General features: G+C 42.0%; 7 protein-coding genes and 1 non-coding gene across 8 annotated transcripts in view; 6 read left to right on the forward strand and 2 right to left on the reverse strand.

Moving 5' to 3' along the window:
• Window positions 1-1,547: 1,547 nt before the first annotated feature.
• Window positions 1,548-3,280, forward strand: LOC134461056 (metabotropic glutamate receptor 8-like). Its single transcript, XM_063213800.1, has one exon. It carries the CDS (start codon window positions 1,752-1,754, stop codon window positions 3,261-3,263), a length of 1,512 nt encoding a protein of 503 aa, XP_063069870.1. The 5' UTR covers window positions 1,548-1,751; the 3' UTR covers window positions 3,264-3,280.
• An 8,711-nt stretch (window positions 3,281-11,991) lies between these two features.
• rrp7a (ribosomal RNA processing 7 homolog A) lies at window positions 11,992-16,209 on the forward strand. Its single transcript, XM_063223850.1, has 7 exons — window positions 11,992-12,084; window positions 12,465-12,607; window positions 12,692-12,817; window positions 12,924-13,047; window positions 13,149-13,246; window positions 15,522-15,729; window positions 16,011-16,209. Exons 1-7 carry the CDS (start codon window positions 12,024-12,026, stop codon window positions 16,094-16,096), a joined length of 846 nt encoding a protein of 281 aa, XP_063079920.1. The 5' UTR covers window positions 11,992-12,023; the 3' UTR covers window positions 16,097-16,209.
• Window positions 16,210-17,521: 1,312 nt separating this feature from the next.
• wbp2nl (WBP2 N-terminal like) lies at window positions 17,522-29,112 on the forward strand. Its single transcript, XM_063223851.1, has 8 exons — window positions 17,522-17,704; window positions 19,627-19,735; window positions 19,926-20,064; window positions 21,898-21,990; window positions 22,310-22,498; window positions 22,749-22,838; window positions 23,776-23,852; window positions 27,163-29,112. The coding sequence occupies exons 1-8, from the start codon at window positions 17,646-17,648 to the stop codon at window positions 27,220-27,222; spliced, it is 816 nt and encodes a 271-aa protein (XP_063079921.1). The 5' UTR covers window positions 17,522-17,645; the 3' UTR covers window positions 27,223-29,112.
• LOC134469826 (heme-binding protein 1-like) lies at window positions 27,820-36,160 on the reverse strand. Its single transcript, XM_063223859.1, has 4 exons — window positions 35,847-36,160; window positions 31,962-32,100; window positions 30,732-30,912; window positions 27,820-30,580 (listed from the first exon to the last, which is right to left on the reverse strand). The coding sequence occupies exons 1-4, from the start codon at window positions 35,922-35,924 to the stop codon at window positions 30,403-30,405; spliced, it is 576 nt and encodes a 191-aa protein (XP_063079929.1). The 5' UTR covers window positions 35,925-36,160; the 3' UTR covers window positions 27,820-30,402.
• A 4,150-nt stretch (window positions 36,161-40,310) lies between these two features.
• Window positions 40,311-41,758, reverse strand: fmc1 (formation of mitochondrial complex V assembly factor 1 homolog). The gene is made up of 2 exons (XM_063213812.1): window positions 41,392-41,758; window positions 40,311-40,736 (listed from the first exon to the last, which is right to left on the reverse strand). The coding sequence occupies exons 1-2, from the start codon at window positions 41,518-41,520 to the stop codon at window positions 40,533-40,535; spliced, it is 333 nt and encodes a 110-aa protein (XP_063069882.1). The 5' UTR covers window positions 41,521-41,758; the 3' UTR covers window positions 40,311-40,532.
• Window positions 41,759-50,931: 9,173 nt separating this feature from the next.
• LOC134461072 (uncharacterized) lies at window positions 50,932-56,503 on the forward strand. Its single transcript, XM_063213824.1, has 5 exons — window positions 50,932-51,160; window positions 52,158-52,277; window positions 52,964-53,107; window positions 54,059-54,172; window positions 56,118-56,503. Exons 1-5 carry the CDS (start codon window positions 51,115-51,117, stop codon window positions 56,327-56,329), a joined length of 636 nt encoding a protein of 211 aa, XP_063069894.1. The 5' UTR covers window positions 50,932-51,114; the 3' UTR covers window positions 56,330-56,503.
• A 12,350-nt stretch (window positions 56,504-68,853) lies between these two features.
• The window catches only part of LOC134459695 (uncharacterized), a 68,236-nt gene continuing 66,616 nt past the window's right edge, over window positions 68,854-70,473 (forward strand). The window contains exon 1 of the mRNA XM_063212089.1: window positions 68,854-69,022. Within this exon, the coding sequence (XP_063068159.1) occupies window positions 69,021-69,022 (2 nt within the window). The 5' untranslated portion in view covers window positions 68,854-69,020. The remainder of the gene's footprint in view (window positions 69,023-70,473) is intronic.
• LOC134443585 (U1 spliceosomal RNA) overlaps window positions 70,326-70,473 on the forward strand; it is a 165-nt gene continuing 17 nt past the window's right edge. Inside the window, exon 1 of the small nuclear RNA XR_010033692.1 lies at window positions 70,326-70,473. This exon is cut by the window's right edge and continues 17 nt beyond it. This is a non-coding gene — a small nuclear RNA (U1 spliceosomal RNA).

The raw sequence follows: 70,473 nt of genomic DNA on the forward strand, positions 1-70,473 counted from the left end.
GTAACTTTGTAGCCCATGAGCCCCTCTGCTATGTTTTTATATCCCATTCCTGTCCCAAAACGGGTAGTGCACAGTTGCATTATTCCCTCTGAAATCCTGAGACTCCGTCCTTTGTGTGTGTGCGTGTGGCGGGCGAGCGCGCGTGTTTGTGCGTACGTGCGTGCGTGCGTGCGTTCATCTGTGTGTGCGCGTGCACTCCTGTGCGTGTGTGTGTGTGTCTGCGTCTGCATATGTGTGCGTCTGTGTGTCTCTGTGTCATCCGACTCCAGCCGATCTGCTCCTGGAGGGCTTCAACAGCTACCGCTTCCTGTCCAATGGCAACGTCCCCATTCCAGGCCAGCAGGACAAAGACAACTTCCAGGAGACCATGGAGGCCATGCACATCATGACATTCAACCATGCGAGATGCGTGCGTGTGACTTCGTGCAGAGATCCGTTTGTCACTCACTCACAACCAGGGCTGGACTGGGATCTGAAAAGGGCCCGGGCACTTTTTGACACCTGAGGGCCCAGCGCCTAAGCCTCTATCGGTGTATAAAGATAGATAGATAGATAGATAGATAGATAGATAAAGTGTTCATGTCATTGTTACACAGAAGATATTCTTGCCCACTGGAAAAAGCTGCTGTGAACCCTCATGTTCCCTTCATTCTGCTTCTAAAGTTCTGAGTATGTTTGGGGGTAGGAGATAGAGAGAAGAGCACAATTAACTTTACTCTTGATTATAAGCCCTGGCCAGTGAATCTCAAATTCTCAAAGCAAAAAAAGTATTCATACCATTTTACACACACACACACACACATACACACACACACACCAACTTGCTCCAGTCCACAGATACAGCAAGTAAAAGCCGGCTTGCTAAATGGCATGTTAACACGCCTCCCCCTTTCCAAACGCGCACCAAACCGTTTTGTCTAGTCTAGGCATAAACTGAGACTCATCAAAAGAACCTAGCATTGTCATTATGTCTGACAGAGTGTATTGTTTTCGGACACTCGCCATCTTTTCACGACAGCAAAACCAAGTGACAGCTTCGTATTGCTTAGGATTGCAACATGCACATTGCCAAAACAAAGTTACGCTGCCATGTTTCACAGTTATGTAATAAGTGAGCGGCTGCGTAGCCAGCGACTCCCAAACAGTAGCACGCGACGACGTCTTACTAATCCATCTGACTAACACTGCCATAGGCACACGTTTTATGTCTCCCTAAAATCGCAGGTTTTTGACGGACCTCCGACAAGTTCTACACTCCTTAGTTACCGTTGCTGAGCTCAGATTGGTTGGCGGCCGTTTATGGGAGGGGTTTTGCGAAAGGCTAATTCAGCATCTGTGACTTCAACTGCAAGAATCCACTCTCTCTGAAAGGTTCCAGGGCCAAGAAGCCTGCATTTTGTGGAGTTGATGAGTCAGACCTCCGGCACACAGGACACACTGCTTTTTGATGTGCCACTGCTTTTTGATGTGGATGCAGTAAGGACGACTCCACGGCACAGAACTGACAAGTCGAGGCAAGTCAAGCCAAATTAAGTTTATTTGAATAGGACATTGCAAAACAGAAAAGTTGACCTAAAGAGCTGCTCTTTCAAGTGCAAGGAAGGACCAACATTGATATAGTGGGCAGTGACCTATTCAAAGCTGTCTCTTCATATTCAAACAAGGCCAACAGTTTCATATTCTTTCACTGTCTCTTCAAACACTTGTACCCCCTTGACTGACCACGGCTGTATAGCACTGTGTGTGTCAGCATGGAGCATAGAGCAGCGGTCCAGTACAGATACCTCCTCATGCTGCTGAGCATGTGCCTAAGGACTGTGCAACCACAGCAAAATATGCTTCTTCCAGAGGCCATCCGGCTGCCAGGCGACATCGTCCTGGGAGGTCTCTTCCCGGTGCATGCCCGTGGCGAGCCGGGTTCAGGGTCGGCGTGCGGTGAGCTGAGGAAGGGCGAGGGCATCCAACGTCTCGAGGACATGCTGTACGCCATTGACCGGATCAACAACGACCCAGAGCTACTGCCCAACGTCACGCTGGGTGCTGTCATTCTGGACACGTGCTCGTGGGACACCTATGCCGTGAAGCAGTCACTGACCTTCTTGGAGGCACTAATTGAGACTCCTCGAGACGTGCGCTGCCCCAATGGCGAAAGGCCAATCTTCGCCAAGCCGTACAATATTGTCGGAGTGATAGGCGCCGCCGCCAGCTCCGAGTCCATCACGGTGGCCAATCTCCTGCGGGTCTTTGAGATCCCTCAGATCAGCTATGCGTCCACGGCTCCTGAGCTGAGTGATGATGGGCGGTACGAGTTCTTCTCGCGCGTGGTGCCGTCCGACGCCTTCCAGGCCCGGGCCATGCTGGACATCGCGGTGGCGCTGGGCTGGAAAAACGTCTCCACGCTGGCATCAGAAGGCTCGTACGGGGAGAGTGGCGTGGAAGCCTTCCTGCAGGTCTCACGCAAGTCAGGTGTGGTGCACGTGGCCCAGTCCCAGCGGATCCCTAGGGAGCCCAGACCTGGGGAGTTTGACAGGCTTGTCTCCCGCCTTCTAGAGACCCCCAGCGCACGTGCAGTCATTGTGTTTGCTAATGCGGATGATATCAGGCGTGTCCTGGAAGCTGCAAAGCGCAGCCACCTGACGGATCACTTCCTGTGGCTGGGCTCTGACAGCTGGGGGGCCAAAATGTCCCCTGTGCTCAACCAGGAGGACGGGGCCCACGGAGCCATCACCATCCTGCCCGAGAAGGCATCCATCTCTGCATTTGACAGGTACTTCATAAGCCGCCATTTGCAGAACAATAGGCGGAATGTTTGGTTTACTGAATTCTGGCAGAAAAACTTTGACTGCAAGCTTGCATTTGGGTATAGTAACCGGAGGGGTATTGATAGTCTAAGGAGATGCACAGGATTGGAGAAAATCGGCAGGGACTCTTCCTATGAGCAGGAGGGGAAGGTCCAGTTTGTGATTGACGCGGTGTACGCCATGGCGCATGCCCTCCACAATATGCAGCAGGACTTGTGCGGCGGATTGCCACACCTGTGCTCACGGATGGACCCCGTTGATGGCAAGACACTCCTCAGCTACATCCGGGCGGTGAACTTCAGTGGAAGTGCCAGTACCCCTGTGAAGTTCAGCGAGAACGGAGATGCTCCTGGACGCTACGAGATCTTCCAGTACCAGTCATCTGACACCTCAAAGGGGGAATACAAAGTTATTGGGCGTTATACTGACAAATTGTATTTGGATGTCAGCAAGATTGTCTAGCGTTTATACATTATTTCGTTGCTGCTTTTATTAATGTATTAATTTTATTAATTATTAACTTATTAATGTATAACTCACTATTTTCTTTTTTTTAAAAATTGGCCCTGTCGTGGCTCAAACGGTAGGACACTGCATTGCTACACCGGGGTCAGGGTTCAATTCCGGCATGAGGTCATTTTCCAATCCTCCCCCATCTTTATCTCCCACTCACTTCCTGTCACCATCTCAGACTGTCCTATCTAATAAAGGCATAATAGACCCTAAAAAATACATTAAAAAAAACATGTCAACATTACAGTAAAGTTGGTCATATACTCATTGAGACTGACCAACAGTACTGACTTATTTTCCAATGAATGAAGAACATATATAAAAAATATATTAAAAAGTGGACATACAAGGTTTCTGCTGCAGTGATGATATGAGGGAGTCTGTGCATGTGGCCTCCTCGTTGTCAAGTTTCCCCACTGTCAGTCAGCCTAGCCACAACAATTTTTGAGGGACTATTCTTCATTCTGTTTGCAAATGAGGACATGACATTAAAATTGAGCTTTTGCAAGATATTGAAAGACAATGCTGTTGTCTGTGATGCCATCACAAGGCCACGAGGAGGCAGGGAGGATGGGAGTCCGCTTATTTAGCATAGGTCAATAATTTCTGGCTTTCTCTCTAGTTCACTTGGGTAACACGTGTAGAAAGAGGAACTTGAACAGCAACACTGTTGGTGACAATGGCTTTTTATCACACTCACACTTAGTACAAGATAGATAAAAATTGAGTAGCATTGTAGTCTGTAGACATTGTAGTCCATTATCTTGTGTCTTTGAGTTTACTTGTAGTAGTTGATGATACACCGCGCTCTTCCGTGTGGTGCGTCTCCCGTTGAATAACTTTGAAGGTGAAAAAGTGGATCGCACTCGGGTTCTTCTTTTCTTCTTTTTTATTTTTTTATTTACATAGCAGCAGAAGTGTAGACAAACGTTTCGGCTGTTGCCTTCGTCAGTGTCTCCTTTTGAGTTTACTTGTGCCTATCATATTTTTGTTTTTGCTTCATGTTGTTTTGTTTTGTCCTTAGTACCAGAATGTTTTGTTATATTTTATATATATTTTTTAATATCATTAATCATTATTACTTCTAATCATCACTTAGCATCGATTCCTGTTCAGGGACTATGGATGATGATTAGCCTTGAGGTTATAATCTGGTTCAATTGTATGTGCACTGTCCCTGTCAAATTAACTAGAAATTAAACTAAATTAGAAAAAAAGTATTTTCAGTCAGACAAGTATTTTTTATTGTTCATTTTATGTTAATTTTTGTTCTGCTTAAGTCCACATTCATAATACAAATGGCTAGTCTCCAATCTTAGAATTATGTGCATTTGTACACTGTCTTCAAAGCCTGCCCTGGTAGGCCTCTGGTTTTGTATTTTAGATAGGCCCAAGGCAATAAAATATATGACTTCAACATTAAACTGTACTATATACATTGATTATTGTAATATAATTATTAAGGTTAATTCACGATAAGGCAACTGCGAGCGAACTTAGAACTTAATGCTTCTAATATGCCTCGTTTGCACGGGACCTCAACGCAGGGTACGTTCAACAAATAATTAGGCCTAGTTGCTAATAAAAATGCGGTTGTATCAGAGTGTCGTTTGCAAAGTTACTTGAATGTGTTGTTAAAATAACGTATAGGTCCACTAGTTCATTTGATGTGTAGCCTAGGCCTACTAGGCTACATCAACTGAAAACACGGCTGAATCTTACTTAAATGATGCTTTTGTGCACTTCAGTGTTCATGTTTCATTGCGTCTGCCCGACGTCAACGCTGAAGAGCTCTATTAGTTACGCACTGAAACATAGTGGGTGCATCCCAATATGTGTCCTTGCCTCCTCCACTTGGGCTTGTCTCCTCGTCCCGCCTCCTGGCCCCTCCTCCGTGGAGAAAACAATAAAGTTTCCCAGCTGTCAGCCTCGCCACAACAACTTTTGATGGACTGTTTTTCATTCACCATCCCAATTGCAAATGAGAAAAAGACTTTACAATTGAGCTTTTGCAAGATATTGAAATATAATGCTGTTGTCAGTGATGTCATCATGACGAGAAGCAAGTGGAGGAGGCAAGTGGAGGAGGCAAGGTCACATATTGGGATGCACCCAGTGCATGAAGTGCTCAAGTGCGCCATTTGCGTTTCTGCACCGTGGGGCAGCTGCCACTCTCAATGACGTAAGGCGCAAGTACAGCCCTCTCGGGCGACACGGCGTCAAACTAGTGAGTCCCGTTTTGGGAAGCCAGTTTAGATTCTTATCACAGCCCTTCCTAGAGTATCTGTGTTCCTATCAAAATCTCTGCTATTTTTTTTTTATTGTAAGAAAAGATTATATACAAACATTGAAAAAGCGGGGTATCGTGCACATATTAATAAATAGAGGAAAAAAAGCCATAAATAGCCATTAAGGCAATAGTTCTTTCAGCTTTTCTGCTGTTCAGTCCTTCAAGGGATTTAAAATAAAATTTCAGTTCTTTCTTGAAACAAACAAAGGATGGGTTTCTTCCTCCCCATTTACATTTGTGAATATGGTATTTTCCCATGACTATTAACAAATTCAATATAAAAACATATGGTTCACAAATATCCTCTCTTTCAAATAAAAGTAAAATATCTTTCATACTTAAAGACACATGACAGGACCATACCTCACAACACAAACGCTCAACCTCAATCCAGAAAAATCTTGAGTAAAAACACTCGTAAAATAAATGACAAACAGATTCAGACATAACACCACAAAAAACACATACATCTGGGACACCTACTTTGAATCGTTGTAAAAGTGTGTTTGTGGGGTAAATTAAATGTAATATTTTAAATGAGACTTCCTTAATTTTGTTATTTAGTACATATTTATCAAGGGCAGGCCAAATCTTATCCAAATTAACATAATCAAATAAGCCATTCCAATAACTTTTACACCTTGGAGTAACAGTTTTTTGTATCATCTGTCTTAACCATTTATTATTACATGTTCTATCTCTAATGTTTACACCATTGAGAAATAGATTATAAATGTGTGGATTGGACTGCTCACAGGGAGCTGTAGATAGTATTCTCGTAAAACCATTGGGAATAGCATCAAATACAATACTGTACTCTCTAGGCTGAATTGGGACGGCAAATTTATTTAAAAATTCTGAATATGTAAGGAAAAAACCTTGATTGTTCATTAACTGAGAAACAAACAATATGTTATTAGTAATCCAATTTTCAAAAAATAAGGATTTCTTTTTGAATGTAATGAGGTGATTGTTCCAAATAAACTGTTTGTGAGGTGAGAAGTTGTGTGTGTAGGTTAAAAGCCAACAGAGGAGGACTTGTTTATGAAAATTAGACAACTTAATGGGGAGCTTATTGACCTGGAAATTACAGTGGAGAAGGAATTCTAAGCCACCAACTTTTTGGAAGATCAGGTTTGGAATAAGGTACCATATCTTGTTCTTGTTTTTAATATAGTCTTTAATCCAATTTATCTTGAACATTATATTGGAGGAGTGAAAATCTAGTGCATTTAGTCCACCACGATCATAAGGGTTACTTAGTACTTGTCTGTTGAGATAGTGTGGTTTATTTTTCCAGATAAAGTTAAATAAGGATGAGTCTACTTCTTTGACAAAGGATTTTGGGGTATCAAGAACTCTAGCAGGATAAACTAAGCGAGACAAGCCTTCTGTTTTAGAAAGTAATATGCGTCCTTTGATAGAAAGGTCTCTCATTAACCATAAATTAAACCGGTTTTTAATTTTAGGGACGAGAGGATGAAAATTGCAGTTAACTCTTTCTGTCTGATCTTTGCAGATGTCAATACCCAGATAGGTGACCTTATCTGATACGGGAATACCTTCAAGCTCAGTAATAGAATAATTGTCTTTTAGTGGAAAGAGAACACATTTTTTAATATTTAGGTGCAATCCAGATATACTTGAAAATTCCTTGATACAATCAATAACCTTTTTTATCTGCATTTCATCTTTGAGGAAAATAGCTGTGTCATCAGCTAATTGACAACATTTTATTTCTTTACCAGAGATATTAATACCTTGAAAAGGGTTGTTGAATAAATGTAAGGTCAACATTTCCATAACTAAGATAAATAAAAATGGTGCAGCAGGATCACCTTGCTTTATACCTCTAGATATGCTGAATCTGCGTGTGGTACCACCAGGGAGTTTCACAGAGCTATTACAGTTACTATATAAGGTTTTGATAGCCTTCTTAAAGAAATGACCAAACCCCAACAAATCTAAGACATCAAATAATGTGTTATGTCTCACTGTATCAAAGGCTTTATATATATCAATAAATAAAATAAAACTGTTGTCAGTCAAAAGTTCTCGATAATCAATTAAATCCAAAATTAATCTAATATTATTACTAATATGTCTACCTTTCATAAACCCAGATTGGCATTCATCTATAATTGAAGGAAGACATAGCTTAAGACGCTGTGCAAAAATATGTGCAAATATTTTTGCATCATTGTTAATTAAGGTGATTGGCCTCCAATTTTCAATCAATAAGCAATCTTTATTGGGCTTAGGTATCAAAGTAATTAGACCTTGGCACATCGATGTGGGGAGTTTACCTATTTCTATAGCTTCTTTAAATACTTGCAATAGAAATTCAGCAATGTTATCCTGTAATGCTTTGTAAAGTTCACCTATGATACCATCATTACCAGGGGATTTATTGTTTTTCAGTTGACTAATACTTTTCTTAATTTCAACTACAGATATATCCTGGTCACATAGATTTTTTTCTATCTGGTTTATTTGCCTAACATTCCTCAAGGACGATAAAAAGGGGAGTGCATTACAAGTCGGGTCTGGCTCTGTGTATAATTTACTGTAAAAATCTTCAACAAAGACAGATATTTCCTGGGATTTGTCAGAAACAGAATCGTTTATTTTTAATTGGTGTATGTTGTTAATGCTGGCATTTCTTTTTTCTAAATTGTGAAAGTATTTAGTGTTCTTTTCACCTTGTTCTAGCCATTTGCGTCTGGAGCGAACAAAGGCACCTTGCGCCAGGTTCTCATATAAATTGTCTAATTGCAGCTGCAGATCTGATAGTTTTTCAACATCCATTTGACACATAGAGTCTTTTTCATAAATGGCTATTATCTCCTTAAGAATGTTTTCCTGTTGACTTCTTTTTATTTTAGCCATTTCCTTTCCTCTCATAATTGCAGCGTTTCGAATCTGGTATTTAGCATATTCCCAGTGTTTTCCAAAAACTTGCTCTTCTTGAGCCTTGATCCAATTATCAGTGACAATATCTTTTACAGTTTCCATAAACACAGGGGGCCTCATTTATAAAACTTTGCGGAAGGAATGCGCCAAAAGATGGCGCACGCACGAAACTCAGAATGTGCGTGCGCAAGAAAATATTCAGATTTATAAAGCATGGCGCACGCACGTTCCACGTCGATTTCTCTTTATAAATCCCAACTGACTCTGAAGTTGCGGCAAATGTGCGCACCTGTGGACACACCCATAATTATCTATGAATATTCAGTGAAACGCCCAAAATGAATATTTATATCTGTGGACGGCGTGCGGAAAGCAGACGAGATAGCCTATTTACCACATGTGGAGCAAACAGTTTTATTAGATAGGCCTAGAGAACGTTGGGCAAAGTGGAGCGGTTGAGTTTGGGAAGTCGTAGGCTACAAAAATAAAACCTTGAATTGCAGCATGTGGATGGTTATGTTGACAAAAATCACGCTATACCAGAAGTAAAAAAATAAATAAAATAAGGATGGCATGGACATGAACCTGCCAAGTCATGGACATGTAGGCTAGTATTAGGCCTAATTGAGTTGTGAACAAAGGGAAAAATAGCTGCGTCAAAGAAACATCTCACATGGCATGTCCCCATGTGAAATTCACCGGTAGAAAATCTATTCGCTGTCTCATCGCACCTCATATGCACCGGGTTTAAACCTTTTTCAACAATTGCCGTTGGTCACTGCGCGCAGCTGTCTGCTTTCAGTTCAAAGCGACGCCCCAACTGACGATCGACATATCCACAGACAGCATGACATATGGGCATTTTCTAGTCTGTATTTATTAAATGTGTGTATTATAAACGTACATTATCAGTGTATACGACCAGCTGTCAAATGCACACCTCTGCTTTGATGACGAATAACCGCATGGAAAAGAAATGACATGCAACAAGAGAAACGAAGCTGTCCATTAGTAGCCTATTATATGGCACTTGCGCTTGCCTGTATGGCTGAGAAAATCAACCATTACAGATGCACTTGGGTCTCGAGCAGATGATTCTGCAACTGTCTTAAATGTTGACGTAATTCCTTGCAGACTCGGAACACTTTATAGCCTACCGATACGATTATAGCCCGATACTGGAAAGGTCCGTGGTTATTGTTAATATAATGTAGGGTATTTCCAAATGTAACGTAGGCCTATGCCTATCCTAAACGTACAATCTCAAGCGTCTATTACATGCATGTGGCAATGGATAGGCCAGGTAGGCCTAGCCTACTTATTATTTTCCACCATTACCAAACAACAAACAACCGTGTTTTCGTTGCGAACTGGATTAACTAATGTTAAAGTGGCTATCGTGACACGTGACCTTTGATTTTTTTCTTCAACCAATTTCGGGTCGTTCTTCCAGCTACCTCCCGAGGTCGCGCTTTCCGCGTTTGGTCTTTTGTTCAGTGCCTACGCATGGGTCAAACTTTGCGTGGAGCTGCGCATGTTTACCGCCAAGTTGTTTTTCTATAAATACCAAACCTTGCGGTGAACTTGGCGTGCGCAGTCTTTTGTGCGTACGCACCCGTTATAAATGAGGCCCAGGGTCTTTGTAAAGAAAGAGAAATAACCTTATGGTCCGACAAAATTGATGGATTAATTTCTGTTTCAGTTACCTTGTCAATTAACTCATTTGACACAAGCCAAAAATCAATCCTCGATTTTCTAGACATATCTTTGTTATTCCATGTGAAATTGTTTGTCCTGGGTTTTTTGTTCTCCATATATCACAACAGTTCAAGTGCAGACAAATATTTCTAAATTCACAGTAAGAACCACCTATGGGTCTTGGTGGGAAACAGTCTTTAAGGGGGTCACTAATAGAATTCCAATCTCCTCCAAATATGAGCTTAGCATTAACAAAGGTATTAGTCAGAGCCAGAATCTGCTCCTCAAATTCTTCAAACAAAATCCTGTTTCTCACAGTACCATTGTAACCATAAATATTACCCAAAATAAAAATATTGTTCATAAATTCTACAACAAGTATGATCCATCTTCCAGAGTTGTCGCATATACTTTTACAAACTTTCCCTTTAAAGGAGCCTTTTAAAATTGCCACCCCAGCAGAGTTGCTCTCACCGTAAGACATCCAGAGGGCGTCCCCCCATTGGGTTTTCCAAAATTTGAGATCTGAAAGTAAAGCATTTTTTTTTAAACAAAAAAGTATAACGCAAGGGTAAAGCGTACAGCAGACCAGTGAAGGTCTGCTTTAAAAAATGCGGAGGAGAGAATTAAGCGGATGCTTTATTCCCAAGCCCGGACTTCAATGCCGTCGATCATGGCATTCGCGCCATTGACGTAGAATGCCTTCTTCCCTTCTTTGCGAGCCCTGTCGATCTGTGGCCAGAGCTGGTTGCGTGCCTCCTTATCCTTACTGGTGAGGTCTTCCCCGAACTTCAACTTGTTGGCTTTGAGGAAGTCGGACCCCTTTGCAGATTTCCACACTAGGTCCCGCGTAGATCTTAATGTGAAACGAGTGATGACTGCACGCGTTTTATCTGGTTTCTTTTTGCCAATCCTGTGAGAGACGTCTACGTGGAATTGTAGATCCTCGCCGTTGTTGCTTTTCGCTACAGCTTTGCAGATTTCGATAACACGCTCCTTCACATTTTCTCCCTCCTTTTTCCTCAAGCCCATACAGTCTTAAGTTCCATCTGCGATGATATCGCTCCATTTCATTCACCTTTTCCTCAAGCTTTGCGATTCTGCCCTCCTGTTTCTCATTAACTTGCTTCACAATGACCACATCAGCTTTAACCGTCTGAACCTCTCTTGCAAGGAATTCTGTAGATTCTTTCAGCGACTCAATAGAGTCTGCATTTTTCTTGATCAAAGACGCTAGAGACTCAGCATTTTCTTTCAGTTTCTCTGCTACCAACCTCACGATGTTGTCTTGCAGCTCGGCCAGTGTAGGTTCCATCTTGCCCTTTTTCGTAGCAGGTGTGGTAGGAGCAGAGTCGGGGAGCACTACGAATTCAGCTTGAGCATATGCGTGCCCATTAGCTGACACAATGTCCATGTCATCTGCATTTTGCACGAGAGAAGTAAAGGAATGATTTTTTTGGGCATCGCCTTTCCCTCTTGGCCGCTTGTCCGTCATGTTAGCTAGCACCGTTAGCAAACGAGGAGGGGAAAAAAAGACGGTGGTATTGTAAATTCCAACAAAGGTTACTTTTGGGCTACAGTCCAAAATATATTAACCGGGATCAAATCCGTTAATTAATTCGATAAGTCCAGAACAAAGTTTAGTTAAATTATAGTGAAATATCCATCATCAACTGACTAGGCGAGCACTATTTCAACTGCTTCTGTCGCCATCTTTCGCCGAATCTCAAAATCTCTGCTAGTCCCCACAAAAAAAAAAAAAAAAACCTACAGCATATACGTCACTTCCTGGTTCATGTGTATCAAAGATGGCGGTGCCCAAGAAACAGCATGCGAACCAGCCCTGTGTTATCCCTGGAGGATTTACAGGTAAATATTGCGCCGCATTTGGTTTTCTATTTGAAATATGAGTTTTCTTACATTTAGGTTTCACTCTGGTGTCACAAGAGTGCATGTGCTTTGGCCAAACTTCTATACAAGCAGCACAGCATAGCATTGAGTTAGCAACAGTGCAGGTCGACTGCTACTACCCCACCACATACATCAGTGTGGTCACTAGATAAATGTAGCTTAACCGTTTAATGCAAGTTGAACCGACCAGATAGCTTTGTTAGCCGTGCTGTAGATGTGATATATCCAATATCGTTTTTCTTCTGATGTGCATTGATGAGTTGCTCATTAGATCTGTTGCTAATGATCAATAACACCAATAACATCTCTGTCATGTATGACATGACTTGGTCTTCCAGTTATAGACATACAGTTCACACAGAACAGCCCAGCTGCACACCAGTTGTTGGTAAAAGAACATAAAGTTCGAGTTGAAAAAACAGCCAGCAGACCCTTGGACAGAACCTTATTTGTCCTCAACATCCCACCATACTGCACAGAGGTAAGTAGATTTGCGAGACAAAAACATGATTCGTATCTGTAAGTGTTTCGAGAGTTATATTGTGTTGTCTATCCAATTGTTTAGGAGATCATAACGCGGCTTTTCTCCCGGTTTGGAGATATTGAATCCGTGGAGCTGAAGGATAAACCGAGCAATCCTGAGCCAGCTGAGCCCAAACTTTCAAAACATTTCACACCCAAACAAAAACAGGTAGGCGGTTATAATAATTTGCAAATAAAAATGGACCTGCTCTGTAAACACTGATGCATTTCAGCATGAAGTCTGTCTTTTCATCATGTTTGTATGTGCTTGACAGGGATTTTCAGTTGGGTACATCGTTTACAAGAAGCCATCAGGTGTGACAACAGCCAAAGCCCACCCTCAAGATGTACCTTTAATAGTTTCCACTGAGGAAAATCCAGTTAAAACAGGTCTACAGAGTAAGTGGCTGTCATAAAGGCTGGTGCGATATTAAGATGACTAGGAAGTACAGTCCCAAGCGATTTCTGTGTCTGATTACATTTCTGTTTGTCTTTCATAGAATGGATACACCAGTACAGCCGGTCACTTGTCTCACCAGACACACTTCAGCAAGCAGTTGATTCCTTTATGAATGACTATGATCAGAGGAAAGAAGAGGTAACGTTGTAGTATCAGAACATTTCTCATGAGTCTGCCAGCAGTTAACCTGTGTCAGTTATATAATCAGTGAATGGCTATGGCTTCGGCAGCTCTTTTGAGGTTCCATTAGCCAGTCCCCCCAGGAAATCGCGATGTTGCGATCGCGTCGTTTTTCGCAACTTCAATGAATTCCCGCGAATTCTGCACGAGAGCGCAACTTTAACCAATCACCGCGATTTCCCGCAACTTTGAACACTTTGAACCAATCCATGTTGCGCTGACTTCACTGACGTCGACAAACTTCCTTTCAAAAAGGATAATACAATAAAAAAAATCAATAAAAAAGTAACCTAGCAATCAGTCCCAGCACTTTATGCATGTACAAAGTTGTCGGTGAGGGGGAAATAACTAATAAATAGGCCTACGAATGTAGGAAACGCCATGTTCTCATTGCGCGTCTGCTCGCATGGTCACAGGAGGGAAAATGTAGGCCTATGACTAGTCTGGCATAGCCTAACCAATAGGCCTACATTTTTAAAATGTGGTAGGCCTACATGAATATATAATTAACACTTCATGACAGTCATCTACATTACGCCAAGTATAGGGCTCCTACAACAAGATGTGTTTTCTTTTTTCTAAAGCGGTCCACCTGCTGGATCACTTTGGTGTTTGACTTGTGCGCATAGGCCTACAGAAGGCAACATTTTCCCTCCGAATTGGGATGCGCAAATGCCTTGTCCACAACAAAGCAGTAATTTCCATCCTTCATTGTGAATGCTGCGTGCGTGCCTGGCCGATATAGTAATCTCTTTCGCGCAAATTGGGCTATGGCTGGATACGAGCACTTGGTGACCGTGGTGACCGTGTCGTGAAATCACTTTCGTTTAACCTGGCGCGGTCAAACGGACAAGGAACACTGAACACGAATAAATCCAGAGCAGACACGTTGGAAAGCTGTGGGAGTAAGTTGGAAAACTACTTTCTGTCTCTCCCTCTCCTTCTCTCTTAATGCGCGATTGACGGTATTGATTGACAGCTGAGACCTCCGTTCTGCAGGCGACGTGGTGTTTTATAGATAACAATGTCGTCGTCTTTTATATTCACAAGAGCACCAAAATTAATATAATTTCTGAGCATTATTCAGCAAGCACCCTTCACAAAAGGAAATCTGTGAACTCCATCCTCGTCACATTGAATGATGATCATCAGCTGTTAATTTAAAGCCGGCTGACGGCGCGGGAGAACTAAAAAAAAACCTAGGCTATGCCTTCTTTCGAAAGCGACCCCTCTCTCTGCTTTTATTTGTGTTGCTTTTGACAAGCTTGAAAATTAAACGCCGACACAGGCAGGCTATGTGTAGCAGACGACTCGCATTAACCAGGATTTCAGTTACAAGAGTTCCTGTCGCGCAGCCTCTTCAACTGGGTGGACATGCCCAATTCCGCCCGCCTACTTATATTTAATTATGTATCCACTTTTTTAAGTCAGGAATGGATATCGACATGATCCGAAGTTTGTATGCTTACAATTTGAAACGGTGATGACATTTAAAACAGAGTCAAACGGCCATAAACAGCATTGTAATGAAGGGTGTCGTAATGGCAGCATGAAAGAGATGGAACTTTTCACGACGACATTCTGGCTAAAAACTCGCCCTGGCAGCTTCCCTGCTTTGCCTAAGAACCAAAATTATAATATAAAAATGGAAATAATATAAAAACACCAGAGGACTGGAATGTGGCAGTGTCCTTTACTTTCAAGCGTGGGGAAACACATTAAAAATCGCAACAAAAATCGCACCTTTCACTTCATGCCGCAACAAAATCGCAACAACACAGTAAGAAGCTCCGCAACTTTTATCGCGATTTTCTGGAAATCCTCGTGCACCATCTGGCAATTCCGACCGCGATTTTTTGAGAAAATGCCCGCGATTTCCTGGTGGGACTGATTAGCTGGCTCTCATTGCTCCACAGCAGGCTCTCAATCTGTTCATTGTAGTGCCAGTGTTTTTTATTATGGTTGCCTCCCAGCTTGAAGTTTCTGAGCATGAACGTTAGATGAGACAGTATGTAATGATCCAATGTCACTAAATACTGTCACTATGACCAGAGAGGTTTACATTGCTATTGTGTATTATGGAAGCAGAATTTCATGGGAATGTAAGGTTACATGACAGCATTATCATTAATTCTGCACATTCTTGACAGAGGGATTTTGCATTATAATCCTTCTCAAATAACCAGCTTCTCCTCGGGGTATTGTTTGTCCTCACATTCTTCTCTGACTTCAGGAAGCGGAGAGGAAGAAGAAGGAGGCAGAGGAGCAGGAGGAGGATGAAGAGGGTTGGGTCAAAGTGACCAAAGGTGCCAAGGGCACCAAGGCGCGCCCTCACAGCGAGGCAGCGGACAAGCGGGCTCTGGAGAAAGAGGGCAAGAAGACCAAGAGGAAGGAGCTGATTAACTTCTACAGCTGGCAGCACAGACAGTCGCAGAGAGACCGTAAGTCAGCCTGTGTTCAGTTACAGAAGTGCGTGTGTGTGTGTGCGTGTGTGTGCGTGTGTGTGATGTGGTAAAGGCAGCCAAGTACACACTGCAAACACCTCTTCTGCTGAGGGAGACTTATAAATATGAAACAGTGTTTAGTTTACAAAGTGTTAAAATGTTTTTAACCTGAAAATGTTTTCTAAATGATTTAGGATGTTAAATAACATGCATTAATACTGTTAATAAGGATTTTTTTTAAATTGTTTTTTTGAGTAATCTGAATTCTTTCTCTGCAGATATTGCTGAACTTCGAAAGAAGTTTGAAGAGGATAAACAAAAGATTGCATTGCTTAGAGCTCAGAGGAAGTTCAGACCATATTAATGCCGTCATTCCTTTTTCTATTGACCTGCAATACATATTCATCTTTTGTTAACACTCTCTGAACAGTTTTATGTCTATATTTCTAATTAAAAATGTGTTCCACGTGTCCTCTATACTGCTTCTAAACTTGTTGTATTAGATTGTTATACAATATCTGGCTCAAACAGTGCATACGATAACAATGGATGGGCTGTTGTGATGGATGTGACATGCTCTGTAAATCTACAATTACACATAAATTAGTTTTTTAGTCTTTTCAATGTAAATGACTCAATGAAAGTAATCATGAATGCTGCATTGGTCTGTGCTCCATGACGAACTTTGAAGATCTTCGCAGACTTCCATATCTGTGTGAGCATTGCACATCATATTGTTTCACATTTATTTCAGTTGGCTCAATGGGCATCTGTGTCCTTGTCATAATGATTGTTATTGAGAGAGACCTGTTAAAACCAGCATCTGGAAGCTCAAGACATAGCATATGATAAAGCTACAAGAAGAGATTATTGTTAACATATACCAGACATATTGGAGAAAAAATTGGATTTGAAACTTGATATGGCAAGGTTATGCCACATTACTTGGCTGTTGTAACCAAACCTCAAGCATTGGTCTTGTGGTAAATCCTGAATGGGGGCAAGGGCAGACTACAACTAAATGTGTCAATGTTCTCCTGTAAATCCAAAGCACTGTTTTGTTAGAAGGAAGACACGGGGAAATCCACTTGAGTGTGATCGTGCTGGTAATATAGTGGGGCTTATCACTATACTCTCTATCAATATGAAACTCGGACTGCTATGAGACAAAGTAAAATGTTGGTGGGAAAAGCCATAGGCCTACTGCTACTGTCATTAGGGCTTTAGAGGAGCGCTTTTGGATCCACGGGCCTACGAGATGAGATCCACACCCATCAAGAGAGATCTGCGAATGAATGTTGAGCAAAATTTAGTTCTATGGATTCCATATTGGCCTTTGCCCACATGAGCGATGGATTGTGTCCACTCATTGGAATGTTAAATCCCACGTAGTATGAATTTAACCTCTCGCCTCATTCAAACTATTGTAGGCCTGCTTTTTATTTCACCGCGAGTGTGGAACAGGAGTAGCCTACGCTACTCATTTACCCAGATGCGTCTTATTTTGGGCGGGCGATATTCAACGTGATTATTGTACAGAACAGTGTGGAGATATAAATGAATTCATATTGCACAAAGAAGAAAACACCATTCCATGGAAAACCAGAGAGAGTAAGATACACTTAAAGAATCTGATACTATTATAATTTTAAAGCGAAGCTTCTGAAAGTGGCTGTATCTTGATCTTGAGGAAAAGTTTGTCCGTGTTGCTCATCACTGTTTTGAAAGTTTACAATGTGCCATTTGTTTCTAGTCGACTGTGCTGTCAAGGCGAGTCACGAGATGGAAATGATTACACAGCTGTGACGTAACGGGATTAGGCAGGCGAATGTAGGGCGTTCAGATTATTTGACAGACAGTGAAGTGAACATACCGACGGCAAGGCATTATCTGGCAAATAGAGGGTTTTAATCATGTCCCTGAATCGAAATCATGCTCAAAACGGAGGCGTGTTGATTAGTAACGGCGAAAGGTAAAGTAATTTGTGTTTTACAGCGTGTCGTGTTGCTTGGCAAGTCTTCAACGCCAGCTGTATTTGTCTCGATCTAGCTAGAGCTAGGCGATGTTTGCTAGCTGTGTCCGTGTATGTAACAATGTTAACATGTCGTTGGCGGCCAAATATGGTTTAACATGACGGATATGTTCACTTTAAGATGTTGTTGCATGTAATGTGACCGTTGCAACATTATAAAACCAGATTATATAACCAAACGTTGTGAGACAGTGTCGTTTGATTATCGCCCCGGGTAAAACTAATACTACAGCTAGTGCCCACATAGAGTGGACATTGTTTGAACATGTTGCAATAGTGGACATGTTTATTTCCGTTACTGACAACAAATTGATATTGTAATTGATCGTAGCCTAGGTAATTATTTCCCAATATTAGCTGCTAGTGTAAGTTAGCTTTGTTTACGGCCGGGGTGAATACATCGGTTTACCTCATTGGTCTTTGCCGGTGTCACGTGACGTTTCAACCAACAAGACTTTGCTTCATTGGCTGAAAGACTACTGAAAACAAATGCAGGAAGACAGTTTTTTTTCATCTGTCAGTTTGGCTAGATGTAAAAAATATTCACAACAATGTATTTTGTATTACGTTTAAACCTCGTGACACTTGTCCTCCGCATTTGCAAGTATTGGCAATATGTGCTTCATTGTTAATTGAATACCCTGCCTGCGCTCTACCTGTGGCGCAGTGCAAAATATCCGATAAGAAACAAGATGAGGATGATCCATTACACAACAGGGGATATTCCAAGAACATGCATAAGTGATAAACCTGTCTAAATTAACCTACAGCAAATGTTAAAACTACTAATATATCGCCTACAGCCACAGTTATCATTTAGTTAAGAAAGTGAGGACTCCAGGCTTTTCCATTAGATCATTTACCACTACCTGAAAGTTAACTTAACCTGGTTTGCTACTGAGCCATGATCTACCCCCCACTACTCACCAGGTGGTGAGGGGAAGACTGAGATGAGATTGAGAAAGAAAAAGAATGTTACTTATTGTGAATTTGGTAGTCCACACGCAGAGAGGAAATGGTCACACATAGCATATATCTGTGATGGCCACCTGAAGCAGGGTTGACAACTTTTCCAAAAGGAGTGAGATTCCGGTGGGGGTTGGGGGGGTGTGGTCTCTCTCTCTCTCACCTTGATATGGCATATGTTGTAATCTCTCAGCAGTGCAAGGAAGTAAATAGAACACACCGAAGCAGTGTTTCATTTGACCTCTTGTGACATTTTCTTTTATCTCACAAATATGTACAGACTATATTGATTCTCTGGGAAAAAAGCAGATGGATTACATCTGATGCTTCATAATGGTATCACCAATTCCCAGCTGTGGCTCAATCAGGATTTAAAATGATTACATGAGTGAACAGAAAGAATAATTATCTAGAAACAGAAAGAAAAAATATCTAGAGTGAAATTGATTGGTTGAGTGTGAGCTTATAGCTGAATGAGTGAGTGTCACTCCAGATGGGTGGGACTTGACAACCCTGCCTGAACTGAAGGCAGCAGTTTGACATGGGTGGCGGGGGTCACACAGTAACAATTTTTCCTTTACGGTTTTGGCAGTGCAAAGAATGAAGATTACAGGCATATGGAAGACTTAACCAATGCTTCTTGAGGCATTTCTTTCTAGGTTTCCTTAATACAGGTAACAGTCATGTTCGTAGTTATAATTTTTATGATGCCTCACACATCTCAGCTTTTTGAGATGATGCAGGTGTGCTGATCAGTGCCTGGGTCCATGTATGGCCTGTATACAAGAACAATGATTTGCTGCTAGACCTAATCATGTTCTTGAAATATCCTGTGTTGAAAACACATTTCGAAAGTACTGTACTTCAACTTTTTTGTCTGTTTGTTTATTTCTCAGTGTCCTGAGGGAGTGCAAAAATGTGGAACTTTCCTTCAGTGATGTCACCACCAAGACGGATTTACTGAGGGGAACCAAGAAAGGTTCAGTCTACCTCACGCCATACAGGGTAATTTGCTCAGACAGGTTTATTACTTCCTCTCTTCAGTTTAGAAAAGCATTTTGGGCCTTGTGAAGAATCTGGGCTGGATGTGAAACTGTTCCAAGAAAATAATGTGTCTTTGGTCCTTGCTGAGTAGGAGTTCTCCAGTTCTTTGTTTTTCACTGCTTTTGTTATGATTTCTATTCCCTTTGTGTAGATGCTGTTTGTTTCCAACAGCACCAAGGACGTTCTTGGCTCAGTCATGTTCCCCTATTACCTGATGAAGGGCTGCAGTATTGAACAGCCGGTGTTCGCCGCAAATTACATCAAGGGAACACTTCACGCAGAACCTGGAGGTATGGAAGCACTCTTTGGAAACACACAAACACACACAAACCGTGTAATCCCATTTATGTTATATACAATGTTATGCATCAAGAAGTTACTGTACATGAACCCGGCTTTTCATTCATGACTATGCCAAGATTGTCCACAAAGGCACACACGTTTGGGATTTTTTTTTCATTGAACAAGAGCCATTGATTGCAAATAACTGTTGCCCAGTGCTACTCCATGCTTTTGCTCTTTATTACATAACGTCTTACACCATCTTGTTTTTTTTTTTGAGTGACTTTGGGCAGCTGTTTTAAACGCTGACATTCTAACTGAACATAACATTTCCAGTCTGTCCAACATTGACCACATTTGGTTGAGGAATGGGTCATGTCTCACTTCTTGCCACATGCTTTGGCTATATGTTTCGAGAATTAAGCCAGAGACAGCAGTAAGCCCTCAGACTGTATTGTAAATACAGAAGGGCTGTGTGTGTGTGTGTCTTAAAGCACAAACTAGTGTTATAAAGGTTGCTGTGGCTATGGTAGCAAGTGTGGGTGAGCTGGAATGGCATGTGTGTCTGTCTGTTTCTTGTCTGTATGTGTGTTTTGGGACAATGCACTGAAAGCACATGCCAGACCACAAAATAGCAGAACTTGAACAGCAGGTTGATCATTCGTTCCCAAGCAATATGACCCTGCCGGACCTTGACAAACACACAGCAATTGCAGTAGTTTGGAGCCTTTGTACCCATCCTAGCCCCTAAATACACACCGTCCCAGCAGTGAAACGCTGTAATGGTCATTTAAAAGATTTTAATACCATAGTACTACACTACTATGACATTACACAGGGCCTTTAGTAATGGGTCTTGCCATTCTTATTGCAACCAATTTATAACAGGGACTTAGCCGGTTGAATAATGAATCCAGTCTTAAGCATATTCTGCACTGAATATTTCAATGAAATTCATGGCTGGGCGGTATACCGTTAAAAAAACGTGATAACGGTTTTCACCTACACAAGGTTCACTTTTTGATGAGAGGGCTTTTTTTTAGGTTTTTTTTTTCCAAAAAAGTGAATAAAATAGAAATGGAGATTAATTAAAATTCAGGATTTTATCTCATTTTTAAATTTAATTTCAGTCTTTTCTTCAGAAACATTGAGATGTGAGGGAAAATCGCCGCTTATGAAAAATAAATCGTGCAGAGAACCGTGATAATAATTTTCATCAACAAAACCAGGATGCACATTTTTTTCCAGAACCGCCTAGCCCTAATGAAATTAACAGAGGTGTCAAAAGTAAAAGTAAAAAAAAAAAGAAACACTGTTTCCTTCCAACACAAGTAACTTATCTGAGTAACCAGTATACATGTGCACTTGTCTTGTGATCAGCTAACTCTGCACTGGTTGGATCAAGTTTGTGGTGGGTCCTTGTTAGGTTTTCAGTGTTTCAGTAACAACACAGTCTATCTATCTCATTAGGTACAATGGTGTAAATGGTGTAACAGCTATGTAATGTCATTTGCTAGTGTTGTAATTACACCACAAAAGTACTTTTACTTTTACTTTTGACACCTCTGGAAATTAATGTCCAAACAACTCTAAGAAGTCACACATCACATTGTCAGGAACATTGCTAGTGACCTAAATATAAGGAAATGAATACGGTACTTCTCTCTTCACATAACCATTGCTAGCTGTCATTAGAGGAACATTTCAAATATTAACATAATGTAGAGGTATAATTAATACCATACCAATACCCTTAAGTCCACCTTGGTTCAGTTTAACAGATCTTGCAGTATGTGCTATACATCTTCTTTACATGTCTTTTTAATGTCTTTTCAAATTAGGTGGCTGGGAGGGCAAGGCAGACTTCAAGATGTCTTTCCCCAGTGGTGGAGCCATTGAGTTGGGTCAGCACCTCTTCAAACTGGCTACGAATGGTGAGACCCGCTCAAGTTTCAGTTTTGAGGCACACACTAGTGGACAGTCGCGGCCTACTGGTTAAGGAGATGGGCTTAAAGGGTTGCGGGTTAAAATCCCACCCGTCCACTCCCATGGTTGAGGTGCCCTTAAGCAAGGCACCTAGGCCCATACTACTCCAGCGACTGTAACCAATACCCTGTAAATAAAGAGTCAGCTGAGTGTAATGTAATGGAAAAAAGCATCAGAAACTATTGTCCAGTACATGTGTTTTGGTCACACTTACACACACACCAATTTTATTTCTCATTAAATTGTTCAAATTATGCACTTTTACAGCATCCCGTGCCCCTCCTGCCCAAAATGGCGGGGCCTCATTTGGCTACCCTTCACCTGGAGGCATGAATGGCTACGGGCCCCCACCCATGCCCATGGGCTACCCTTATGCACCCCCGCCCCAGCAGAATGGCTTCCACCCCGGCGCCGCTCCACCCCCTGCCAACATGGGCTACCCATATCCCGCAGCTGGTACGTGGGATTTATACTGTAAACATTGCTATAGTGCCGTTTTCTATTGAATGATGTCAAAGGGTTAAAGTTACGTGTATTAACAAGTTACAATAGTGATGTGGTGACATGTCAAAGTCAAAGTTCTCTGTGTTAGGAGTTAGATCACGACAACATGAGTTTGCGGTTGTAGGTGTCTTTTGTTTGTTTCATTATGAGGGCTGATGTCCCCTGCTGGCTCAGTGATGCGTGTGTAAATGTGCTTTTGCAGGAATGTACCCATCTGCCCCGGCATACATGGCACCCCCTCCACCTTATCCTGGCCCGCCCCACAACTGGGCCCCCTCCGCCCCCCCTGCAGGTCTGTATGTCTCTACGTCTCTCCTTCACTGCCCTGTGTCCATAATGCCTCTCTTTTTTTTTCACTTTGACTTTCGCTCTTGCTCCCTCCCTCTGTCTTTCTCTGTCTGTCTTTTGTTCTTTTCTGTTTGTGTTCCTGTAGTCGTTGTGCTTTGTTTATCCTTTGTTATCCTCTCTCTCTCGCTCTCTCTGTCTCTCTCTCTCTCTTTCTCTCTCTCTCTCTCTCTTTCTGGGTTTCTCACTCTCTCTCCATCTGTTTTTTTTTCTCTTTCTTTGTCGCTGTCTTTCCCTCTGTTTTTCTTTCCTTGTGTCTATCTTTCTATTTTCTGTCTGTCCCTGTTTCTCTCTCTTTCTATCTCTCTCTTTCTCTCTCGCTCATTGTATCTGCCTCAACGCATCTGTCTGATTGCATCTGTCAGTGTCTGAGTGAATGCCATGGCACAGGCCAGGCAGTGAGGAAGGAGGGCCGGTGTCAAAAGGGCTACTTGTCAAATTTAAAAGGACAACCACACTGGCATACATGCAAGCAAAATATCGCCAGACATCAGCATCACCCTGCAACCCCCCCCCTTACCACCCTCTCACCAGCGCCGCGGTGCAGCACAATGCAGACCAGTGACCAATAACATTCCATGTCCCCTCTAAACAGAGGGCGTAGCAGATTTCATTCAACTAATCCTTCTGTGATGCATAAGACATTGATGATAAACATCACAGCCATATTAATAGTAATTCATTTATCTGTGTTATGACCTTGTGATTACCCTGAACAAAGTTATGTTTTGATGTGGCTGTCTGGTCTACGTAAAAAAAAAAAGATAAGTCGCGCTATTGTGTTTTGTACAACTGCGTGTGCAACACTATTTAAGCGTATGGCTACTAGTTAGATAAGGTTTTTAATTTCACTCTTTTTTTTTTTGTTCTCTTCTGTTTCTTAGGTAACGCAAAGGCTGCAGAGGCTGCAGGAAGTGCATATTACAACCCAAACAACCCCCATAATGTCTACATGCCTATGGTGAGTGTCCTTTCATAAGGTTTGATTGTAGTTGCGCTCAAACTCAGGAAAATAGTTGTTGCGGTCGATGGGTGCGTGTCCAAACGAAAGTGACACTGAGGACAGCTTCAGGCCGAAAAACACACACTCCCTAATGGGTCAAAGTGGCTAGTAATATGGTCTTTTCTACCAGCCAAACCGAAATTTCACCAGCATTTGGCCGGTTGGCTGGTGTTGATTTAGAGCCCTGGTAGAGTAGTGAAGAACCTTTATTGATCCAGAAGAAATTACATTATTTAGTAAAGAGAATAAGCAGGAGAGTGCAGTCTTTTCTGCTCTATGGAGTGTCCATTCATATCAGACCTCCCCTTTTTATACCAGTATTTGTAACTTTCACTTTCAGTTAAAAGGTGTTGCATATACAAAATGTTACGCAATTAACTGAAATTGGCTCTGATGATTCAGCACCGATTATGTGTAGTTAAATTGCAAATTTCACTCACAGTAATAGCATAGTAATATAATATTTGGATTGTGAGACAGCATTTAAGAGCCTGTCCTTTCTGTTCCTGTTTAAATGTTGTATTTTGCCTCAAGCCAAATAAAGGGGGAATTGGTTGCTTATGTGACTGCACTGCAGTGCCAGTGTTGGCCACCATACCTCACTGTTGCACCTGATGACAGCAAAAGCCTCTAAATATGGTGACCAAGATAAAGCCTTTCACACGTCAGCACTCAGCAATGCAACAAAGTGTGGGATCAGTTGCCGTCTCCTAAATGGGTGTGACTTTCCCATTGAACTCTATGCATTTTAATCCTCATCTAGTCTCCTAAAGGGGCATGGCAGCCATATGATGGCAGCTTAGAACCTTTACGTCATAGTGATTCCGGAAGAAACTCCTTATCAAAAGTCTCTGATGAAAGTCTCTGTGCAAAGAGGTAGAACATTAGACTAGAGGTGACCCTGCCCTCTTTTTCACAGCAATCCTGCCATTATTGCCATCACCTGCAATTATTTGGAGGTGGGTCCACTTTGGGACCCGACCGACACAGATTCCAATCATACTTGGTATGCCTTTTTAGTAGCAAGGTAGCACCCCAAAATGCTACATTGCAGGCTACGTTTAGACAAGGAACTGGCCATTTTAAAATATGAGCTGATTAGATATTCAATTTTTAATTTTTCAATTTATCATAATCTGAGGGTTGTTTTATTCCAAGCTGATTATGTAATTTGTAGAGCCAGAAAAGAGCTTTCAAACAACACCACAGACAGCTTTTTGTGTCTAACACTGACTGATATAATCAAGGCTGAATGTATAGTGTCCTACCCTCATATGTAAACCTTTGCTACTAAAAAGGGACACCAAGCATGATTGAAATCTGTGTCGGTCGGGTCCCAAAGTGTCTGATTTCACGTGAAATTACCCAGATTGACCTGAGAAATATAAATGAATGGGGAAGGGGCTAGCCTCGCGCGCCATCCTACGTACTTCCGCCAAACGACTTGGCTCCATACTACGTTTGCCAACTGTTTTCTGTGGAGCGATGTTGAGCAGTAGGATTTTGCCGGCCAACCCTCCCCAGAAAGAGAAGAGACAGGTTGGTGGAGGCGAAAGGGGGAGGACGCTCATGACCATGACGTAAACGCCTGCGCTATGTTGTTGTTGAGTAACTGTCGGCGATTGGGTGAGAGCTGCCCAATCAGTTCAAGCCAGAACTGAGTGCAAACTTCCCGCTTCCTGCAATCGCGTCAGATCAAACAACCTCCAGACCATGAATACAAAATGAAATTGTAGTATTATGGGATGGTCAGGACCAGGCTGGAAAGGGGCTCACCTGTGTCAAAAAATGGCTTAATAATGTGAAAATTTCCATCAACACACACTTTACAAGCACAATAGTTGAAGTGTGTTGCTTGCTAAATATGTACATAATTAATATAAACTGATTTGAAAATATTCATATTAGTATTTTATCGTGTTTTAAGAAGATATTCAGCCTTTGACAGAAGTGGCCGTGTTCTCCATTGATTTGCATTGACTGAAGAACACCTACACTACCTACACAAGATGGAGGCTGCACTTTCAGTTTGCCAGTGCTGTCGCAAATTGTCTTGTAGGGCTGGGCGGTTTTGGAAAAAATGAGCATCACGGTTTTCTTGATGAAAATTGACATCACGGTTTTCTGCACGGTTTTTTGATAAGCGGCGATTTCCCCCCAAATCTTAATCTTTCGGACGAAAAAAAAACTGAAATTAAATTTAAAAATGAGATACAATCATGAATTTAAATTAATCTCCATTTTTATTTGATCACTTTTTCATTTCAATATTTTTATATTTTATAGTTTATATTTCCCTACCCAAGACTTTAAGTTCCCTTTCAAGTAAAAAGGGTTAATAAATTATTATAAGCAGCTGTTTTTGGCTTTTTTTCCCCAAGACAGCCCAAAACTGCATATTTGTTCTACACCTGGCAACACTACTTGCTTAATTCTCGTTGTACACCTGGCAACATTGATCACTACGACCGCATGTTGCCTTGCGCAGCGCATGACTAGCGAGTAAACACAGTGGGACAGAAATGGAACAGACTGAAGAGACACAAGAGAAACAAACGGATTTACTTGACATTGTGTGGATATTTTCTTTGAATTAAAGGCCAAATATAACGTAGAATGTATTTTGTCAGGTAGTTTGTGTCATATGGCGATGTATTTCGCTCATATTTTGCTCCCAAATCATTTCAAACAGCAATGTAGCAATGTATCTTGTCTGCCCATTGCATTTTGCAAGCTAAGCTAAATTAGCCTCAATGGCAAAACTCAAACGCAGCCTTAACAGCAGTCCTGCACACACAGCTGGGATGGTAATGAAATACAGCTAAGTATCTGAGAACTGTTGTAACCTATTAAAATAGCCTTTTATTTAACTTTGTGAGATCAAATGTAAGCTATGTTGATTTAAATGTTCATCATGATTCATCCATGCCATGTGGGTTCTTCATTAGGCTATGCTTCACTCTCACCAGCTTCTTTAGAGTGATTAACCAATTATTTGTATTGCTTCAATCAACATCTTAAATTGTGTTGACATTTCCTAGTAGAAAAACAACAGTGGACTTGGAGTTGAAATGAAGTGTGACACGAAGTATGAAGTTCACGCACATAGCCTAGTATGAACAACAACAACAAAACCGTCTCTCATCAAAAAGAGAACCTTGTGTAGGTGAAACCGAGATCACGGTTTTTTAACCGTAAACCGCCCAGCCCTATTGTCTTGTCACCTCTAGTCTAATGTTCTACCTCTACGTCTCTGTGTTTCTTTCAGGAGCAGCCTCCTCCATACGCTCCTTACCCCGGTGGCTACCCTGAGAAGAAGAACAACTGAGACGTAACCATACAACCACCACTTGCAGTGCTTTCAGTTGCAATACATTCATTTTGATTGAACTACACATTATTGTTATTACTATTTTCATAATACTGAGCCACATACTGTGAGCTTCACTTGTGACCAACCATGCTGACTAGGAAAAAAAAGGTAAAGGCTAGTTGAGAAGAGATGAGCCATCATATTTGCAGTGTCTGGACTGGGTTACATTCAATAACTTCTTGACTCTCACTTTTCCTATTTTTCTCTGCTCCTTTTGAAATGGTGTTACCTTTTTTATATAAACATGTTATAACTCCGATAGGTAACCAAGTTGTGCATTCAGTAGCTGACTGAACTTGTTGTCTTTTTCTCAAATTGGAATATTGGATATTTTGAGAGGAGAACAACAACTTGACTTTTGCAACCTCATATGTTGGGAACCTTACAGTAGAGAACAGCGATAGGATTGTACAGGCAAGAAAGTATTTTGTGTATTGACCATTTGTGTGAGAGCCAATGATGTCATATGGAGTTTATTTCTCATATGACCTATTTGCATAATTATTTTCTGAACAATGTTTAATGAAGAGTTTTTAAACATCCAGATTTAAAAAAAAATAATGTCACTTTTACCAGAGATTGCATAGAGGTGGTTTTTTACATGGTTTAAGTGGCTGAGGTGGACGAATCCCCCCAACGTGTGCTATGGGGTTTAGGGATATAATCAAAGTCTTATTTCTGTATGCCAGGGATCGCTCAATTGGCATGGTAATGCACGTCAGCCTTTTATGTTTTTTTTTTTTTTCATTTGCTTTGTATTATATTTTTGTTGCCTTGGTGATCCGCCTTTTTCGCAATGACGCCAGGCTTGCTCTGTTTTTGAAGCAAAGCAGATATTAACAACTGCCGGTTTCAGGCAAAGATCGGGACCATAGAAAACCATGGCAACTTAGGGCTCACTCTTTTGAAACTCTGATGTCGGAAACTCCAACCTCCGCCTCGGGAAAGTGCAATAGAACGGATACTCAGATCAGGGTTCCGAAACAACACAAACTCGGAGCAGTTCGGCGTACTCAGAGCTAATTAAATATTAGTGTTTGCAGACATTTGTATTGTCCCCAACTGTTGCAATAGAATACATTTACAACAGAGGTCGAGAGAATAAACTCCGGTCTACCGACAACCAAGTTTCAAAAGAAGAGCCATTGTACTTGCTTCAGATGCATTGAAGCGAAGGCGTCTGACGTCTTGAGAAAAAGGCCCATCGTGTGAGCTAGATATGACCGCAAGATTGAGGTGGTTGTGATTTGAGAGTAGTGAGGTGGCATTACAGGGCACTCCCCACTCTTCCGCTGAGTAAATCATGGTGATTTGACCATATCAGGTTTGTCCCCCTGACCTCTGCCTCATGTTCAAGCCATAGCCACAACCTCCAGCCTCCTTAGAAATTCCAGCCTCACTCTTTGTGTAATTACAAGAGTCGAGTTTCACACTCACACATGCATACAATCGCACAGAGCACACACACACACACACACACACACACTGAACATACCGCAGTGCACACCCCCTACATGCATGCATCTTTCTAGATTGTGGTTGTGTCTCGTTTCAAGGCAGCCTCCCTCGTGAACTGCAGGTGTTGATGCATAATTGAACCAGAGCAGTGGCCGACTTGGCAGATTAAAAGCCCCCTGGCCATCTTACAGGGAGATTAGAATCATCTCATCAGTGTGACAGGACTTGGGAAATGTATTATGTTTGGAAAGATGAAGTGTATTTATCATACGCTGTTTGACTAGATTTTGTGTGTTTGTAAATTCTTTATTCTTTTATTTTTAAAATCTAAAACTGATCAATATTTCTACAATTAAATAATAACTAATAAATGTATATTGAAAGTCATTCTGATGTGTCTGAAGATGCATGATTATTATTATTATCACTGACACTAACAAAACCAATACACACTATTCTGAATAACACGTTTATTACCAGATGATATTCAACCCATTGTTAACCAACATGTCCTACTCACTAACCTATTGTCACAGAATATCACACCATGGAAGTCAAGAGCTACTCGAAAGTGGTTTCTAGAAACACTGTGAGTGTAGATCATCTACGTTTGACTAGTACATTTTACAGGTCAAAAGAGACAGGCACACCAAAACTACTAGCCACTAACACAGCACACCTGCCTCCTGGATAGTTGTGGAGTCACTGAGATATGAACCAGACATGTCCTCTACCAAAAAAAAAAAAATGTAGGACTATCTACTGCTCCCCCTGTTCTGCCCCAACAATAAATAAAATAATACATAATTCACTTACCAGACCTACTAATCGCAAACAGTGTTTGAGATAAATACAGTATCTGAAGAGGAATGAAGTTTAAAAGGGATTTTTTTTCAAATGCCCTAATTCACACCGAATTGAAGGCATTGATGATTTCAAACATTTTCCTACATCATCTACACATAATGTCTGCAAATCCTTGATACTTGTGCTTGCGGCAACGTCTGACCGAGCCAATACAAATATTTCATACCTAACCAACAATAGCCTTTCAAGAGTGCCAAACATGGGAATGTCAATGAATAAAAGGAACTCACGCAAGTGTCCACTGAATATACAATTACTAATAGTCAGGGTTTTCTTCCAATTCTGTTCACAAGACTTTGCTGTAATTTGTGCAACATTTGTATGGCTCAATTATTGAACATCTATTAAAAGTAAAATGCCATGGGAAAAAAAGTTTCTCATAAATTCATAGTACCAAGTTGTCATGATGGGGAATGGTGTATATTCTAGCAGGACTTAGTCCTTAGATCTTGCACACTTTAATGCATTGTGGTGTAGGCAGATGATGGTTATCAGGATCTAATGCAACTTAAATTTCAGCCCCAAGTCCACCATCCTCCTATTGCACTAGTTGAAACATAAATGTCTAACCCAGTATTGTAAGTAACACTTATTCTTTCATCTAATTATGTTTTGCTGAAATAAAGTCAAGTATGTGATGATGTATTGCACACACCCAGTGTGGAATTAATTATGCTACCTAAAGTTAAATTAGCTATTCACACCAATTTCCCAATTAAAACCCTTGGCCCTCTTCATCAGTGTCACAGATGTCCGAGTAGTTCATCCCTACTCCATGTGTACACCAGCAGTCAGCAAGTTCCTGATTCCTCAAGGTTCTTCCTGGACGAACCAGACTTCGTTTCGTCGCCCATAGGGCTTGAGCGGCGGATCGTAGCTCACGCAAAAGTACTGCTTACGTTGGTAAGGGGCGGTCTCCCCGAGTGTGCGTGTCAAGCGCAAAGCTTCTGCACGATACTCCGTCTCTCCGGCAAAGCCTCCAAACCCACTGCACCATTGGGACAACAAAAAGAGAAGAAAAACAAACCCACAACTGTCAAAATCATCCAACTGTTCAACAAAAATTGCCCTACAGGGATAACAGTCCCATCACGTTTATTAAATTATAAGAGTTTTTTGCAGATGGGTGAGACACCTACAGTGAATAAACAGTCATGCCTGGCCGGTCCTCGATTCTGATGGTGCTGTCAGTAGGCGTCGGTGGGCAGATCTGGTAGCGGTTGGGAATGCGAACAGCAACGATCAGGCGTCGCATCATCGCGCCATCGTCCCGGGGGAAGACTGTGATGAGAACTGGCGCTGTGTTTCCCATCGCCTCCCCTAGAAAACAGCACAGACACAGCATGTTTTCTGTGGGTGGGTGGGGGTTCTTTAATGGACCGCTATACAAAAATGTTTTTTTTGTGTGTGAAGATGATAATGACATATCAGGCAGTGTTGCCTGGCAACATGACTTAACAGATGTTGTTGTTTCTGGCACTTTCTCTCACAAATTTTTGTTAACACGCTTTTTTAAGTCCGTATTTAAATTAGCGTCAGACAACTTAACAGGGTCATCTCTTCAGAGCATGAGGAGTCAATCACTGTTGCCTAGAAACTTTGCTAAAAAAGTATGCCTCTTGTACAACAGTAGAACTTTACAGAGATGTAGTGGGTTCATCAGTCAAGGCAAGCACCTCCACATATCCTGTTATTTTACAATCAACAGAGCCGGAAATAGAAAGACGCAGGCTACTCAAAGCACCCTTATCACTGAGAATCCTTTGACTGCGAAAGTTTTTCAGCGACAGGAATTCAAATCTGAAAGCCGTCTTAATTTGAAAAGTCTTACCAGAAACACTTTGACTGCCTCCACATTCCCTGGAGCGTGCCTCTACATTCCCTGCCTCCACTCTTCTGCACCTGTTATGCGTCACATTTTCTCAACAGTCTGGTAGTGGGTTCTTTTCAATATGCGGACTTCCATCCTCGGCCTGTGCTTGCGGACTCACTTTATGCTGATGCCCTGCCTCAGTGGAGAACACAATGCAGTTTCCCTGCTGCAAGCCTTGCCAAAACAACCTTTGGGGGACTATTCTTCATTTACCACCCCGATTGCAAATGAGAACATTACATTAGAATTGCTCTTTTGTGAGATATTGAAATATATTTCTGTCATCAGTGACGTTATCACGAGGCCACAAGCACGCAAGTGATGGGAAGGGGGGGCGGGAGTCCGCGTATTAGCAAGAACCCAGTCCCCTTGCTTTTAGGGGTCAGTAGGTCTGTGTTTGTAGCTGCAGTTGTGGTTGTTGTGGTTGCTTTAGGCGTCAATAGGTCTGCGATTGTGATTGTGTTTGTCATGGCTGTGTTTACCGTGGTTGCCTCACCTGGCTCATTGCTGCCTCCGATGTACATGAGGAGTTTCCTCACCAGTTCACCTGACGCCTGGTCGAACGTCCGTCCCTCAGAGCTGACCACGGCGTACTTTGCGTTGTCATAGCGGCGCACCTCATAGCTGACCCCGTCCTGAGAAGGGAAGGAGGGCAGGAGGACACGGGGGCATGATTCACTACACTGGCGGGATGCACACAGACTACAAAGAACAGACTGTGCAGCCTTTTCTTTCTCAGAAACACAAAAGAGCCAGGGACAAAATTAGACGGCGTGTGTCCTGGTTTGCAGCTGTAGTGGGATAAAAACAACTGACAGTATGTAAGGCTTAAATGTGGAACTGAGGCTACAAAGAAAAATATTTGTGGTTGAAGTGAAGAGATTTCCAAAACGCATGCCCTGGTGCGTGCGTGCGTGTGTACGTATACTGATTTGATTACTGTTATCTTGCCCAGTTCATCACACACTGCTGAACTTAATCAGCCCAAAGAAAATAATGATGAGACGCCTTGTGATGCCTTTAGTTATGTAATGTAATCTCTCTCACACACACACACACACACACACATACACACACACTCACTCACTAATAACAATACTATATTAATGTGTGGTAACACTGAACACTGATAATGTGATATAGTGTCATTCCAGTTTAAGCCAAAATTATCAAGCCAGCGGAAAGCATCAAAACACAATCTCCATCAAACAGTTAATGAACAAAATATTTCAATGCTCCCTGTCAGGGAAATTATAGGGATTTGTCTGATGCTCAGCCAGATGCTGTTGCAGACCACTCCCCAATAAATAATAAATGAATTGTTTACCCATCAGACTGGGAAAAATATGTATTCATTAACATTGCAAATAAACAGTCATCAGGTATGGGCACAAAGCCATTGGCAAGGGTTTTTTTGTTTTGTTTGACACAGCTGTTTCCGTATGTCCCAGACAAAGAATAAACTAAATAGGATGGGCAGCTAGTGTTGACTTTTCCAGACTGTTTTAAATATGATGAGCAGTGGCTTATTCCAATAATATGTTACAGTGATACACTTGGCTAGGTCAACCTGCATGGAGTGGTAAATCTGCTAATAGATAGCCCACAGCTCTCACTTAGTTAAGCTCCTGTATTAGATTATATATCACTATGTCAAGGTTAACCTAACATGGATTACTATTTAGCAGGGTTCTTGGCATACTCGGGCTGTAGTGGACAAATGGATTATTTGTGGCATGATTACAGATGCCATCTCTCATGTACAGTAGAAGTGAAGTGGGTTTTCTCCTTGTATCTGTACGAGACAATTATAAGCTAGTTTTTGTCTGATTCTAAATCCTCATTAGATTAAGATAATGAAGATAAAATATGATCCTTATACTCTAGGTCGTCCTATTTAAACCACACTTCTCTTCCATTATTACCATACATGATCTTACTCTTCACCATGCTGTTTTAGCATACAAAAATACATGTTATTATCTGCTTGTATCAGAACAAATAGGCTATATGACTTCTTAGTAATACCACAGGCTACATCCACACTATAAATAAATAAACTATATTTATGCAGTGTGGTTTTCTCCGTGTGGGCTTCATAGTACATAACCATCATGCTGAAACGTTTTTTTTCTAGAGGCGTCATAATATTACAGTCACAAATTCACAGCCAGTGCTGTGCAGTATTTATATATAGGCGACATACCCTGTATGATACACTGCAATTATGTGGTGCAGTTTATTTGTGTGGTGCTCATAGCGCATAACGATCAACAGCATGCTGAAATGTGTTTCTAGAGCATAATAATACAGTCACATGCGATGTGAAATGACAGACCTAATTACATAGCCTTTGCACACAGTTCAGCTAAGAGTTACAATTAGGGTGTGTGTACTCCACTGATGTCCAGAAAGTCATGCAGATAATTATGCAGTGCTTCAGAATGCTTAGACGCGAGATGTAATTAATGTGAGTATGCTAATATTGGAGTGTCGATTAATAATTCACTTCTTGAGTCGCTTCTTTCAAAGGTATCTATCTGTCTGTCTCCCCTCCCCTAAAAGGGGGCTTCGTTCTTACGCAAAACACTTTCTCCTGGGTGTTGTTGTTGCTGGAGAAGAGGAGATTTTGCATCAAGGTAAAAACAACAGATGTACCTGTTTTAGGTGACACTGGCGTCGCTTGATCACCTATTGTTAACCTTCTACAAAATTACTTGAATTTTTGCAAACTTGTTTTAAGCAACGTGCCATTGTGGGTTGCATTTATTCTAAATGCACGTGTCCAAGCCCAGAAGTGGAAAAGTGAGTCACGAGGAGAGAATTATGAATATGTAAAAGTTTTGATTTGCCGCGGCCAAAGCCACAGGGGCCCTTTGGCAAACGGAGAGAGTAGAGAGTAGTGCTTTATTGTCATTATATAAATACAGTGAGATGTTGTTTGGAAGCAACCCACACATGCCCACGAGAGTAAAGACAAGTAAAGAAAGAACAGTAAAACTATAATACAAAAATATAAAATATACAATCTGATGATTTTTAGTGTGTGAGAGAGAAAAAAGGCCTTGTCACAGGTGCTGAAAAAGGTCTGGCCTTTCACAAAAATAGACATAAAACGTGTTTAAAGACTCAAAAATACATTTGGAGACCAGAGGCAAAGCACACTGGCTAGACAGCCCATCAGCATTCAGTGTCATGATTAATTAAGAGACTTAAGTGGCAGGGTCAAAAAGAGGAAGGGGGGGGGATCAGGTGGCCGTTTGTGATTTCAGATAATCAGTTGTCAGTCACTTGTTAAGACCCCAGATTTCCACTTTCAATATAAGTTTGGCCTGTATATGGAATTATCCTCAGCACAGCCCGTTAAGAACAGGAGCAGCATGAGCAACTCAGCGTTGAAGACCAGCTGCACCATCTATGCATATTTCCGTACCTTTAGCAGTTTTGACAATTCTGTTACATTCTGTTACATATGCTGGGTTAAACACCTTATACTAAAAACCTGCAATCCTTTTCAGCAGCCTATGGTCTAGTGTACGTGACTCACATACAGTAATAATGTCATAAGGTAAGTTCAAGCATAACAGGCCTTTACCACATGTGTGCACATACGTGCATGCATGAATGCACCAGATGCACTGGTCATCATCTATACATCTCTCTGAATCAATGTGAAATGGCAATAACGACCTGCCTCATTTAACAGTACACATCACTGGCTCCAAAGGGATTTTCTCCCTACAAGCTTTGCCCACAGTGTTGTTGTGTACACATCACTGCAATGCACAGGGTGCCATGCACCTAGTACATGTTTGCTTTGCCTGACTCTCATAAAAATGCATTCTGTTCTCTCCAGGATAACGTGACCTTGTTTTGTGATGCAACACATTTTGTGAGTTGGGGTCAGTGCATGGTGTAGAGTAGCACTGCTGATGTCACTGCGAAAAGCTCAGGAAGCACATTATAGTTAAGTGTGTAAACTAAGAAGAGTCGATTCTTTTCCTTGCAAGACACAAAGGTATGCATGATGGAAGCAACAAAATATTGTATTGACATATACCAACCATTGGTGTAGGATTTCCTTTATCAACTGTTTGACCACATATATATCAGCCTTCTACCAAAATAATTTGTTTACCATGGAGTAGGGACAATAGTGATCTAGTGATCTCTGAAAACCACAAGTGAAAACTTTCTGTTCACTAACTATAATTAAAATGGCAATTAGCCTACATCATAACGCAAATGATGACAAGGAATTAAAAAAAATCATATAGGTCGGTTTTATGTCCCTAGTCAGGCGCAAAAAAAACAGGTTACCATAGTCACGATTTCTGTACACCAAGGGCGCGTATCCTCACAACTGAAGATCAAAACTTACCTTTGTCTCCGTGCTAAGCAATTTGAACTCGGTTTCCTCGGTGACACCAAAAAGCGAATTCTTTATCATACCAAACATGTTTGCCCTCCTTCCTTCAAATGCCCCCAAGTCACGTTGAAATATTTAAAGCCAACAAAAGATGCGCACCTATGAAGCGACGAAAAGATGCGCACCTAAAAGAAGAAACGAAGAAACGAAGTTAAAAAAAAATCTATTAGGTCAATCACAAGCTACAATATGAGAGTAACGTTTCTCTTTTCCAGATGTCATTCTTAAAGAAACATATCCTGTCAGCGCCAACTCTCGTCCCAGTGTCCGTATGTCTCTCCACACGCGCTTATTTTCGACTTCTGACATCGCTGACGCTCGCGCTTCTCTCCGCCCTAAGTGAAGCAGAGCGTCAAAGTGGCATCTTCCATTTCTGAATCAGCCCCTTTCCCCCCCAACTCCCCCATCAACCAAAAATGACAACTCATTCACTCTATTATTTTTGCTCGACCAAAATACCCCTTTGTTACTTCGATGATGTAATTATGGATTTTCCTGGTGATAGCATGACACATCAACATCTTGTTTTGATGAAATATGTTGAACAAATGCATTATCTAACATATTGAGTATAAAATATATGCGGGCCGGTTGACTGCTTATTATCAGCAATTACTGGTTTTGTGGGCTATGATTCCGTTCCATTTGGACGTAGGAACATTTCTGTTGGTTATATCATTAGTGAAGTAAGACTATAATAGAATAGAGAATATATTTTATTTGTCATTGCAACATGTACAACAAAATTGAGCATTCCTTCTTGATTGAGGCAAAAAAAAAATCAAACAATACAAATAATTTGAAAATATAGCCTTTTTTACATGTAGATAAAAAAAAAAAACTATTGGTAGCAGAATTAAGTGCAGTGATGGCCGCTGGATAAAAAACTGTCCTTCAGTGTATTTGTCCTGTTCTTCATAGAACTGTATCTACTGCCAGATGGCAGCAGTTAAAACAGGTTATAGGTGAGCATCCAATGGCTTATGACAACCTTATGTTGCTCATCACAACAGCCTTCCCCCAGTTTCCTCTGCCAGTTCTACTAAGACTGTTATTGTTGACTATTTGACACCATCATTCAGTATGTCATAATGCATCACTATTCATTAACTGCATGTGAGTGACTCTGTGTGTGTTTGTGTGTGTTTGTGTGTGTACGTGTGTGTGTGTGTAGAGTTGTGCGTCAGCGATGCCCATGTGGGAGCGTTCATCTTCCTCTGTGTGTCACGCAGCGTGCTGCCGCTGCTGCGTAGCTGTAGGGTCAATCTATTTAAACTCCCACTGAAGGCAACATTAGTCACTCCGTGTGGTGTGGCCAGTGGACACGCGCTGCTGTTGTCTGGCACATGCGGCGTCATTTAGGCCCCCTGCTTGGAGAACATGGGAGAGACGAGGCCAGCTCATAACATAACACACCCAAACCCCACTAGGCACTAGTTTGTACTGTATGGGCTAGTCTGATTACTGCTGGAACATAGCCTGACAAGAGAGGGTTCGGGGGAGCACTAATGTATTGTACATGGGGTCGCATGAACCATGGTGGGAGAGGGCAAAGGATGACAGGCTGACGCTGACTACGCCTAGAAGGGGTGGGGGTGGACAGTGTTGTGTGCACTGAGAGAATGTGATGGGAGGTTTGCAGAGCTGGCGCCAGACATAGGCAGACGAGGTGGTCACCTAGGGTGCCAAATTTGTTGGGGCTACCCGAAAGCCACACAGAATTAGAATGTCAAGTGAAATAAAACAATACATTGACCTTGACAATGATTATTCAAGGGCATTCAGTATATACAGTAGTGTATATGTACTAGATCGGCTGTGTTCAATCAGATGTACAATGCTGTGTTCACAGATGCAAATTTCATAATAAAAAGGAAAGGGGGTGTTCGCCTAGGACACCAGATTTACTAGAACAGTCCCTGCAGAGTTGTGTTGGGGGGGGGGGGGGGGGTACAGGGATTTACAGGGAAGAGAACAGTAAAGGCTGGCAGTGTAGGCAGCCCGGCTTGCCACCAGAGCAGCGCCACTGGACAAGAGGATCTCTGCTTATTTCTCCAACATCACGGCTAAGCAAATCACTTTCATCTTTACTTAACAACAAAAATCCTTTCTGTTTTTAAAAAAAATACTACGCTGGCAGATGACCAAGAGCAAGGTCCCTTGCTATCTTTTAAGGAGAAAAGGGGGGAAAGCGACGGGAAACAACAACACAATCACCACTGATTTCTTAATCTACTTCATTTTGTTTCGTCTTGTGAAAGACATCAGAGATAAAGGCTCTGGCTAAACTTTTGCTCAAGGTTTTCTAAGTTGACCTTGCCCTGGACAACCAGTGCCACCACATGCACATGGGTCTCTCGTCTGAGTTAAAAGCAGGGCAGAACTGGCACCAAAACAAACAAACAAACAAAAACGGATGAGGCATTTTGGCATACACCAATCCCTCATACAACCACCACCCCAAAGTCCACTGTCTATATTAAAGATGGACTAATGGCCATATATACCAGATTACCAGTCCAGCCCTGATAAAAAGCAAGACCTTGCTGCAAGCTATGGAGTGCTTTCACTAGCATCAGCAAACTGCCTTACCAAGTCAAAGTGCAGTAACTGTGCCAACATTCAAACTAAGAAAAAGGCCTTCTAAGTATTTGTATTAGGTTGGGTCACTGCAAATGTGACGACGCAATATCTCTTGAACGGGACAAATTTGGTCCATAAGGCTTTGTCACAAGATATGAAGACTGTTTCAGCCTTAACTCAATTTTGACAAAATATGTAGTTACTGTACTTTGTACAGCAGTGTAGCATACCATATCAGTGGCCACCTCATAATGGCATCATGTTAAGTATGCTGCATTGTGGCCTGTTTGCTATGGCTCACAAAGTAAACACTTAAAGGGACAGTTTGGTCAATTTCAACATGCAGTTGTAATGCTCACACTACCCTGGACTTGTCAGTGCCTGAGATTTTTTCTTCTTCTTCTTCAGCCGTTTCCGAGATCCTGGTCATTGTAATGGGGGCAGCTCTTTGTTTACATTTCAAAAAAACATTTTTATTTATTCCCAAAAACATCCAAAAGGTTATACAACATCAGCAGACAACTAGCAAACAGCAGTACCTTTTGGGAAAATATTTGGAGTTGGCGTAGGTTTCATTTTTTAAAAATGTAAACAAACGCTGCCCCCATTAGAATTGCTCATATCTCAGAAAGGGCTGAGCCAAAAAATGTGGCATCACCAGGTACTGACAAGTCAAGGGTAGCGTGAGCAATACAACTGCATGTTGAAATTGACCAAACTGTCCCTTTAAAGTGGGCTGCGGCAGTGTACCAAAGTTACATGGTATATTGCAACTTATTCTTTGATGTTTCATGAAACGGATGACACTATTGTCAAAAGATTAGATCAAACGCAATGTTTTTTTCATGTTAAATTTTGGCTTGGAATGATAATGGTCAATTTTGGGTAAATAGCACCCTCTTTTGGCAACCGTAACTAAGCTTGACTGAGGCGTTCCTAGGACTGGAGGTTCTTTCCAGTATGCGGACTGCCATCCTCGGCCTGTGCTTGTGGCCTCTTGTTTCACTGACGCCCAACCTCTGTGGAGAAAACAAGAACGTTTCTCTGCTATCAGCCTGGCCACAACAACTTTTGGGAGAATATTCTTCATTCATCGTACCGATTTCAAATGAGAAAATGGCATTAGAATTTAGCTCTTGCGAGATATTGAAATACTCTTCTGTCATCAGTGACCTCTTCTCGAGGCCACAAGCATTCAAGGGAGGACGGGAGTCAGGATATTAGAAAGAACCCGAGATCTTGCATCACAGCTCTATTTCAGAACAGCCCATTTCACAGAGACCAAAATTTGTCTGTCGAGGACATGACAGATACCCCCCAAACACCCCCCCGGTTTGATTTTACAACTCTATAACCATAGAATTAGTGCTGAATATTTATTTTAATCAGCCAAATCCAGCTTTGTTTATTACCATATATGGTGAGAGCACCAGCCTCACTTCATGCATTAAAAGATGTCCCTTTCCAGCTCACGCTTCCATGAAGTGGAGCATATTAAATCGTTGAAAGGTCAGTACACACAAACTGTATGTGTTATGATGGGTCCAAGGAATTCACTTCTCCCATCCGTGAGCGCAAACGCACACACACTACAAAAAGGTTATGGAAATCTTGACCACCCTACCTTGAAAATATTGCATAAGGTGTCTAAAATGCAAAAAGACAACCATGCCTGTGAGGGATTACTGAAAAGAAGATTTGTCTGAAATCCCCCCCCCCCAAAAAAAAAAAATTTGCTAAAATGAACATTCTATTGCATGCCAAAAAATCAGGGATTAGATCTTAATATCATCTGTCCTTATAAAAATTATATCTCCACAATGACAAAACCAGTATTGTATGTACTCTGCTTTTAATCTTTCAATCCACAAAAATATTTACATATAACTGCATTTTATGCAGCTTATTCTGCATGACACTGACATAGAATGATGGACATGTCATGTCATATCATTCCATTAGGCTACATTCAACCTCAGTCCTTTTCGTTAAATCTGTTTAAGAAGTGTTGTGGTCCATTGGTGAATCAACTTCTCAGCCAGCCTCCAGCTCTCATCACTTTTCCCAGCCTTTTCCTCCAGGCTGTGTGGGCAACTTGAGCCCCACCAAGCCGGCCATCTGGTCTGTGCTGCGCTCTCCCTTGGCATGGTAGATGTCATGGAGAGTCATGTGCTGCCTGGTGGAGGACAGCAGGCACAAGTAGGTGTCGGAGGCGTGCAGCGCTTCCCTTTGGGCCCGGCAGTACCTGTCTCCCGTTACCTGTGTAGAAGAGAAATTGAGAAAAGAAATTGTTGTCTCTCGCTTAAGTTGTGTGTGTGGTCTCGTGTAAAAAAAACTGTTTGTGGTTTATCTATTTAAGAAGCCTTGTCATTTCTCAAGCTGGGATTTTGTGATTTTATGGTTAAGGACTGTTTTAATTGTATCACATGGAGGGAAATGTATTAACACCTGAGATGATTTGCAAAACATTTGGGTATAAATGCCTTGAGCCAACCAGATAGATTGGCTGGGTTTCTTAATAATAATAATAATAATAATAATAATAATAATACTATTAGAGGGTTGGTGTGTGTAGTAATGTTTTTAGAGCACTCCTCTCCAGCCTCACTTCTGGAACGTGGTGGAGACAGATTAAGTGTCCTTGAGCTGGTGTGCCTGACCCCAAAACTGCTTGAAGCTGTCCACTGCTACTGTTTTCTTGTCCGTCATTATGTGTAACTGGTGTGTTATTTCTCTGGCAGCTTGCTGAACTGAGATATGTGCACGCATCTTCCTGTTTGTGTTTTAGTTTATGAGATAGCCTAATATGTTGTTTATTATTGTGACCACCACAGGTAGGCTAACACAACGCATGCTAGCGACTAGCCAGCTAACCTACACGCTATCTTTACAACAAACACATCACATCACCTACCTGGTTTTTGCGAAACTGCTGCAAAACGTAATTGTATGCCATCGTTTCTTTATACTGTGGTCCTTTTAAAGCCCGCAATTCTTTGAGTATACCGCGACAAACACGCAGTGGTGAATTCATCGCAGCCATGTTTGAATTAAAGGTATATTACAAGAGGGAATGCCTGTTGTAACTGTCTGTTTAGATAATAAACGTCCTTCCCCTCAGTTAAGGTACCTACAGTCAGGTTCAGGTAACTCCAACCAGCGATATAAAGATGTGAAATGTAATAAATGAGCAATTAACACATAACCTAACTTCTGTGACAACTTCTAGTTTGGCTTATTTTGTTTGTCAACAAAACCGCACCGTTTTCCGGCTTGCGCCACCAGCTGGACTGGAGGGTAGCTACACTCACAGACATAGCCTAATAATAATATTGGTGCTATGATTGCTGGACTGGAGAGCAAACTGCATCTTATAAGCCCATGTTTTTACCTATGGATCACACATTTAAAATGAAGATTAGCAGGCTGGTATCTTCCTTATTGTAGCCTGTTCCTCATAGGCCTATATACCCTGGATCCACCCTTCTAATGGCACAACACCTTCAGCGCTGCAACATTACTCAGGCAAAGAGCTTGTTCAGGTAATAGAGCTCTTCAGTAACGCGGAAGCATGTAGTAGACTGTAGTCTTTCATGTTAGCATTTAAGGACATCCTGGTTCGTATCGGCTTCCGGCCTCCCATTGGGAATGAATAGGGGCCAGTTTCAAATAAGCTCCGAATGCAAGCACGCCCTTTGCGAACCCTCGCAAGCTGTCGAGGGTGTTAAAAATAGGCTGTAGGTATGACATGGTTGATCATTTTGTGTCAAACTTCGACATAAATACGATGTTGCGTCCATATGCTAAACCCGGAAACTTTTGGCGACTACAGAAGCGGCGCCTGTATCTAACGTCATGTACGTGCGGAGGGTTGTACCCATGGCAACCAAAGGAAAACATGTAGTTCGGAAGTTTTAATGATCAGAAAGGGGTTAGCAATATTGAATTAAAATCGTCATGATTTAACATGTGAATACTACAACATGATGATACGATCCGTTCCACTAATGAGAAAGGGATGCGGGGACACGCTAATGTTCGTTGTTGGCGTGCAACTTATATTTTTGCCAAACCTGAATCTCTATGGCGTGTTGCAATGTAAAAAAATCGCCATAGAACCGGAACGCCAACCGCCGCATACAAGTTGACGTCAACGCTGAAGAGCTCTATACTAGGAAGTATTATAAGATAGCTACATTCTGAGCTCTGCCAGGCTGGGGAACTCCACCCACTTTGTCGGGAACAAATCAACTTTGAGCTTCTCCAGCAGTCCTGGGTAGAGGCGTGTTCAAGGCAGAGACGTTCTATTGGGACTAAGAAAGTGTTTGGTTTAAACTTCCGCGCAGCGTTTTCTGCTTTCGACCAGTAGCAAACCGAGGGAGGTGGGTTAACCATGCTGTTTGCGAACATTACTTGTTATGTTCTTCGTCAGACCAAGTCTCGAAGAGATTTGAAAGTCTATGATAATTAGGCTATAAAGGCCTAGTGCACTGAGTGTGACGGAGGTCATCTTGCACCTGTTCACCCCCCTCGGGGATCGAACGTGCGACCTCGTCAACTACAACGGTTCGGCAATGGGAGACACAGTACGATACCGCTGGGCCAAGAGACTAGTCTCTCGGCCCAACGGCACGAGACTGTATGAGGCTATCGGAGGGAGGTTTACCAACGTTCTACGCCAACTCTGTGCTAGTTAGCCTCCGTTACACTCTCCCCCCAACTCTGTGCTAGTTAGCCTCCGTTACACTCTCCCCCTTAAACCTCACTCCCATCCCGGGTCATACGGCACCACTGTGACGGAGGTCATCTTGCACCTGTTCACCCCCCTCGGGGATCGAACGTGCGACCTCGTCAACTACAACGGTTCGGCAATGGGAGACACAGTACGATACCGCTGGGCCAAGAGACTAGTCTCTCGGCCCAACGGCACGAGACTGTATGAGGCTATCGGAGGGAGGTTTACCAACGTTCTACGCCAACTCTGTGCTAGTTAGCCTCCGTTACACTCTCCCCCCAACTCTGTGCTAGTTAGCCTCCGTTACATGAGCATGTTCTGCACTACCTTCCTGCATTATGCACATTGAGTGCCCTTTCATATTTAGGCCTAAATAATATGCACTATATTAACAAAAGTATTCACTCAATGATCAGAATCGGGTGTCCTAATCACTTGGTCTGAGCACAAATCAAGCACCAGGCATGCAGACTGTTTTTAAAAACATTTGTGAAAGAATGGGCTGCTCTCAGGAGCTGCAGGGAATTCCAGCGTGGAACTGTCAGGATGCCACAAGTGCAACAAATCCAGTCATGAAATTTCCTAGCTCCTAAATATTCCACAGTCAACTGTCAACTTTGGGAATAACAGCAACTCGGCTGCTAAGAAGTAGGCCACATAAACTGATGGAGAGTGGTCAGCAGAGAGGGGTCAGCACCAGGCGCATGCAAAGAGGTCACCAACTTTTTGCACAGTCAATGGCTACAGAGCTCCAAACTTCATGTGACCTTCAGAATTGCCCTTGTACAGAACGCAGAGAGCGTCATGGAATAGTTTTCCATGGCCAAGCAGCTGCATCCAAGCTATACATCACCAAGTGCAATGCACAGCGTTGGATGCACTGGTGTAAAGCATGCCGCCACTGGACTCTAGAGCAATGCAGACACGTTCTCGGAATGATGAATCGTGGTTTTCCATCTGGCAGTCTGATGCACGTGTCTGGATGAGGAGGTTGCCCGGAGAACGGTATCTTTACAGACTGCATTGTGCTGAGTGTGAAATTTGGTGCAGGAGGAATTGTGGTGTGGGGTCATTTTTCAGGAGTTGGGCTTGGTCCCTCAGTTCTAGTGAAAGGAACGTTGAATACTTCAGGATACCAAAATATTTTGATCCATGCTCCCAACCTCGTGGGAAAAGAAGAGGAGCGGGCCCCTTCTTCCAACAGGACTGTGCACCAGTACACAACGTTCCATGAAGACATGGATGACAGAGTCTGGTATGGATGAACTTGACTGGCCTGCACAGAGTCCTGACCTGAACCCGATGGAATACCTAAGGATGAATTAGAGTGGAGACTAAGAGTCAGACCACACCCAGTCAAGTCCTACTATAGAAACTACCTGGTTCTCGACCAACATCAGTGTGTGACCTCACCAATGCGTTTTTGGAACAATGGTCAAAAAATGCTATTAACATACTCCTCAACCTTGTGGACTGTCTTCCAAGAAGAATTGAAGTTGTAAGCTGCAAAGGCTGGACCTACACCATAATGGATTAGTAATGGGATAGCACTTAAGGTCATACGCGAATCTAGGCAGAATGAGCGAATACTTTTGGTAATATAGTGTCCTTTCCCTCTTCTGGACAGCTCTGCCATAGTGTGAGTGAGTGGCAAACGGCCAAATGCTGGTAAAATGTAGCTGCTATTAGCTAATAACTCCACTGAAGCCTTTTTGGCAGGTATATACTGTATACCACATCAGAGAAGTCTAAAGTATATTCTGTTTGCCCCTTGTGAATCAATTGTTTGTTTGTTCGCATTTTCTCATTTACTGAGTTTCTGACATTATTTTATTGGAGGCTATGCCCCCCTAATGGCACTTCATCTTCTGAGCTAAGGCATATCATGGTGAAGAAAAACAACTAATAACAAAACTGTGGCTGTAAAAAGGCTGAGTGATATATTCGGAAAGACCACAAGCCTAACATCTCTGTTTTGAGGAAGTCAACAAGCTTTTTTTAGAGCGCATTAGCCTTCAAGACCACACACAAGTAGAAAGCATGCATTGACTGTCTTTGGATTCACCTGATGAAAATGAAGAGGCTATACAGTAGAATAATGGCTTGTTCTGTAAAATTGGACTAACCACTCTCATGGCCCTGTAGAGGAGCCTACACTTTTCAGTGTATGATAGACTGAGCAGTGCTGCAAATGGTTGAACCCCTATGCTGGAGCATTTTTAATGTTTGATGATGTGATGATTTGATGATATTTGTTGATGATGCAGTTTCCACCCACCTCTTTCATCAGAATGTTGAAAGAGGGAACTGTGCAAGTCTGACTTCAGTTCTTCCTACACAACGCTTGTGAACCGTGACAACTGCATGAGGCTCTTCTCCTACAAAGTAGAGCAGTGCAGACACATTCTCGGAATGATGAATCATGGTTTTCCATCTGGCAGTCCGATGGACGTGTCTGGATGTGGAGGTTTTCCAGAGAACGGTACCTTTACAGACTGCATTGTGCTGAGTGTGAAATTTGGTGCAGGAGGAATTATGGAGTGGGGTCATTTTTCAGGAGTTGGGCTTGGCCCCTCAGTTCTAGTGAAAGGAACGTTGAATACTTCAGGATACCAAAATATTTTGATCCATGCTCCCAACCTCGTGGGAAAAGAAGGGGAGCGGGCCCCTTCTTCCAACAGGACTGTGCACCAGTACACAAAGCTCCATGAAGACATGGATGACAGAGTCTGGTATGGATGAACTTGACTGGCCTGCACAGAGTCCTGACCTGAACCCGATGGAATACCTAAGGATGAATTAGAGTGGAGACTGAGAGTCAGACCAGAGACTACAGCCAGTATACAAGTCCTAGAAACTCCCTGGTCAGACCTTCTCGACCAACACCAGTGTATGACCTCACCAATGTGTTTTTGGAATGGTCAAAAATTCCTATAAACATACTCCTCAATCTTGTGGACAGCCTTCCTTAAAGAGTTTAAGTATTTTCAGTACAATCTTAAATAGCCCTGTAATATTGTATGTAATCATTTGTTTCATTAGTAGACCTACATTGGATCGGCATATAGCCTACTCTATGATTTAGACTGATAGGTTGGCAAATAGCCTACATTTCTATTGTGAAACATAGGCCTATATTACATACAGGTTATCTACACAGCACCTATGCAAATAATTATCTATTATTTTATTTTATTAATTTATAAAATATTTTTATTTAATGTATTATTTATTTAACCTATTATTTATTATTATTATGATTGGTCTACTTCATCTTAGAAAATGTCAACGTAGATGGTCTGTTAAAAAAAGAGCAAATATTCCTATTCTTTCTGTTGTCGGCTGTGATAATTACGTGTAATTTTCAAATAAAATGGTGCTTTTGAAGTGGCTTTTGAATTCATTTTTGGGTTTCGCGTGCTATGCGATTAATCACGATTAATCACACAAAGTCACTGAGTTAATGCGATTAAAGATTTTCAAGTTTGCCCACCCCTAATTTTGAATAATGCAATTTCCTATTAACAACCCACCTCTTTCATCAGAATGTTGAAAGAGGGAACTGTGCAAGTCTCTGACTTCAGTTCTTCCTACACAACGCTTGTGAACCGTGACAACTGCATGAGGCTCTTATTACAAAGTACTATAAAAGCGCCTAAATGTAATATGGAAACTCTATTCTAATCAGAGTCCATTTAAAATCACATGAGCCTACGCGTAGCAGCCATATGGCATCAAGGCATGAAGGGAAATATGGCCACAATGGTTGACCCTTTTTAAATGCACTTGAGTTAATTTGATTTAAGTGCCGCAACTCTTTCCCATCCTTTTTGTGTTTTGACAAGAGCCCCACAGATGAACCCCTGAGTAGCATCATCTGTAGTCTCTTGAGTGCTCTAAGCCCCGTTTGTGTCCAATTGGCCCACTACAGAACATTAAGGTTCAGGGCTTGGACACAGGTTAGATAGGGGATAGGTAATTGCCAGCATTGCACTGATGCCAAAAGTTTTGTTATGGTCTTTGTCATCATCAGTAAATGTACAGAGGTGCAGTCATGCAAATAATGAGACAGAACCAAAAGCTAGGACAGTGGTTCTCAACATTTTTTGAACAAATGCCCCCTTGGCCTCATCACAAGCCTCCCAACGTCCACTTGACCTCATCATAAGCTTGACGCCACCCTTAGTATTAAAACATTAAATGGACTAATGCCCCACAATGAGCAATTAAGGAGGTCATGTCGGCTACATGTAGTGAAGAGGGTGTGTCCAGTCCTGTGACTATGAGGTCAGTGTAAGGAAAGAAACCTTCCAGACATGTATGTTTTTTTCACAGAAACCTTGACAATTTATCTTTTTTTAGTTTCTATCATTAAAGGATATTGTGCAAAATTAATCAAAATATACCTTTACAAAAGTCCATAGGCCTATTAGTACATGGGGTCTCTGACCTTCAATTTGACCTCAATATCTCTCCCAGAGAGAGAGCATGGACAAAGTGAAATGTGTAATAGTTGATGCCCTTGAGTAAGGCACCTATAACCCCACATCACTCCAGTGAGTACAACCAATACCATGTAAACTGTAGGTTGCTTTTGATGAAAGTTTCAGCTTTAGTGTAATGTTATTGCGGATGATACAACACTGGTGGGCCTCATCACTAAGGGCGATGAGACCCACTACAGAGAAGAAGTAGACCTGCTGGCCAGATGGTGCAAAGACAACAACCTCCTGCTGAATGTCAACAAGACCAAGGAGATTGTTGTCAACTTTCAGAGGGTCCAAAAACAACTGCCACCACTGACCATCGACGGTGATGCTGTGGAGAGAGTGAGCAGCACCAAGTTCCTTGGAGTGCACATCAGCGACGACCTCTCTTGGACCACCAACACTACATCACTGGCGAAGAAGGCCCATCAGCGTCTCTACTTCTTGCGCAAACTAAAGAAGGCAAGTGCTACACCCTCCATCATGACAACATTCTACAGAGGAACCATAGAGAGCGTCGTGTCCAGCTGCATCACAGTGTGGGGAGGAAGCTGCACGGAGAAAAACAGGAAGACACTCCAGCGTGTTGTGAACACAGCGAAGAAGATCATTGGAGTACCACTCCCCTCCCTGCAGGACATTTACACCGCACGCCTCACCCGAAAAGCACTGATGATCATCAAAGACACAAGCCACCCTGCACACAAACTGTTCAGCCTCCTGCCCTCTGGAAAGAGGTACAGGCGCCTCCGTTCCCGTACCACCAGGCTTGCAAGCAGCACGATGCATCAAGCAATCAAGATACTGAACACTCAACCCACTCTCCCTTCACTGTCAGCCTCTAGCCAGCCAGGCCACTGACAACGCTCCCCCCCCTCATCCCCACCACCATATCTGCGACTGAACATTCCACCTGCACTACTACATCTGTGACTGAACTTTCAACCTGCACTAACTCAAAACATGCACGCACACACACACACACACACACACACACACACACACACACACACACACACACACACACACACACACACACACACACACACACAAGCACACTGCACTTTCTGCACAAAACCCAAACATACACACACTGACACACAACTCATACTCACACACATACACACACACACACACACACATACACAGGTACACACACACAGACGCACACCGCACTTTCTACCTGCACTAAACACACACACACACACACACACACACACACACGCACACAAAACACATACAAACACACACACACACACACATACTGCTGCTGGTGTATTTAATAAAACCTTTTTTAATTATTTATTTTCTTCAAATGCTACTATTACTATGTCAGAACGCTATAAAGGACTTTTAGAAAAAGCACAACAAAATACCTCCTCTTAATGTATGTTCTCTACAAGTCTTCTGTTGTCCAGTCTTGCACTTTAAATGTCTGTATGAGCAATGTCTACGTCCATACTGTCTATGTCCATGTATGAGTACTGTCTATGTCTATACTGTCTATGTCCTTACCTAGATTAGTCTATGTCTGCATGGGAGAGCAAGAAATGCAATTTCAAATTCTTTGTATGACCAGTGCATGTAAAGAAATTGACAATAAACTTGACTTGACTTGACTTGATGTTATGTTCGGTGGAAAAAGAGAAAAGCATACACAACAGTGTTCCTCAACCTGTCTGGCTAACCACAGGTGTTGTTGTTGGCACCATTAAGTAAGGGTTAACGTTCGGCGAGAAGGTCGCTACCGTGGAATAGCAGCACGACAGAGAGAATCTTTAGACCCCGACGCGGAGCGGAGGGGTCTTGTTCTCTCTGAAGTGCTGCTATTCCACAAAGCGACCGACTCGTCGAAAGTTAACCCGCTTATTATATGGATATACTTAAATGATTCACACATGCAGGGCCATTTCTTTAGACCTATTTAATGTTAAGATTGTTGCTGCGCAAAACAAAACAGTGCCGTTGTGGAACACCGCTAGGCAACAGCTAGGTAGGCTAGCCAGGACAACAGGTGTTGTCTATCACAGCAGCTGATTAGAGTGACAAAAGACCGGACCCCCTGCGGAGTGATATGAAACATTCGCTTTAGCCACTGACTTGTATACAAGCCAGTGGCTTTAGCAGTGAACGTCTTGTTGCCATTGACAGCGGTAGCCAGGACAACGGGTGCTGTCTATCACAGCAGCTGATTAGAGTCTTGTTGAAAAGTCGCTTTAGCAGTGAAAAGTATTGTTGCCATTGACAGCGGTCTGTTATAGACCAACCCGTCCGTTATCGAAAAATAACAGACGTCCGAACGTTGGGGAGTCCCGTTGAAATGAATGGAGAATTCGACAGATGACGTCACAACCATATAATAGGCTGTCTCCCAATGTGCTGTCTGGGACTGTATTACGACACTCTCATTCCACTCTCATTGTGTAACAGGTAAATGTCAACCATTACACGCATGGTTTAGTGGGAAAGTTGTGACAACTTTCCATTTCCTGTTTTTTCTATTGCCATTTTTCTGTTACTGGAGCTGTTCTCAATAGGTTTGAAATAGTTTATGAGAATGTTCTCAACTGGACACTGATGGACATCTGAAGGGGGTTGTTTTTGAGTGACAAGGGCCGGATTAAGGCTAGATATGGTTGTGACAAGATACAATATTGAAAAATTCTGTGGTGTTGAGTACAGTTGATGGGCATGTTATTCTTAATTCCTATCTTGTAATTATGACACTATGTAAATTTGTTATGAAATTTGCCCTTCAGGGGGCACCACAGCAACTTGTCGCTTACGGGCCTCAGGCCTTCTTAATCCGACCCTGTGAGTGACATGCAGAACTGGAAATACAGCAGACCTATCATTTTTTTGCACAACACATTTTACAGTGTTAATTTAACACTTTGAGAAGATGACAAACACTGTGTTTCAATGTATGTGTTAACACTGCAATGTACTTTGAATGTTTCTGCTGGTCTACACTCAACACAGTTGATTGCAAAACTGCATCAAAGGAGAAGTGTGTGAATACATGAAACAGGAAACAGAAATAGACATCGGTCCTAATACCTGAGAGGAAGTCAGCATCACACAGGTTTTGTAAATGGAAATATTATGTAAAGTATGTAGCCTACTTTTATTGGCCAGTAGCCTACTTCCTCTCATCTGGTAGGCCTATAGTCAGACCTACTTTCTCGAGTGATCACTAGCTTCGCCTGCCTCTTCTCCTGCCATTTCATGTGGGCTGTAAAATTAAGTCAGATGGCAGAAAGCCAAAACCGGTTGCCCAGCCTAAGCCATCAGAGGTTTGTGGGCAGGCCAACGAGTGATTCGTTTGCCGCTTCCACATTGCATTATTTTCCGTCAAGCGCGCATGGAGAAGGCAAGCCTGAACTTTCTGTGACGGAACCATTCTAAGGGGAATATGTTTAAATTGTTGCTATTTGGCATTTGCGCCACCTTTGCCGTTGGTAAGTTTTGTTTGCTGTTGACTTAGATTCTTCTTATCAAATAAATTCGGTTAGCCTATGTCTAATTGCATTCTACACACTAAATAAGCCGTCTTTGTCGAAAGCGTTAAATGGAAGAGACATGTTTTTTTATTATAGCTTAGGCCTACTTGTAGAGAGTTACTTGTGCACAATCCCTGGTGCTGAACAAAAAGATTACGTATTTTTTGTGAATCTGAGGAAGACCGAGAGGTCGAAACGTCATTGCCAATGAATGAATGAATAAAAAGAAGAAAAAATAACTTAAAGAAGAAAAAATCCAAAGGAGTGTGCGAACCTTTGTTCAAAAAATGTATTATAGCCTAATCATTATTATTTTAATAATACATTTCATAGGCCTAGGCTATTGTATATCCGTGAATAGGACCGTAAGAATAACTTGATAGGACTGTAAGAATAGTGTTTGATTATACTTATGGGTAGATGGAAAATTACAGCATGGCTCAATTGCCTGTGACTTTCCTGTCTGCTTTTCCCCCGGCCGTATAGTCTTCCGCAAAGCAAACAATGGTATGAATATAGCCACTGTTTCTTACGTTTTTTTTCTTTAAGTCCAACTAGTTCGATGTAGGACCATGGATTCTTGCATTGTGAAGGTTATTGGTTTTATTACTAGGACTACTTTTCAAAAACGCGCAAAACACGTGTTGCCTTTTTTGTCTCGGGGACTTCTGCTGGCCCTTCTTGTACTAACACGTGCATATTTGCAAACATGTTCCATCATCTGACTGTGTAACCACACCCTTTTTCTCTCACAACTTCCAAAGCCGGATTTTCTTTTGGAGTGAAACCTGTTATTGCGCCATCACTGGAACGCATGTGCGCGCAGCGCGCAAGTCATGTTCGCCTAGCCTACTACAGGCGCTCAGATGTGATGCATGCAGTGGCGTTCTATTAGGTGTAGTCAAAGTCATGTTCATGTGTTTCTATGACTGTCATCTTGTGTGTTGCATTGCAGGACAGACTCCGGATAAATGTTTTGAATGTCGCGGTGACAAATGGGACTCCTGCAACGGATTGGAGCACACCTGCCGCGTCTCTGAGAAATGTGTGTCTGCGGTCTCTGCATTGAAACAAGGTATCACTCACTGGCTGCACACACATGTAGGCCTTACATTACTCCCTGCAGGTCTGTCTGGAGCTGTCTGTAATTTAACATGACTGATAATGAAGATGATTGGGGTCGCTGTGGCACAGTGCTCCCCCATATTTTGGCCTTACATGCGCAGAGGGACCCAGGTTCGAATCTGGCCTGGGTGATGTCCCAACCCTGCACCATCTCTCTCTAACTTTCATATGGTGGACTGTCCTATTACTCAGCCATAAAGACACAAAAAATGTAAAATATGTATGTCAAAAAAGCCTAGTTGCCAACCCGCAAACACAACTCAGGGGGCTCCCAGCAAAGCACCCAGTCTGTTGTGACACTGTAGTTAATATGGCCTACCAGTGCTCAAGACTGGTTGATATTGAAGGATGATGATGATGGTGTTTATGATGATGGTGTGTGTGTGTGTGTGTCTGGGTGACGAGTGTGTGCATGTACTTGCATGTGCATCTATATGCTTAGGTGTCTGCACAACCAAAAGCATTTGCTCACATGTAAATATTAGCAGCACTGTAATGTGTGTGTGTGTGTGTGTGTGTGTGTGTGTGTGTGTGTGTGTGTGTGTGTGTGTGTGTGTGTGTGTGTGTGTGTGTGTGTGTGTGTGTGAACATACCAATTGTGAAACAATCTGAAATATTTGTGGTGTGTGATGGCAGCCCTTGCTGGAACAAATGGCGTCACCGAGGAGAGGGTGAGCCGAAGATGTTCTGATCCCACGCTCTGTGATAAGGAAATGTCAGTGAACTACCGCCTCGCCAGCTGGAAGATCAAGACCAGCTGTGGCACCAATGCCACTCTTGGTAAGACTGAGCTGTTTGTAACAAAAAAATATATACCCACATCCGTCTCGAAAAGATTGGGTGCATGTCAGGACAAGCAAAGTCACATGAAGACGGCATGTGACAAAGCTGCCCGAAACGTCACATTGAAGTAAGAGAAAAGGGAGCTTGGTGTCACAGACTTAATTTTCAGTTTTCAAGACTGAACCGTTTGCCAATTGCTCTTTGCAGTTAGGTGCTGTTTATCTGTATCCCAGATATTTTTAAATGCAGATGTTTTTTGTTCGTTTACTGAACTATTAGGCGATAACCCAAAAGGACACAGAAAGGATGCAAAGCCTGTCCTCTAGCTATAACACCGTGTGTCTGTCTGAGTGAAAGCTTTTCTCCTGTTTGTATCTGTGTAGTGAGTTGCCGTGGACGGCTTAGCATGGCGAGAACCAGGGCTGAAGTGGGACGATAACATCAACCGGGCATTTTGTCTTAAACCACATGGCTCCTCACACACATGTAACACGATTTCATACTACAGTATATCCTGCTTGACTCAGTCCAATTGCCATATTGAAGATGGACCACTGGCCCGCCTCACTTCTAAACTGCGGGTCAGGCCCTAAGAAAAAACAAAGAAACAAATAAACCCCCAAAAAAACAACAGTGTCGGTCGCTGGGGACTGTCGACCCACCGGGAAAATGGCGTGTATGCCAGAATACCAGTACAGCCCTGGCTATAACTGTTTAGTCATCTAATTGAGAACATGTTTGTGCTGGCCTATTGCGTGCAGTTACCCACTTTGAACTTGTTTGAATGCTACTCGTTGGTTGCACAGCTTTGCCAGTGGAACAGTGCCAAACTTAACTTTTCTTGTTATAGTCTGGCTTGAAGACTCAGTTTCATCCAAACAGACCAAGAGAATTGGCTGTCTGGTGGTCTCTTTCATCCTTAAATTGTATCTTTGTTTGCTTTATCAGGAAGTGAGGCGCCCAAGGGCAGACTGAAATGTTACGGATGCATGGGTGATCCTTCTGTATGCACTCAAACCGTGGAGTGCAGTGAAAAAGAGACTACGTGCATCAAGGTTTCAGGTAATAACACTATTACTATGCTGCCCCCTTCTTACGCTCTCATACACTACGTTTACATGATGCTTTTAATTCAGAATTAATCATTCAGAATTAAATGGTTCTGTTGAGTTTACTTTGATCTTTCCTTTAATTCAGAATTAAGAGGTGTTTACATGGTGTTTTCAAGGCGGAATTGAGCTTTATTCAGAATTAAATAGAGTTAATTCAGAATTAAATGTCTCATGTAAACATAGCAATAGACATGGCAAATGTCGCCATACCTAGAGTTTAGCTGGAAGCAACTGAACTTCTTTGAGCTTTAACAATGTTTCATTCTTCTTTCCAAGAAGCTTGTTCAGTTCTACTATGGGAAATAATAGGAACTTAACATACTTGGATATTACTAGAAACTTCTGTTTCTTTAGACTAGAGATGTGATTTATGGCTCTTTGACGGAATCCGGGGCTTATTGGTTCCTTCCTTTTTAAATATCTATTCAGTGTTAAGAAGATATGCATTTAAAAAGCCGCCTTTGGCTCATTTTGACCGAACGTCAACTGGCTACCCTCAAATGTTTGCTTTGGGCACCAGCTGACCCTAGAGTGGCCTCTGATCCTTCTTAAGACCACCCCTGCTGCTCTCTGAGGCAGAGGCACTCACCTTTTAAAACATTTAAGTGATTGTGATGATGTAACACTTATTTTGAACAAAGGCGTCTGCTAAATGCTAACGTAATGTAATGTAATGTAATGTAATGTAATGTAATGTTATGTCCTCAAATTGAAAGAAAGAAACAAAAAGAACCTCTCTGCAGCTGATGCTGCAAGCAGCTGCAGCTGCAACGTTCGTGTACTGTAACCATGGCAGCTCCTTAGAGACCACTCTCTTCACCACTTCCTCAGGAAACAAAGCAGTCACATGTTAGTGTGTTATTGGCTTCAAAAAGTGGAGAAGACGCGCTCACACTATCGCCTAAATAGGCTACTTAACAATTCTTATCTGGGTGCTGAATCCCACAAAAACTTGAATGAATACATGAAGCGAAGGACAGCACTCTTCAGATTTCTTCTTTGTTTATTCGCCCACGAACGTTTCGGGTAGAGCCCTTCCCACGAACGTCGGGCAGAGCCCTTCTTCACGCTGAAGAAGGGCTCTGCCCGAAACGTTCATGGGCGAATAAACAAAGAACAAATCTGAAGAGTGCTGTCCTTCGCTTCATTTATTCAGTGTGTTATTGGTGCCAGGGGGTGGTGGTCAAGGAGCCTGAATGTTCAGCAACCGGAAGGTTGCAGGCACGAGCCCGTTCCACCTGGCCCCATCCTTGAGCAAGATACTTAACCCCAAATTGCTCCTGGTGGCAGAGTGGTACCCTGCGTGGCAGCCACTGCCACCAGTGTGTGAATACTTGAATGTAAGGCATACAATGTAAAACACTGAGTGCTCGAAGGAGTGGAAAGGAGTTATATAAATGCGGTCCATTTTTTTTCTTGTTGCCTTGGTACCATATTGACTCAAGATTTGGGGGGTGTTGGGGATATACCTCTTGGCTTTCGGGGGCAAATGCATAGACCTTTATTTATAAACTGTTCGGTGGCGCTGTGTAGACACACTACTGCAGATTTACCATTTGTTTAAGACAGCAGGGAGAGGTTTGATGGAGGTATAACCCAAAATCTCTATTGTTGCCAAATTTGTGTGTGTGTGTGTGTGTGTGTGTGTGTGTGTGTGTGTGTGTGTGTGTGTGTGTGTGTGTGTGTGTGTGTGTGTGTGTGTGTGTGTGTGTGTGTGTGTGTGTGTGTGTGTGTGTGTAAAAAATGGATAGACATTCAGAAATTTTAGGCTAATCAACCAGATTATTTTAACTAATACATTGATGACACTTCACACCAGTATCCAATATTACTGTATTAAAACCAATCTAGGCAACACTGACTATTTCTATCCGTTTTATTCATATTTCTGGTAGAGACCATCGCTGGAAACCTGATAGTGCACAAAGGTTGTGCCACTGACAGCATGTGCAAGCTGAGGAGTGAGATCTCTGACGTGACGGGCCCTGTGATCCCGGGGGACGTGTCCTGCTGCCATGGCGACTACTGCAACGGGAGCAACGCCCTGACGTCCACCTCATCCGTGTGCCTGCTCCTGCTGTCCATGATCCCCTGGATGTTGTCTTGATGCCAAAACTAGGAAAAAATGGCAGAAAGAATAAAAAAAGGTAGTGGATTTTTTTTTAAAGAAGGTGTCAGTTAATCACGTGATGTTATGTCAGGCATATCAGTATTTTGTACATATTGTGACAATTTAACAAGGACATGCCAATAAAGGAGTTGTGTTTTGTCATTTTCTTAACAAGTGTCTTCTTGCCTTTTTTGCAAGAACTAATACAAAATACAATACAAAAATACAAAAAAATACAAAGCCTTTTATTGTTAAAAAGCCTTTAATGAAACGGGCTGACGCGTTGCGACTATTGTCTTCTTCAAAGCCTGGGCTCTGAAGAAGACAATAGGCCTAGGCCTAGGCCTAGTCGCAACGCGTCAGCCCATTTCATTAAAGGCTTTTTAACTTTACCAGCAGTGTGCCTTTGGAATCTTTGTCAGACCTTATACCAACAGCCACAACTGGAATGTCTTTCCATAATTTTAAGTAATCCATTATTATGTTGGTTCTGGCTGCTATGTAGCTGTAGCGCCTGCTAGAGGGCAACAGTTTGAGGAGATGAAAGCCAAGGTGCGGGGTCTTTTTTTTGGGGGGGGGGGGTGCCTTTATGTGATAGGATAGTTAAGGTTATGACAGGAAGTGAGTCAGGAGAGACATATCTGGAAGGGACAGCAAAGGACCCGGGCCGGGAATCAAACCCGGGTCGGCCACATAGCAAACGAGTGCCCTACCAATTGCGCCACGGTACTCCTGGCTCTACTTAGGCAGTGGGAGTTATAAATTGTGGTTATGGGAAGCCGGGGGCAGCCTATGATTTTTGCACTGTTTTGGTCACCCTCTGCAGTATCTTCCTATCAGCCTCAGTGCCGCTTGAGTGCCACACTGACACTGCACACAGCAGGCACTGTGTGGTGGATTGGTAAATATGAGGACACAGCTGATTGGTGCAGATCAGATCCACAACCACCTGGATGACTCTTTTCTGAAGAAAAAAAACATCGTAACAACATTGCTATGACAGTACTGAGAGTCATGATTAACAGACTGAGACTCGGTTGTTAATTTTACCCAGTAAAGTTGATATGACATGATCAGGAAGTGCATGATTCATACTTTGCTGTAATAACAATCAAATACTGTGTTGTGATTAAATGCTGTTGGAAAATAGGCTAGATTCTGAGGTCCTGAAATATAATGCATTGTCTTACAGCAAGTTGTTCAGGTATTCATTTGTGTTTGCAGGAAATTCTACAATATTTGGTTATGATTAAAAACATTAAAATAAATGTGTCTTGTTGATGGGCACTCAAACCACTGAGTAGGCCCAATGACCCCATGTGACAATCATGAGATGAAGATGTTGAGTAATTGCCCATTCCTTTTAGGAGAGCCTACAGAACTCATCAAACATTGTTGTGAGACAAGCTGAAAGCTGTCATGTGATGTTTGATTAACTGATTGCTTATTTTCTGAATAAGTCTGAAGTCCATACCAAACTCCTTGAAGTATCATTATTTCTAGGACACAGGATACAGTGATGTCACTCAGAAGCGAAACTATTTGACTTAATCCTTTTTAGGAGGCCAGGAGTAGGTGACAATGGGCAAACGACTAACATTGGATTTCAATCTTTTCAGAGCCAATGACCCTCAAATATGTCAAAAGAATGTGCTGTTGTATGTGTATTGCTTGATTAAATTTACAGAACTCAGGAAGTCCACAGATGAGGTCATGAAGACCTAGAGTGATGAAATCAAGGCCCACCCGGAAATGAAGACAGCAGCTTACAATCGACACAGATTAGGCATATTCTGGGTTAACTAACAAATCACGTAATTGCTTACACATAACCACACCCATACACCCACAAACCATAAATACCAACAGATAGGGGATATTCAGTAGGTCCTAATTTTTGTTATCGGTCAGGGCGAGAGAAGGTTAGGATCTCCGGAACGTTCCGTAATGCTTTCGTTGTAACTGTCATTTTTATGTAGTAGACTCTGCAGTTCTGGAAAGCTGTAGTGTTTACTGTGTATGGGCCATTGCTGGTATTCTGGATATTACCAGTGGTGGTCATTTTGTTATTTGGTAATTTTAGAAAATAAATAGATTAATTTGGCTTTTGGAGTTTTTGATTCCTTTGACTCGGATTTTGAACATGCAAGAAGTAGAGACCAAGACGGTAAACTTCAACAATGCCCAGATGAAATATCCACCAGTGAAGACCACTAACCACTCACTTACTCCCTAACTACAAACCCCAACTCCGGTGAAGTTGGGACGTTTGGTAAACAGTGAATAAAATCAAAATGCTATCATTTTCAAAACATTCAATCTATTCATTAGATGGAGAATAGTGAAAAGACAACATATTAAGTGTTAAAACCGAGAAATTTTTTTGTTTTGGGGCACATATGTACTCATTTCTAATTTGATAATTCCAAAAAAAGTCTCAAAAGATTTGGGACGGGGACAATAAATGGCAGCAAATGTCGAGGAAGACTAAAAACAAAACAAAAGACAACACTTAACAGTTAAATACTTTAACCGATGAGATGATTTTATATAAAAAACAGTGTTAATTCCTATCTTGGACATGATTTCACCAGCTTAAATGGTGGGTGTATTCCTTGTCATGTTTTGCAATGTTTTCCTTTCTGTAGTGCTTACAGTGTGACAGGTCTTGACCAAAAGCCCACCATTTTATCACCTGCTGGTCTTTATGATGGAGCCAAACTGTTAAAACATAGTAGAGAATGCAATTTGACCTTACTATGTGGCAGTAATCGAAGATCTCCCTTCAAAATATAATGCATGAGTGGCTTTTCATTCTGTTTAAAACCCATTTATACCATTCAGCACTGTATTTAACTCTACAGATGAGTGAGAACATCTTAACCAATGCACTACTGCACCCGCATGCCATCATGGAGGCTGACTTTTGAAGTTAGCACTAACACAAGTTGGATGGTCCATTTTCACAGTTTCCCATGTCTTCTGGGTCTATTTCAAGTGAGCTCAAGTGCTTAGGAGAATGTTACACCCCTGTATCATTTGCACGCATTAAGCATTCTTAATATGGTCAGTTTTCAATAGCTCTAATTCCTGGAGTGCTAGAGTGAGCCAATATATATTTCATGATGTCATGAACCTCTACAATGATTTTAATAACAAAAATATGTCTTATATACACTCAATCGTGGTAAATCAAAGGGAATTCAAAAATGTATGTAATAACTATGGTAATTATTCCCTTTGCATCTTTAATTCTGAGTGACTCAGCCTCTCTGTGATGATCTTATACCACCTATATTGTCCGTCAGTACAATTCATTTTGAAATGTTCTTCTTTGTTGTTTTATCTTATTTCACTGATCCCCGTCCCAACTTATTTGAGACGTGTTGCATTTATCAAATTAGAAATGAGTACATATGTCCCCCAAAACAATATTTTTTCTCGGTTTTAACATTAATATGTTGTCTTTTCACTTCTCTCCATCTAATGAATAGATTGAATGTTCTGAAAATGATAGCATTTTGATTTTATTCACTGTTTACCAAACGTCCCAACTTCACCGGAGTTGGGGTTTGTAAGTAGCCTACACTAGCTACTCTCTGCTGCACAAAAACAGCTCAAAGATCTCTAGACATCCAGGGAATGGAAAGGAAGACCCAACTCCATCCTCTTGGATCTCTCATACTCAGTCCATCCTTATTTTAGTCTGTCCTTCCTTCAGGCAGAAGATACAGAGTGCCTTTAACCAAAAAAAAAAAATCATACAAAGTCAAAATGCAATACACAGAGCATTCATTTCTCAAACAACTCTATAACACACACACACACACACACACACACACACACACACACACACACACACACACACACACACACACACACACACACACACACACACACACACACACACACACACACACACACACACACACACACACACACACACATAGCGAGCTTTTTTTATTTGAATCTTGAATCTGAATCTGCTGGCAGTCTGCGGTGGACAGTGCAGTTGGAGAGTTAGTGAGGAGGCGTGAACTCCAGAAACAGGCTTGAGAAACACCAGTTGTCAGTCAGGACTTAGTGTCCACCTTGCACAAAAGGACAGGAAGTGCTCAATGGACTTTTGTTATTTTGCACTAAAGTAGTATTAACTTTTCTATGTAAATCATATTTTTTAGCTTTATCACACAATAAATAGTGAAACATCACAACCAGTGATGATTTCATTTAGAAAAATAAACTCAGGTGAAATTATTAATGTAGTGGACAGTTAGGACGTTTGAACAGAGCAAAATGTAGTCTACTAAAACATTCCTCAATATGTGCTTACTCAGAACAGAATATATCTTCTCTGCCTATATCCTTTGCAATAAATGCATCTGACCAATATTCCAGTGGTGACAGTGTAATTTCTAATATTGTCTGCCATCTTGGATTTAGGATCCAGTATCTAAGGCTGTGGTTGTTGATAGAGCCCAGACATCCCAAGTTCCAAAAACTGATTTCAGGGAGATGTTTATCGACAGCCCCGCCGCCCCTGCCCAAACCCCCCCCCCAAAAAAAACAAACAAACTGGTGTGATGATGGACAGTGGTTCCAAAATGCTGATGATAGAATTCTAACCAAAACAAAGATGCCACTCCAGTATTATTTTTTGTTTTGTTTATCAACACGGTGTTGTGAGGGGGCGCAAGACACTGGCAGCCAACCACGTGAGCTAATTTTTTGAAGTTGAGTTGAGTTGTGTGCAGCTAGTTTCGCGCAGTCAGGAGAAAACAAAAATGTAGAACCCATGTATAGACCTACTGGCTCCATGTGAGGTGTCACTCAATGCCTAAGCCCTAAATATAGGCCTACTGTAGGCCTGCAGTAGCCTATAGAACAATATTATCATAAAAGACTATCACAATTGTTCTATCATGCAGTGGACTTAAATGTTCACTGTGTAAGATTTGTAGTGGTTTATTTCCAGAATTCATGCTACCCATTCACTAAAGTTACCTTACTTACCACCACCATCAAATTCTAAGTAGGCCTATTCATTATGACTGGGAAAATTGCACTTTTCATAGGTAGGGCCTACACGAAAAGGGGGATCTTCTCCATGGTCATTTTGAATTTGATGACCCTGATGAAGGCGTAACCCGAAACGTTGGCCTTATTAACTGTAACTGCATGAACTTCAGAGTGTGCGATGACCATTCTTTTCAAGTTGAGTCTAATTGTCCGCCATAGCCTACGCACCTGAAACCCGAAGAAAAACATTTTGAATTTCCAGAAATACACATTTTCAGCTGCAAAAAATGACTGTAGCCTACTTGGGCCACACTATAAAACATTAGTTTATTACTTAGTAAACGTTCATGAAAAGATCAAAATTGGCAATAGGCAACCCAGTTTCAATGAGCAACATAGTTGCAGTTTCCTAGGCCTACCTTTTTGACCATTTCCTGCACAGAGCACCTTTAATCTCTCTGACACATTCCTGGGAATTGAAAACCTGGATTTGTGGCAACACTTCATAGAGACGATAGGTGGCGGCAATGCTTCAAAAATGTTTGTAACCTGCTCCAAGAAGAAGAAGAACAACAACAAGAAGAAAGTGTTTTCACAGGATCCACACAACATCTGGATATGGTGGGACTAAAGTGGGAGGAAGTGAGGGATGGGCTCTGTGTGATCCCTACAAGTCAGGAGAGTGTAGTAGTAGACCAAGGATGACCAATCCCCTCTTATGATTATTTTACAATGGAATGCAAGGAGTCTGCTTTCAAATGGTCAAGAGTTTAAAAAGGCTATAGAAGATATGACAGTGAAACCTGATGTGATATGTATTCAGGAAACTTGGCTTCAGCCTAGGTTTGATTTTGTTTTGTTTGATTATATAAGTATTAGGAGGGATAGGGTGGGGGGAATTGGAGGGGGTTGTGCTACCTTTGTGCGTGAGGGAGTGCCATATAGAGTTCTGGGCCTTGGGCAGGAGCAGGAATATGTGGTGGTGGAAGTATGGGTGGGCTCAAGGAGGATGGTTGTCATAAATTACTATAACCCTTGCAAACAGTTGGCTCTTGCAGAGCTAATGGAAATTGAAGGGCAGGAAATGGGGAATGTGGTTTGGACTGGGGACTTTAATGCTCATAGTACTCTGTGGGGTGGAAATCATACTGATAGTAATGGTCAGGTGATTGAGGAGCTGCTGAGTGAGAAGAACTTAGTGTGTTTGAATGATGGGAGGGGCACAAGGTTTGATGTTAGAACGGGGCATGAATCTGTGTTGGATCTCACTTTCTCATCGAGTGGGTTAGCGCCAAGGTGTGAATGGGAAGTCCATGGGGACGGAATTGGGAGTGATCATTATCCTGTTGTATGTACCTTGGATATTGATATCAGCCTTAGGCAAGGTGGGAGGGCAGGGAGGTGGGTCTTGGAAAAGGCAGACTGGGAAAGGTTTAAGGACTTAAGTGACCTGTTTCTCAGGTCTGTCCCGAACACTGATAATGTGGAGGTGCATGAGGGTGAGTTGCGCCGAAGGATCTGTATGGCTGCCATGGAGTCCATCCCGAAAAGTTCAGGGAAGATGGTTAGAAGGGCAGTCCCTTGGTGGAATGAGGAATGTGAGTACGCTGTGGGAGCTAGGAAAAGGGCTTTTAGACAGCTGAGGCGGACACATAACTTTCATCATTTGATTGAGTATAAACAGGCACATGCTGTAGTCAGGAGAACCATCAGGCAGTGTAAGAGGTCATACTGGAGAAATTACTGCAATACCATAGGTAGTAGTGTGAATATTACTGAAGTGTGGGGTATGATTAAGAAAATGGAGGGGAATAGGAGGGGGTGGGACTACCCAATTCTCTCAGATGGTGACGTGTTGACTGTGAGAAGGCAGAAATGATGGTGAGGATTTTGAGTAAGGTCCATAGCTCTGATAACCTTTCAGATCAGGAAAAGAGAGGCAGAGAGGAGACCATGGCGCTGTTTGGTGAGGTTATCCAAAAGAAAGAGAAACGACAGGACAAATATAATGTTCCCTTCACATTATTGGAACTTAAAAATGCGTTGGAGGGGTGCAGGAATTCAGCCCCAGGGCAGGATGAAATTTGTTATAAAATGCTGTCGCGTCTGAGCGATGAGGGTCTGATGGCAGTCTTGAATTTATTTAATAAGGTGTGGGAAGAGGGATGCATTCCTACAGCATGGAAAGAAGCAGTCATTGTACCGATCAGAAAACCTGGCAAAGACCCTTCTAACCCTGTGAATTACAGACCGATAGCTTTGACCTCTCAGTTTGGTAAGCTGATGGAAAGGCTGGTCAATGATAGATTAATGTACTTTGTGGAAGAGAAGGGACTACTGTCAAGATATCAGAGTGGGTTCAGAAAGGGGCGTAACACGATTGATTCTGTTGTATGTCTTGAGAATGAAATAAGAAAAGCTCAAATACATAAAGAAACTGTAGTAGCTGTGTTTTTAGATGTCGAAAAAGCGTATGATATGCTTTGGGTGGGGGGCCTCTTGATCAAGTTGCATATGTTGGGGATTGGGGGAAACCTTTACAACTGGGTTATGGACTTTTTAAATAACCGCAGCATCCAGGTTAGGATAGGGAAGGACCTATCAAGGCGTTGCGTTGTTGAGAATGGAACTCCGCAGGGAAGTGTGGTTAGCCCCCTCCTCTTCAATTTAATGATCAATGACATTTTTTCTGAGGTGCAGCCAAACATTGGACAGTCCCTCTTTGCGGACGACGGTAGCTTGTGGAAGAGGGGGGAAAATATAAAACACACGGTGAAGAAAGTCCAAGAAGCTCTTACAACTGTTGAGGACTGGGGTAGGAAGTGGGGCTTTAGATTCTCCATAGAGAAGACGAAGGCGATGTTCTTCACAAGGAAGAAAGTATGTGATGGGTTGGAGCTGCAACTGTACAACTGTCCTGTGGAGAGGGTGTCTTCTTTTAAATTCTTGGGTGTGTTCTTTGACACTAGACTGACGTGGAGAATCCATATCTCAAAGATAGTAGACAAGTGTAAAAGTGTTTTGAATTTAATGAGGTGTCTTGCTGGAAAAGAGTGGGGGGCTGATATGGCCTCTTTGAAATTGATTTACACATACTTGATCAGGGCAAGGATTGATTATGGATGTTTAGTGTATGCTTCTGCGGCAGCGTCTGTGTTGACCAAGCTGGATGTAGTCCAGGCTTCTGCATTGAGGATTTGTACTGGAGCTATGCGGTCCTCTCCTGTGTGCGCTCTGCAAGTGATTACTGGAGAAATGCCTCTGGGGGTGAGAAGGAGACAGTTGCAGGCCAACTACTGGGTGAATCTGATGGGTCAGCGACCCGACCATCCTGTGAGAAGTGTTGTTGAGCCAAGCTGGGAGAGTGTGGTGGCAGATTTAGCGAGTTTTGGGTGGACTGGAGAAACTGTGGCGCGAGAAATGAATGTTTTGCAGTGCTCTTTTTGCTCAACTGTAATATGGCCTGTGATTCCTGTATGGCAGCTGTGTGTTCCAGAAATTGACCTGACACTGCTTGAAATCAAGGAAAAAGATCCTGAAGTGGAGTTAGTGTATAGCTTCCACTGTCATGCAGAAGACAGATATCATGATTATGTTTTAATATTCACTGATGGATCAAAGGATCAGGAGTCAGGGGTTACTGGAGCAGCCTTTTTAGTTCCGAAAATGAAGGTTCATGATTTGAAGAGAACGTCTGACTCATTGCATGTATTCACAGTCGAGCTATATGCCATCTTGATGGCTGTGCAATGGGCAGGTCAATTGCAAGACAGGAGGGTTTTAATCTGCAGTGACTCTGTATCTGCAATCAAAAGCATTGGAAAGGGAATGTCTAAGGGGCGGCAGGATATTGTGTATGAGATTTTACTGGCACTTAATGATGATGATGTGGGCAAAAAGGGAGTGACTGTGTCATTTTTATGGGTACCTGCACATGTAGGACTCAGATGGAATGAGAAGGTGGATGCGCTGGCCAAGGAGGCGACTCGAAAAGAACAGATAGATGTGCCTAAGTCTGAAGGGAAGAGTATTGTGTGGCAGAATTCTCTTGCTGAATGGCAACAGTTGTGGGATCAAGACACAAAAGGCAGGCATCTCTATTCTTTAGTTGACAGTGTATCTGACTCAGTTACAGCATACACCAGTGGTAAGCGTAAGGAGGACGTCATCATTGCAAGACTGAGAATAGGCCATATAGCTGGGTCTCTTAGCGTCCAAAAAGGGCCTAATCGTTACGCGCTGGATAGAAGCACCAAAATCGGTGTAGACCTTCCTTAGGGTGTTCTCCATCATTTCAGAAGGGGTGCCCCAAATTTCAATGTCATTAAGGTCATTTTTATGGGGTAAATCCAAGATGGCTGCCCAAAACCAGCCAATAGTAGTAAAATGCTGTACTGCCTGGACATAATGGTGTTATGGGCCAATCCACCTATTTGTGTGTGATGTATACAAACTGAACTTTGAAAATATGTGCAAAACTTACCATAAAAACAATGTTATATATGTCTTATTTAGATTCAAAAACAGGAAAATCATAAAAACCATGGTCAGAATGAGATCACTCTACAATTGAGAGCTCATTTCTGGGCATTTAGCTATTGAACCAACATTCATTAAGAGTTTTAAAAATTTGCAGTGGGTCATATCTATAACATCCAAAAAGAAAATTGTGGTTAGAAAATTTAGGGGAGAAGAGATAAACCCTTGAACTAAACTGGGTCACACATAACTGTCCCAATGTTAGCATGCTAGCATTAGCAGGTTCAGACACTCAGTCTGCTCTTCAGATAAAGATGGCAAACAATAATTTTAATCCCACTTACACATGCGCGCACACACACAAACTACTACTACTTCCTTAGGACCCCCTCAATGATTTAACCCTAGGAGTCCAACTGAAATATATATAGTCAATAATACATGTACATATTATCAAGTGTCAGTGACAGCTGTCAAATGACAAATGTATGCTAATTAATGTTCAGATATGTATATCACAGTCCTAAGTGTACAATGGAGTGATAAGGGCATTTATGCTTAGGAAATTATGAATAATCAATATGCAATACACCATCCATACAGTATATTGACAGGTACTTTGTTTTAAAAGAGCAAAATGGTAACATGTCTGTTTTTCCATCTACTTTTGGCTTTAATCTAGATGACATGTTGGCTACCTAACCACTTAATTTATTGTTTGCTCATTATTTTTTATTTGTGGGTGTGGTCCTTTGTTTAAAACATGTCTGCCTGCCTTCCCTCTCTCACATAGGCTAATAGTCTTTCAAAAACTTAAAACAGCATGTGGAAATCCTATTGGCTTTGGAGGGCTAACGTCTATAAGACTATACTGTACTCTACTGTATTGCACTGTACTGTACTCTACTATACTGTACTGTACTGTACTGTACTGTACTGTAATGTGATATACCGTACTGTACTCTACTGCACCGTGCAGTATGCTACTGTACTGTACTGTACTGTACTGTACTAGACTGCACCGTACTGTATGCTACTGTACTGTACTTAACTAGACTCCACCGTACTTTATGCTACTGTACTGTACTGTACTTTACTTTACTGTACTGCACCGTACTGTATGCTAATGTACTGTACTATACTGTACCGTACTGTATGCTACTGTACTGTACTGCACCGTACTGTATGCTACTGTACTGTACTGTACTATACTCTACTGTACTTTATTATACTGCACCATTCTGTATGCTACTGTACTGTACTGCACTCCACTGCACTGCACTGTACTGTACAGTACAACTATAGAACTGAAACATGTAGAGAGGTGGTGCTCAAACTGTGGTACGCATACCACTGGTGGTACTTCTCTGGTGGTACTTGGAATGCCATTATGAACCTCTCCTGTACTGACTGGCAAAAGTGAATATGGAAGGCCTTTACTGCGATATTCTAATGTTGGTTGTCAAGGTGGTACTCGGAGAGCTCAATATTTTCTCAGGGGGTACTTCACACAAAAGGTTTGAGAACCACTGATGTAGAGCATTCTGAGGACATGTACAATATTATGCAAAAAGGTGTAGTGGGAATGAGTTATGTTACTGTTACCACTCAAAATCTTGAAGGTTAAAAAAAGTCTTGTGGCATTTTGTTTGGGGGGGGGGCGGGGTATGATCGACTATCCTTCCGCCCAGACTATTTATGTGCCTTGCATATCAAGAAAATGAGTCCAGGTAATGATTTACTTTCATAGTATATACCATATGAGAAGTGTTGTTCTATATAGATATTTCTCCTATGGGTAAGGGTGGCAAAAGACCTACAGTACATGTTGTCCATCAGCTGTCAGTTTTGCTAGCAGTTTAAGTATTCAATGATTACTGAGCTAACTAATACAACTTTTGACACAAGTACTAGGTGAGGACTTGTCTGCAAATATATTTTTTTTTATCTCTGTCTTCTTACTCAACATACACTAAGAAATCATTCCCATTTAATTTGAACTGAAGCCATACTGTGGCCTACATGTAGGCCTATATTGAGTAATCTGTAATGCCATTCTAAAGATGACTGAAATGCTTTCACAATATGCACTTGTAAAAATATAGAATTAGATGATCTTATGGGGTTCTTCATACATATGGAAAGGTCCTGTCCTTTACCCTCTCTCATACAAATAACATACGTATATCTGTTATGGAAATTAGAGGATGGAGAACCTGCTACCTAGGGCATCTTACACTGACACTATCCCATTCAAATCGAGCATTAGCAGCAGTCTTTTCTCACCATAGTTTTAGTGTTGGCAATGCTCATTTTAATTCAGACCAAGAATCTTCTCAAATCGTTCACAATGTTACATGCTGTCAAGCACGTAAGCACAGACTCACCCATACTTTCACACTATGTACATTTTGTAGTTTCATCAATCTGGTCTAGCAGGCTACCCTTGCTTCATCTCTTCTGAGGACTATATTAACATTGTCAGCTAAGTATAATGTCATGTAATAACAATGTAATGCGTTACCAACATGACATATTGTATATGACATGGTAGACATTTTTTTTTCAAGGGGCACCTCTTCTAGGATGTCTTCAAATCAGTCAAGCAACACGTGTACCGAATTATATGCTTCTATCCAGCGCGTAACGATTTCTCGGCTTAGAGCCCCTACTAATACCTGTCTGAACAGCACTTTACATATTTTAGGAAAACACCAGGACGGACTGTGCACTTGCCAGCAGAGGGAGACTGTTGACCATGTATTGTTGCTTTGCCCAAAGTATGATGCTCACAGGCAAGATTTGATCAGGCGCTTAAAGCGGTGTGGGTTGAAGGAGATATCTTTAAAAAGTATACTCGAAGTGGGCACAAGTGTCAAGGGAAAGCGCTTTTTCTTTAAGTTTTTATTAGATACTGGCCTATATGGCAGAATTTAATGCTGTGAAGCATTAGCCCAGTAGGAGGCAGCAATGCAACTTTTTGGATGCCAGCTGCCGTAAAACCCTATAGAAGAAGAAGAAGAAGAAGAAGAAGAAGAAGGATCCACACAAAATTTCAGCTCCCCGAACGTGAATGGGAATCAGAGTTTTTTCCCCCAGAGAAAGCGGCACCGGTAGCGCAAAGTCTGGGCTACATTCTTCCTTTGCTGGAGTTTGACCGTTACTCTGCGCTAAAGAATGCCTTAAACACATGTGAGTTTAAGTGAGGTATTTGGTTTAGGGTAAGTGGTCCGTCCACTGGTGGTGTTTGTCGTTCTAATTCTATGTGGCTACAAATGCTAAAATCAACCAAATAAAAATAACCCACCAGTTGCTAACTGCCATGGAGTAGGAAGACAGTTTTGTGCAGCCTATCCTTCACTCTGTTCTGCAACAACCACCAATTTCTGTAAAAGAAACTTGCCACAACAGCTAGACCTACAGTAAGCTATCTATGCAGTGGTGGTTAACCAAATGTACAGAATTTCGCCATAGACTTAATCATTACAATTCTCAAGGCTGTGTGTTATGTGACAGGGGGCATTTCTCAAAACTCTAGTGCGCGCACTTCCATGTGCATCAGTCAATTAGTCACGCCCAGTGATTGGATACTCTTTGGTGAACTCTGCGGAGTATCCAATCACTGGGCGTGACTAATTAGACTGATACACTTTGAAGTGCCACACTACGTAGAGTATTGAGAAATGCCCAGTAAGTGCTCAATGTCCATGTGAACTCGGATGATGTAATATTCACTGTAGGCTATTGTTAACAAAGTATTTCAATCTTGACGGAAGAAAATCACTGACATAATGTAGGCCTAGACGTACAGCTGGCAAAAGGCCTGTAAATGTGACAGTCATTAGGCTGTCAAAGTGCCCGATCAAAGTGGTAGGTCTATGTACGTATCTGTCTCCTCAGCAGTTTGAAAAAGAACAGGAAAACTTCCCTCAAGTAAGAGTATCTTTACTTTTCACCCAAGTAAAAGTACTAAATACCTATCTAAAAATCGTCTCAGGTCAACAAAAAAAACACTATGTGTCACAAAGATGGCGGGACAAGTGAAATACTGAAAATGCATGTGCAAATCTGCATTTTCCTTTAATTTTTGGCAGATTAATTTTGTCTCTATCAGCCTAGTTTCAGTACTCAGGTCTGGTTCCAGTGTAATTGACTGAAGAGCCTAGGTCAAAATGTACTCAAGTACAAAGTACAGTACAAGTAGGTCTAATTATTTACTATTTTAAAAAATCAGTGACACGGCATTTTCTTGTCTGATCTCTTGCTGGTCTCTCTCTCCACATTGTATCCGAGCCGTAAACAGATACTTAAAAAACAAACGTTTTTTTTTCTTTTCAACTTTATGTAGACAGGACAGTGAAGAGTGGGACAGGAAATGAGTTGGAGAGAGAAATGGGGTAGATCGGGAAATTACCTGGTTCGGGAATCGAATCCGGGTTGCCAGCTTAGCAGTCCAGTGCCCAGCCAACTAAGCCACGGTTGGGCCCATAATCAGACATTTTCCTGGCAGTAGAGACACCATGATGAAGAGGGTGGTTCACCATTGGTGAGGCTTAGCCATAGCACTTCAGGCTAGGTTGACCTAATTGAATTTTCCAAATGAGGGAATCTCAACTGCATCATTTCTGATACTGGGGCACTGC

Source organism: Engraulis encrasicolus, chromosome 2, assembly GCF_034702125.1.
Source record: "Engraulis encrasicolus isolate BLACKSEA-1 chromosome 2, IST_EnEncr_1.0, whole genome shotgun sequence".
Lineage (NCBI taxonomy): Eukaryota > Metazoa > Chordata > Actinopteri > Clupeiformes > Engraulidae > Engraulis > Engraulis encrasicolus.

What these genes read in the sequence shown, in the direction of transcription:
- LOC134461056 (XM_063213800.1), top strand. Translation starts at nt 1,752, where the DNA reads ATGGAGCATAGAGCAGCGGTCCAGTACAGATACCTCCTCATGCTGCTG.
- rrp7a (XM_063223850.1), top strand. Translation starts at nt 12,024, where the DNA reads ATGGCGGTGCCCAAGAAACAGCATGCGAACCAGCCCTGTGTTATCCCT. An exon ending in TATCCCTGGAGGATTTACAG is followed by an intron (nt 12,085 to 12,464) that starts GTAAATATTGCG and finishes TTGGTCTTCCAG; the next exon opens with TTATAGACATACAGTTCACA. An exon ending in CAGACAGTCGCAGAGAGACC is followed by an intron (nt 15,730 to 16,010) that starts GTAAGTCAGCCT and finishes CTTTCTCTGCAG; the next exon opens with ATATTGCTGAACTTCGAAAG.
- fmc1 (XM_063213812.1), bottom strand. Translation starts at nt 41,520, where the DNA reads ATGGCTGCGATGAATTCACCACTGCGTGTTTGTCGCGGTATACTCAAA. An exon ending in AGCAGTTTCGCAAAAACCAG is followed by an intron (nt 40,737 to 41,391) that starts GTAGGTGATGTG and finishes TCTTCTACACAG; the next exon opens with GTAACGGGAGACAGGTACTG.
- LOC134461072 (XM_063213824.1), top strand. Translation starts at nt 51,115, where the DNA reads ATGTTTAAATTGTTGCTATTTGGCATTTGCGCCACCTTTGCCGTTG. An exon ending in GGTCTCTGCATTGAAACAAG is followed by an intron (nt 52,278 to 52,963) that starts GTATCACTCACT and finishes GTGTGATGGCAG; the next exon opens with CCCTTGCTGGAACAAATGGC. An exon ending in TGGCACCAATGCCACTCTTG is followed by an intron (nt 53,108 to 54,058) that starts GTAAGACTGAGC and finishes TTGCTTTATCAG; the next exon opens with GAAGTGAGGCGCCCAAGGGC.
- LOC134469826 (XM_063223859.1), bottom strand. Translation starts at nt 35,924, where the DNA reads ATGTTTGGTATGATAAAGAATTCGCTTTTTGGTGTCACCGAGGAAACC. An exon ending in CGGAGGCAGCAATGAGCCAG is followed by an intron (nt 30,913 to 31,961) that starts GTGAGGCAACCA and finishes GCTGTTTTCTAG; the next exon opens with GGGAGGCGATGGGAAACACA. An exon ending in GGCATGACTGTTTATTCACT is followed by an intron (nt 30,581 to 30,731) that starts GTAGGTGTCTCA and finishes CCAATGGTGCAG; the next exon opens with TGGGTTTGGAGGCTTTGCCG.
- wbp2nl (XM_063223851.1), top strand. Translation starts at nt 17,646, where the DNA reads ATGTCCCTGAATCGAAATCATGCTCAAAACGGAGGCGTGTTGATTAGT. An exon ending in TTGATTAGTAACGGCGAAAG is followed by an intron (nt 17,705 to 19,626) that starts GTAAAGTAATTT and finishes TTTATTTCTCAG; the next exon opens with TGTCCTGAGGGAGTGCAAAA. An exon ending in ATAATGTCTACATGCCTATG is followed by an intron (nt 23,853 to 27,162) that starts GTGAGTGTCCTT and finishes TGTTTCTTTCAG; the next exon opens with GAGCAGCCTCCTCCATACGC.